Consider the following 72089-nt stretch of genomic DNA (forward strand, 5'->3'; position numbering starts at 1 on the left):
GAAGTTCTTTTGTCCATTGGATAATGACAACTTCTACAAGTGAATCCTCAAATTCTTCTTTCTTCATCGCAAGAATCTTTGATGAAGACATGAAGCAAGATTTGTCTACCATGATGGATATAGTGAGAGAAATGTATGAGGATGGAAGGAAGAGCAACATACTTAGAGAGTAGTTGAATTCCCTGAAGGAATAGAATCAATTTCTTTCTGACAGATTGAATGAAATAGAGAGGAAACTTCATATTGCAAATATGAACCTCAAAAGGTTGCATGAGTTGGAGACACAGATCTTTGTTGCCCAAGAAGCCTTAGTCAAGTATTAGCATGAAGAAGAGGTAAACCATTCCAGTTTGTCTTCAAATTCTTCTAAGAATTCTTATATTGGTTCTTTTGAAAAACATACCAAAGGCATAGGTTCCAAGCTAATGTCCAAGATGGGCTATGAAGGAAAGGGCTTGGCAAGGCATGCATAAGGCACTGTTGAACCAATAACAGTTGAAGAAAGGCTTAAGTATTTGGGTCTTGGCTATGGACAATCTTATGGAAAGATTTCCAAGGCTGTGATGAAGGCCATTAAAATAGCCTCAGGAAGGAGTTGTATTGTAGAGTGTGAAGATTGTATTCAGGAGGAATACAATGGCTTGAAACATCATTTGCAGGATATAGGTGTTCAGAAGCACACACTTGAACCAAAGAGTTGGGGAGACTGTGACAGCCTTGAAGAGATTAATGGTGTTCCAAAAGGAGCCACTTCTTCATTTGCTTCACCTCCTCATGAAGGCAATAAAGGTGAAAGAGGGAGGTATAAATCTGGCTCTAAACATTTTCCTTTTGATTGTGCAAAGCATGATAAATTTCCACATAGAGATGGGAAAATAATTGCTTGTTCCTTTTGTGGTTTGGATAACCATAATGTTTCTACATGTCGGAAGAGAATGGCCACATACATGAAGCTTTTGAAGGAAAAGAAGCAAGAAGCCAAAGGTCCATTAGACAAGGAAAATCATGCTGTCAAGAGGATGCACATGCAGTGCACTTACTACCATAAGCAAGGACATCTTGCTACAAAATGTTGGACCCTGAATCTAACAATGCTTCCACAAAAGCTGAAGAGAGTGGAAAGAGAAGATGTCAGGCATGGAAAGGAAGATTCCATGGATGGTGTGTCTCAGGATGATTCACGTGATGATGCTAATGTGCAGACAAAGGTAGTACCTTTGAAAGGGATTGGTAAGAAATAGTTAGAGTTCTTATCCAATTAAGATTGCATGTCTATTGATGCATCTACGTTATATTTCATTTCAGCTTCGAAAGTACAGTGTGCTTAAGTGAAAGTTGAAGGATGAAAGGCATGCATGAGCATGAGGTGCATGAACACAGGGATGTTGACGATTTCTTGTTTTTGAACATGTATGTGTAATTAACTTGCAGGGTTGATTGCTTTGACATGCATGTGATGCCATGTTGACTTGGAAGAAGTTAACTTGGTCTCCAAAGGGAGATAATGATGAAGTGTTTCATCTTTTGAAAAAGAGTCCTAATGGTATTTTTCTACATGCTTGAATTAAAGGGTCATTTGTTTAAAGGCATGTTTCTGGGCTTGTTATCTAGTCCATCATTTGTATGCAGATGTAAGACATGGAGGTGTTCACAAATATGTGAAATCTGTTTCTTTTGTTGAAGTAGGATTTTAGGCCATCCAATTGTTGTCTGTATTTCTGTTGTTGACAACTTTTCAAACAGGTACAAATGAAAGTTTAGTGGAGCAGATGACTTCACATTGGTTTGAGCCACCATGGATCAATGATCAAGGCTGAAGAGTTCAAACTACCTTCTATGACCATTTTAGCAGAAGTTCTGTACGAAGGCAAGAAGGAAGACAGTTCTTCCCAAGATAACCAGCACATCCATAAAGGAAAGTGGTCAGAGACTTTGGTCTAGAGGCACTATGCAAGGCAAGTGTATGGAGGCTAAAAGAAGAGGGTGTTGTTACTCTCATTTATTGCTCAGATCAGAATATTAGTCTTTTGGAGACCAAAAGTTCTTTTAGTGGGAAGGTGTGATCCAAAATGGATTTTGAATAGACTCCTAAGACTAAGTGTTCATCACGGAGGAAAATGAAAGTCCAAGGAAGTTCCTGGATATAGCCCCATTGCAGATATCCTTTCCTTCTGAATCTATTGCAACATGAATGGGCTAAAATGGACTTAAGATGTAAAACTTATCACATGCAGAAGATGCCCTTTGTTCTTTGGAAAAAGAGGCAAAAACCCCTAAAAATGACAAAAAACCCTTATAAAGGGAAATCACATTGGAAAAAGGCAAGGAGACAAACTTAAGTGGGGGCAGAAGAAACCTTGATCCGCCGATCCAATCGATCATATCGGAGGTAGACACATATGTTATATCGGGACCCTGGAATCGGTGATTGTGATCATGTGATCCATCGATCGCTAATGATCGGATCGGTGAATCGACATCGACGAAGTATAGAGCCCTTGGGCTGTGCCAAATGTGATGTGCGATAGTGATCGCGACAAGCAATCTCAACCATCGGATTGCGAAAGGAATGGACAACCATGATTAAATCAGTGATCGACGATTGCTAGACCCAATGGATTTCATAAGCGTAATTTATAAAATTTGAAATTCAGAAATTTAGTTCTTTTGTGTATTAATGTTTATTGGTGTAAAACCTGAAATACAAAGAAACGACACTCGAAGCGATAAAATGGACCCGAAGGGGAATTCTAAGCCCGATTGCATAGATTTTGAGTTCCGTAAAGGTGGATTTCGGGCGGGCTTCAAGCGGTAAATGGTTTTGGGTTAGCTCCTCCCGATCCCACTGACTGGTCAACACATGGCTGGAGGAGGAGAGAGGAAGACCACCTTTTCAGGCGAGTAACCTACATATCCTTAAGCCACCCGAAAATGCATGATGACCGTTGGATCAAAGATCACGCAGATCGATGGTGGAGAGCACGATAGTGGCCAAAGGCAGACCCGATGTGATTATAGGGTAGATTCAATAGAATTGGAAGTCCGATAAAAAGAATTTTTCGGGTTTTTGAAGGTTTTCTTGTGTATTTGGGATTTTTCCCAATAGACTAATGCGATGCAATATGATGCTTAATGGTGGACCCGATAGGGATTTAAGGGCGATTGAATGGGATTTCAAGTCCGCAAAGCATGCCCGATAGTGTATTTTGCCAGAAATCTTTATGTAATGGAATTTTCCTAGTTTTTAGATTTTCACCTATAAAATGGTCTCAATTCCTTCTGTAACCGCTCCTGACCATCATGCCACGCTGTAGCAGGCGTTTGTACCGGAAATGATGCATTTTGAACTGACAGAGTTGCAGAGAGACAATGAATCATAGAGAAACGGCCAGGGAAGCCAAAAAGCCGGGAAGATGCCTCAAAAGAGCCAGAGAGCATGATTGAGAACAAGAAGAAGAAGAAGTTGAAAGGAAGAGCATAAGGCAGAAGCAAGAGTCGAAAAACCACTACGCAGAGAAGCTGAGGGAGCCTTTGGGGTCACTTGAAGTTCAAGTGAAAAGCTAGAGAGCTGAAGGTTGTAGAAAACAAAAGAAGTTAGAGGCAAGAGCCTGAGCCAAGAGCAAGAGCCAGAGCCAAGAGCCAAAGCCAGAGATGAGAGCTAAAGTGAGAGCCAAGAACCAACAGCCGAGAGCTTCAAGAGAAGGGATAAAATGGTGTCTAAACCCATTTTTTCTATGCAAAATAGTGGATTTGAGCCAAGAGCTTGTAAAAAGGACTTTTCCATAATCCCAAAGAGCCTAGTTGAGTTGACTAGAGCTCAAGGAGATGTAGCCCAAGAGTTTTGGGTGAAATCCATGTTAAGTTGTTGTCTTGTGTGCTTGTTGTTGGCTGCATTGTTTCACTGTTATATGTCTTATATTAGTTTAAGAAAATCAATTTACAGCACATAAATAGTTTAAAACCAAACACAAGCAAACACTATATTTCAAGCACTATTAATTTCGCTCTGGTTAATCATAGTTGTCTTGGGAATATTTAACCTTTGAGAGTGGGAGAGGTTCTTTTAAATTAGACAAGAAGCCTGAGTGCCTGATTTTCAGATCAGAGATCTACCCATTTTCTGCAGACCATGGGATTGTATAAAAAGAGTTATGCTCTAAGTAGTTAGGAGAACCAATCATGTAAGAGAGTGATAGATCTGAATTAAGAAGTCTAAGTTTCAGGTCGTAGCATAGTTAGAGGCTTTGTAGTTGAGTGCGCAGAGGCTTAGGGTGGAATTCTGCAGTTGAGTGCGCGGACCCCTGCAGCTGTGTGCACAGGGTGAATAGAGTTTGTAATCACTTGGAAGATATCAATGAAGAGAAGTATTCTACAAATTATGTGTCTTTGTTCCGATTAATGTATCTTATCATTTTATGTATGAATTTCCTTTATAATTCTTATGTGATGCGCGAATGTGTATGATTATGTTGGATAACTGAACGCATATAAGAATATATGTTTACACGGTGCTAACTGTGAGTATCTAATAAGATAAGTAAGACACTTAGACTAGTTTAGGAATCTGCACGGTATGCTGCCTTAGCAGCGCGAAAGTGTCTAGATCGAGGGTTAGGGCTGCACGAAGGTCAGCCGTACCCTTTCGCGGAGGTATTGAAGGACAGAATAGAGGGCTCGTCTGGAAAGCCCTAGAGCGAAGTGACCTGTGTGAAGGTAGGAATAAAGGGAATAAAATGACATCACGACCATCTCAGGGTGCAGAAACTTGGTTCTAGCATCCCCCCATACTGCTTTGGGTGAGACTTCGGTCCGCACTCCGCAGGCTGATGCTGAAAGGGCCAGTAGTGTAGGGATTTGTTTGGCTAATTAACATTGAACCTGGGTTAGGCCCCCTCAAGCCAACACAATTACCACATAAAGTCGAGTGAAAGAAACCAGTCATCATGTACAATAATCATTCTTGCATCTAATTGAACCAATATTGAATGTAAAGGGCTATTTAATACTTCAAATAAGACTTCCCTTAAAAAATTAGGACCTTTAACTTACAATGTTGTTTCCTCCCTAGGTAGGAATGGCTAAAGGACAACCCTATTAGGTGTTTCCAACCCCAAAGGGGAAGTAACATTTCCTTAGTCCACTCTTCAATTGAAAAGTGTTGGTGAATAATAATGGTAACAAAGGGGAGAAGGATTTATGGCCAATCTTCATGGTCAAAGGGACCAACATGATGGGGATCCATATCTTGGGTGTATAGATGTGAGGAGGGAGCAATCATGGATGCATGAGGTACCAAATCAACATTTTTTTCCACCCTTCTCGTGTGTCTTTTTTTTCTTGATTTTTCTTTATATTACTACTCATAACTCAAAGGGTTAGATATTGCTTTGCATGATTAATAACAATTGTATAACCCCTTAATGATGAGATATATTGTTTCCCATCGGGGTTGGGACATGCAAGGGTTTGTTTTATGATGTATAAGATCAACATGTGGTTAGGAACTGGGTGATGGCATGTTGGAATGTGCAACCATAATACAATAACAAGCGTGAATTTCCATTTAATTAAAATAATGGAAATGTATTTTCATGGCCATTGGATTCATCTTCGAATGTCTCTTGGAATTCTGTGACTATTGGATTTATTACATGCCAATCTATATAGATTAGGTGTCCAACATTCTCCCCTTAATATAAAGGGGTGTATATGAGTCCAAGAAGAGAGGTTAAATACAAAAATACAAAATATACATGGCAACAAATGGCTGAATGTGTTATGCAACCAACTCACAGAAAGATAGATCAACGACTTAAAAATTATCCTCTTCGAGGAGGAAAGTTCCCTTACGTTACATAAATGAAAAATTCTTGGATGATTCAAATGATAAGACCTCCTTGGTATATATGGGAGTCTAAGGGATCACAATATAATCAAAGCCTACATAACAATAATAATGTAAGGGTATAACAATAAAAAAAGTGGGATTCTATGGGGCATGATAATAACAATAACAGGCTTCTATGGGGCACACCAATAACATGGGGGATACATGGGCACACAAATATTAATAAGGGGCTACACTAATCAGAATAATGGGAATACATTAGTATTATAGGGACCTAACATGCACATATCCTTCGAAAAAGTGTTGTCCTCAACACTTGAGTAGTTCTAGATGATTCGATATAAAATTCTCATCCTCGCATGTGAAATATTCAGCAGGTAAATTCTTCCACTTAATGAGATACTTTGAAATTAACCGATTCCGTAGCTATCAGGTTCTTGTTTCCATGACTTCTTCAGGCTTAAATATGATTTTTCCTTCTTCTTCAAGTTTTGGCAACACTGTTTGAACCGAAATCTTGTCACCGATAACCTTCTTTAAGCATGAAACATGGAAAACTAGGTGTACTTGGGAAGATGCAGGAAAATCCAATTTGTATGCCATAGTACTAATCTTTTGAAACGTCTTATAAGGACCACTGTACTTGGGTGATAATTTATTATCCTTCTTATCTTTCTTAGGGACATTTGGTTGTATGATTATAGCCATAAAAATACCCGGTCACATACACCAAAATTATTTCACTGTGATGTTGATATGCCTATTCTTTCATTCGATTCTGCACCAGAGTGACATCTAAAATGGTCCTCCTAAGGAAATTATAAAATAATAGTGGAAATAATAAAATAAGATTCGATTACATCATCAAATTTTAGAGGGAAAAAGAAAAATTATTTTTCAACTCGTATTTTCAACTTATCTCCCTATGGGTTTACTCAAATTTCAAATGAAAACACTCATTGGATGTAGATTTTGATTCCTCATCCAAGGATTACCCATGTTTCATACTTTTGATGGACCCCGCTACACGAAAAATGAGAAATACATGAAAAACGTGATTGCAACATGGGTACTCCTTGGATGAGGAATTAAATTTTGCATCCAATGAGTACTCCCACTCTAAATTTGAGTAAAACCTTACAGAGATAAGTTGAAAATACGTGTTGAAAAAGTAGTTTTATTATTTTATTATTCTTTAAATCCTTCTACTTTTTTACTCCAAAAATTGTTAATCATTCCCTATGACTGACATCATCATCTTGAACCCTATTGGTCCTTAAAAAGTTTATTTTGGTTGTACATTTTTCTTAGGAGGCACATTTGAGACCTCAAAATTCCCATAATGAACTTGTTGTTGATGCTCGATGTGATATTGCAGTGCTTGAACCTTAGAATTTTCTCTTAAAGATGATGTGATGGATGGTGGATGATATCCATAAAGTGCCATAAATGGGGTCATTTTTGCTGTAGTATGGAAGGAAGTGTTATACAACCATTCAGCTAGAGGTGACCACTTGACCCATTGTGTTTTTTTACTCGATAAAAAGAAATGAAGATGTCCTTCCAAACATTTTTTCACTATCTCAGTTTGCTTGCCATATTGAGGATGATAAAATGAGCTATGAGCTAGTTGAGTACCAAAACAAGAAAATAATTTCATCTAAAAATTTTCAGTGAAAATGGTATCTCTGTGAGTTACAATAATCTTTGGGTTTCCATGTAGCTTTTGAATTATTTCCACAAATGCAGTAGAAACTATTGGTATGCAACCAACTCACAAAAATATAGATCAATGACTTAAAAATTATCCTGTTTGAGGGGGAAACCTCCTTTACATTACATAAATGAATAACTCTTATATGATACAAATGACAAGACATCCTTTGTATATATAGGAGTCTAAGAGGTCACAATATAATTAGAGCCTACATAAAAATAATAATGTAAGGGAAAAACAATAACAATAGTGGGATTCTATAGGGCACAACAATAATAATATGGGGGCTACATGTGCATAACAATAAAAATAAGGGGGATACACTAGTATTATATTGACCTAACATGCCCCTCTCCTTAAAAAAATTGTTGTCCTCAATGCTTGAGTAGTTCTGGATGCTTTTGTATAAAATTCTCATCCTCCCATGTGGAAGATTCAATGGGAAAGTTATTTCACTTCATGAGATACTATGAAATTGATCGATTTGATAGTTGTCAGGTTCTCATTTCCGTGATTTATTCAGGCACAAATTTGAGTTTTCCTTCTTTGTCAATTTCTGGAAACATTGTTTGAACTGGAAGCTTGTCACTGATAACCTTCTTTAAGAATGAAACATGGAAAACTAGGTGTACTCGAGAAGATGCAGGCAACTCCAATTTGTATGCCATAGTACCAATATTTTGCAATAACTTGTAAGGACCGTAGTACTTGGGTGATAACTTATTATCCTTATTAGCTTGCCTGAGAGACATTTGTTTGTATGGTTTTAGCCATAAAAATAACGAGTCACCTACATCAAAACTTCTTTCCTTGCGATGTTGATCTGCCTATTGTTTCATTTGATTCTTTGCTAGAGTGAGGTTATCCTTTAAGAGTTGGAGAACTTTTTGTTTATGCTCAATGTGATCTTTCGCTACTTGAACCTTATAATTTTCTCTTAAATATGATGTGATGGATGGTGGATGATATCCATAAAGTGCCATAAATGGGGTCATTTTTTCTACAGTATTGAAGGAAGTGTTATACCACCATTCAACTTGTGGTAACCACTTGGCCCATTGTGTTTGTTTATTAGATACAAAGCAATGAATATATCCTTCCAAACATTTGTTCACTATCTCCATCTCCCATCAAATTGAGGATTATAAGATGAGCTATGAGCTAATTGACTATCGAGACATGAAAATAATTTCTTCCAAAATTTTCTAGTGAAAATGGGATCTCTATCACTTACTATGATCTTTGGATTTTCATGAAGTTATTGAATTTTTTCCATAAATGAAGTAGCAACTATACTAGCTTTAAAAGGATGTGATAATGCACAAAAGTGTTCAAATTGGTAAGTCTATCGACTACCACCATGATGACACTCTTACCTTCATACTTGGATAAACATATGATAAAGTCCATTGAGATCTCGTCCCAATGCTAAACTGGAATGGATAAAGGTTGTAACATACCTAATGTCTTAATTGTCTGAACTTTATTTTGTTGGAAAATGAAACATTTTGCCACAAACTTCTCAATATAATATTTAAGGCCATCCCAAAAAATTTCCTTATTGATCCTATGGTAAGTTTTTAAAAATCCGGAGTTCCCTCTGTTACGTGGAAAACTAGTGTCTTTTCGATCTGCTAGTCCCACTAAGACGGGTAGCTATCTTAGAAACAAAAAATTCAAAGCGCTTCAAGATTTCCTTTATGTACAATAGATAAGAGAGAAGCAAAGAGGACCAACCTGTATCTTCCACTTGGCTCCTTTCTTGTTTCCTCTCTCCCTTGATAGAGCTCGCCACCCTTGTCCTACTTGTCCCGTTTTAGAGAATACCTGTAGAGGAAAAGAAACAAAACACCATCAAAGAATCTCGATCTATGATATCATAAACAATGCAGAATCAGAAATACATTAACCATACAATTTCATCTACAAATAACAAGATTCACAAATACACGATTATATGGAGGAAAACCCAAAGAAATTTATTGATAGTAGAAATAGAAGAAAGGATTACAACCCAACTGTCTGATCCAGCATCATCCTCCCAGCATGAAAGCCCTCTTCACCTCATGAAAAGCAAGATCACCCAACAATACAATGTTTCTTCTCAAAGAGAAACCAACAACACTTCCTTACAAATTACAAAATTCCAGCCTCTAGATCTCTAAGTTGAGGGATCCATTTATAGATATTTGTAGAGGGGTGAGTCAGCTTCTGGGTTTTTGATTAGTGTCATTTCACTGATAGTTCTTGGTTCCACTTGGATATTTCATTGATCTCTTATTCATCCTTGGGCGAATTCAGAGAGGCAAGTGTCATATGAGCAATTTCTAGAAGATTCTTTGGGTTTCCACTTAGCAAACTGCCTCTGCCATTTATCTACTCTCGCCCATCACACCCTACAGAAGGCTCTTTCAGTATGCATCGCACCTGGCCAGTGTAGAAACTAGTATGCATTGCACACTAAGCATGGAGCAGTCTGTATGGTCTAGTTTTGGCTAGTTTTGAGTGGTTTTTCAGATGGAACTTCTGGGAAATGATGTAATCCGTTGACCATGATCCTTTAGGGTATGAAACAACACTTTTAGGGGTTTAAGAGCCTTTGGTTTATTGACATATGTGATTGGGGTTGTAGTGCCCAATATGTCTATAATAGTTGCACCCTAAAGCATGAGGTCATAAATGTTTTGATGTCAGGTGAAATGCTTTATCATGAGGATCCGAGGTATTCGAACTAGAATGTGACCAGTATAAAATACAATACAATACATCATCTTCATATTATTTTCATGATCTAGCTGAGGCGGGCATTCTCATGCTTAGCTTTATATATTCATTTTCATGTACATAGGATAGATAATCATTCGCTGTTGCAGATTGGTGATTCTTGTAGAGCCATCATCCCTTAGCTTGGATGATCATTTGTGCAGCTATTGTGTACATTTGATGTCTTTATCTTCCTGAATATATCGCAGTCCAAATGGATGAAACTAGATCTGAGGTCTTCAAAACTCATTCAATCTTTGCTCGATGTACAAGTCAATCCATGTGAAAAGATGTTCTGAAGTCGAACATGGAAAGACATCGCCTGATTACCAGCCAATGATCTAAGCTATTAACAAGTGCGAGAGGAATCACCGATAATGATAATGAACCTCAAGGTACTACAGTACAATTCACGTGGTGTGAATATATGACCCAATGTCGAACACCATGCAAAATCTTTTGGTCGAAGGCCATTGATGTAAACCTGTCGCCAAAAGTGAGAAACTTGCCATTAAGGCATGCAAGCTTCAAAGTACTTGAAGGGTTGTTCCTAAGTCAACTTCTTGGATCATGAGTTGATGTTGACAAGAAGTGACCCTTCGTAGAAGGGCCTTAGTGAATCCCACATCTACGACACGAAATGAAGCAAATGATTTTCTGGAGGTGAAAATGATCTGATGATACAAGGTTTAGGAATGGCGGTCATGAAAAATGTAGGGTGAAGGTATTGCAGTGGATGAGGCATTAGTTGGGTGGTGAATTCTCTGAATGACCTCTCTTGAACATATCTGGGACACTGAGATGGATTGGTAGTGTTAACCCCAAAAATGGATGGTACGGAGGACCAATGGTGATGTGACCAGTGAACGAAATAACCCAACCCGACTCAATCATGGTGATGGAGTGAAAGTGTCATGTTCAAGAGCAACCTGCTACTAATGAAGTTCTTCAATTTTTCTTCCTATTTTCCCCAGTCACTGCTGACCAGTACCTCTTTATTTTTTTCAAGATTGAGGAGGATAATATATGCTTGTTGTTACACTAAAAAATGTCACCTTGACTACTTACAGTTAGTATGGCTCAAATCAACAGTCATGCTACCCTCTTAGGCAAGTCTCATGCCTCTGTTATCCATCTCAAACTCAAAGAAGAGAGAAAGCCTTGTAAAAACTATGTTTATCTCTGGGGTCGCAGGTTCTCTCTAGCCTTACCTGCGGGGACGCTGACCATGTTCACAAAATCTGCGTCCATGGACGCTCTGTATGTTAAGGGACAGGTGCGTCCCTCTGTAAAAGGCAAAATGCGCGAGTTTTATCTTGAAAAAGTTACTTGTGGTTACTTCTAGAACATTCTAGAGGTCGGTTTGATGAAATGGATGCGCCTCCAGTTGGTTCATGTATCTCTATTAAGGGGGAACTTATCCCATCAATAAGGGAGCTATCCCACCCAAAGAGGGGGATGATCCCATTGATAGTGGACCTAAATAACCTCTTTACAGCACTATAAATAAAGGCATTGAGCCAGAAGGAGGGGAGGTTGGAGCTATACATTTTCTTTGGGTAAATGCTGCAGGATTTAGGTCTTCCATTAGAGCCTTTGTGAGGAGAGATTGTCTTTACTTGATTCTACTTGGAAGAGGGTGAGCTTTGTCAAAGTAGAGGAAAACCCTTGATGGACCCTGGGAGGAACTTGCACAACACCAAGGCCAGGTTGTAAGAGTTTCTTTGTTTCGTTATTAATACAAACTGGTTTATTTTTCTCAATAGCTTGTGTTAATGAGTTATTTCATGTGTTCCTTGGTCTGCATGTTGAATATATGTTTTATTATATGAAATGCAAGTGCTTGGTAATTGTTTGATTGTTTGTGGTTGCAGGAATTGACTTGAAGGAGGAGCTCATCCGGATCGTCAAGAACGGACTTCAACAACAGCGTTTTGGAATAAGGTAAGCCTAAACACTTGTAGTTTTCATGTTGTAAAAGGTGTATTTAGAGAAAGATCACTCCATTTTGTCTTGTTTGTCATTAGAATGTCTTAGACTTCTAGGAAGGTCAGCTGTGTCTGCACCCTTGACAGATTCCGTGTGACAAATTGGCGACTCCACTGGGGATAGATTCCATTGATGAGAAAAGTCTTTTCCTTTATGTGAACTTTGCTTTGAGAAAATTGGTTTATTTTTCTGGTTTTGGCTCTGTGATTCTGTCTCTGGGTAGGTTAGCTTAGGATTAGTTTTATTTTGGTTTTTCTTGAGTTTTTCAGACGGACGCACCCTCTGAGTTCTGCACAGTGCGTCCCTGGACGCACTTTTGCTGTGTGCACAGAGCGGGCCCGCACCTGTGCTAACGGGTTGCCTGCGTCCCCTGCCAAAATTTGAGAAAATTCCATTTTTTGCCTTTTTTGCTCTTAGATTTTGTTTTTTCTTAGTTTTTTCTGCCCAGATTCATTAGTCCCTTGTCCAGAATCTTCACCTAAGCTTGTTCCTGCTCTTAGCTTTCATCAATTGGGTGTTTTGAGTCTCTTTCTTGAGAAATTCTTGATTTGATTTCCTTTGATCATTACTTGGAGGTTTGTCTCAGTCTTTTCACAAATTTGCATCTTTTTGCTTTTGTTTTTGCAAAAAAATTTCCCCCTCATTCGCCGGGGGGGGCTAAATTGTGTATGAGTGTTAATCGCCTTTGAGTGTTTTTATGTTTTGATCTTTGGAACTCTCACCCAATTTTCTCGACTTGCACTTGATTGGTTCTTAGATTACATTAGAATCATCTTGTGTTTGAGAATTCTCTTGCATAGATTACATTTGCATAATTAGAGTTCTCAGTTTCAGAATATGAATGAAAAATGTGCATAGATTACATTTGCATACTTTTCATGTGAATTGTGCATAGATTACAATTGCATAGTTTACATTCTGAAAAATCAATCGTAGATTTAGATCAGCTTTCTTTGATTTGAATTTACACAAAAATAAAAATAAAAATTGGTTTGGAATTGATTTTCATTAGTTTTTCTTGATGAAATTAATGCATTAGAGAATTTGTTAAATTTTCTCTTAATGATCAATTTTTTGCATTGTTGGAAGTGAATGGAAACTCTCTCCTTACTTTAGTTAGGATTCATCGAATTGAAAAGATTACATTATCATATTCGATTGCATTCAGTTGAGTCGGGTCATAACACCATTGGTTTCATATCCATTTACCCATTTGAGTAAAAACAGCCTTAATAACACAGCGCTTAATTAAAATTCATCTAGTAATTTTTACATTTCTAGGGCTCTGAAACACCAACATAGCTTAGGCTAGGGTCTTGGAGTAGGTGAGTACTTAACTCTCCAAGACTACAAAACCAAACAGATAGTTTATCTTGAGTAGAATAAATCCAATTGTTTCAATTGCACTCTGGGAAAGCTCCTCTTAAAGGAGAAGCACGAGCTCGTGTCCGAACCAGTGAGGGGATCATTCCCCCCTCGTTGGGAACGACGCCAGACAGTATGTATTACAAACGGTAAACCTCGGATTAACCATTGTCGAGGAGCCAGGGGTCACTTATCAGTAAACCTTGGATTACTGTCAAGGAGCCGGTAAGGGGATTGAGCTTGCTACTCTGCCCTTGCGTGCTGTCGGAGTTTAGACTGTTCCCCCAGGTGTATTTGTTACTGTTGGTGACCTTAGTGACCATAATCTTTAGGGTTCTACCGAGGTGACGGTGGAGGGAAGGTCCCACTGTACCTGGAGCAGACGTCGGTTATACTCACTTGGATTTTCTGGGGGGTTCACTTCACTTCGAGACGGTTAAAGTGGAGGAACTTGTGCCAGTCTATTCATTAAGCAGGTTGCCGGGGTAACTGTTCCACCCGCCATTTCTGTACTGAATTCTGCGAGGTTGGGCTTCATCACCAACTAGTGTTTTCGGTCCGGAGAGCTTACTGTTTGTGTGTGGTTTGACTCCTAGATTTGATAGCGCGTGTTAATTTGTTTGTTTTTACTTTTAGAGACCATAGGTGTGAATTGTGAATTTTAGTTGTTAAGTGTGAATTGTGAATTGTTAATTTTAGTTTTAAATTGTTAATAAAATTCACTGAAGTTGAATATAATGGCAAATGTTCCGGAATTTATCAACCTAGGAACCCCTCCTAATGAGAATCCTAGTACTTTTCCTTACTTTGGAAATGTTGGTCCTCCTTATATGGCTACTTTGTCATTACCTGGATTTACAATAGGTTTACCGATATGGTTATTTTCAACTTCGTTGGCCCAAAATACTCCAATTGTTCCATCTCAACCGGATGCTTCACCTCAACAGAGTTCACCATCTCAACATCACCAACCTTCTGTTGACCCTTTACCTTCTTCGCCTAATCTTTCTTCCTCCATTTCTTCCTCTTCGCCTGGTAAAAGCCTTGATGTTAGTAACCAGGAGGCTAAGAAGAAGAAGAAAGAGAAGAAGAAGAAGAAGAAGAAGCAAGATAAGAAAGAAGTCAACCAACCAACCATGGCTGTAAGTGTTAGTTGTATTGAGGAAAATTCCGACATGCATCGTAAACCCAAATACCCTTGCAGGCTTTGTAAGGGTGACCACTTCCTTGTCAATTGTCCTGGTATTCCAAAGGTCTTGGAAGTATGGTCAGAAAAATCTCATCAACTTTCCATTGATCCATCAACCAGTGATAGTCAGGTTCCTGGGAAAAAGGGTAAAGTTAGTTTTCCTTGTAAGTAATGCAAAGGGAGTCATCAAACTCACATTTGCCCTCACATGGATGAAGCCTCAACATTGTTGGAAAACCTTACTGTTCCACAGCAAGAATTTCCAACTGGTTACCGTAAACTTTCTCTCAACCTACCGTCAACTGATGGAGTGATTGATCTAACTTCAAGTACAGTCAATCACACTCTTCCATTGGAGAGTGAAACTCATGTCACTCAGGTTGATGATCCATTAGTTGATCAAGTGGTCGATTCAATTTCACATTCGGTCGATCACACTCTCCTTTTCGAGAGTAAATTTCATACCGCTGATGTTCTTCTTGTTACATCAGATTCTTCTATGCCGGGGGGCATTTCACCTGTTTCTACAGAACCCCCTCCAAGCACTGAGGTCTTTTCCTTTGATTGGAATAGACTGACAGAACCTCGTCTTCCTTCCTCCATCCCTTTCCAAATCATTGTCAAGGCTGGTGGTAGGGACATACATCGTACTCAGGTAGATGAAGGTGCTTCTGTCAGTATTTTATCCTCAACTGTTTGGAAAGCTTTGGGTTCCCGTCAGCTTGCGCCTATTACGCAGAATCTGAAAGCTTTTAACCGAACCATTAGTGAACCTTTAGGGATCCTTCCTAAGTTTTCTATTACCTTGGAAGGTAAAACTGTCTGTATTGATCTTATGGTAGTTCGAGGTCCCTTGGATTTCAATTTACTCCTTGGGCGAGACTATGTTTATGCAATGAAAGCTGTCGTATCGACACTCTTTCGCGTGATGTCTTTCCCTCACAATGGACATATTGTGACTGTAGACCAGCTTTCGTTCCCTAGTCTTGTCTCAACTGCCAATAATATGACAGCCCCAAATGTTCATGATTCTCAAGTGGTATCTACCCCGCCACGGGTAAATTATGTGGCAACCGGTCCCATGTTTTCAGTTACCGAAGTAAGTGAGCCTCTCACTATTTGCTCATCTTCCTTTGATTTAGCTCCAGTAATTGACATGGAAAACTCTATGGGATTACTTGAACACGATGTTCTTATCCCTTTTGAGTCCCTTGACATGTGTTCCTTCCCAAGAAGTATTCTTCCTTCGGATGAAGACCTCTTGGAAGCCATGATCAAGGTGTGTCCATTGACATGTCTTTCCTCCAGTTGGAAGCCATGATCAATGTTACGAGGATAGTTTTTTCCTGTATCAACCTCGTTAAAAAATGAAACAGGCTAGCGTGAGGATAGTTTCTTCTAGTCTCAACCTCATTAAAAAATGAAACTGGAAGTCATGAGCATAGTTTTCTTGTCTTGTGTCAAGCTCATTAAAAAATGAAACAAGGAGTTCCGAGGAAAGTTCCTTTTACTGTGTCAACCTCGTTAAAAAATGAATCAGTTAGTTCGAGGATAGTTCCTTGTCTTGTGTCAACCTCGTTAAAACAATGAAACAAGGATAGCTTATATAGGAAAGTAGGATTAGCGAGGATAGTTCCTGTTACTGAGTCAACCTCGTTAAAAAATGAATCAGGTACGAGGAAGGTTCCTTTTACTGTGTCAACCTCGTTAAAAAATGAATCAGTGAGTACGAGGATAGTTTGTTCCTCTCTCAACCTCGTTAAAAAATGAAATTGGATGTTATGAGGAAAGTTCCTGTTACTGAGTCAACCTCGTTAAAAATGAATCAGGTAAGAGGACAGTTCCTGTTACTGAGTCAACCTCGTTAAAAAATGAATCAGGTATGAGGATAGTTCTTTTCTTGTGTCAACCTCCTTAAAAGTGAAACAACTCCCTTTTCAAGTTAAATATTGAAAGTAAACCTTCATTTCATCCAGCCAATCGAATGCAATGAAGCCTGGGAGGCATGTACCTCGCTTTGCGTCATTATGCTGGGGGCATGCGAATTTTTTGAGCATGGTTCCTTGTCTTGTGTCAAGCTCGTTAAAAAATGAAACAAGGGTAGGTTAAATAGGTAGATTGTAGAGTAGTTATGAGCATAGTTCCTTATCTTGTGTCAAGCTCGTTTAAAAAATGAAACAAGGGTTTTGAGGACAGTTCCTGTTACTGAGTCAACCTCGTTAAAAAATGAATCAGGTATGAGGATAGTTCTTTTCTTGTGTCAACCTCCTTAAAAATGAAACAACTCCCTTTTCAAGTTAAATATTGAAAGTAAACCTTCATTTCATCCAGCCGGTTGAATGCAATGAAGCCTGGGGGGCATGTACCTCGCTTTGCATCATTATGCTGGGGGCATGCGAACTTTTTGAGCATAGTTCCTTGTCTTGTGTCAAGCTCGTTAACAAATGAAACAAGGGTAGGTTAAGTAGGTAAATTGTAGATAGTGATCATGAGCATAGTTCCTTGTCTTGTGTCAAGCTCATTAAAAAATGAATCAAGGATTTTAGAGCACAGTTCCTTGTCTTGTGTCAAGCTCGTAAAAAAATGAATCAAGGTTTTTAGAGTAGAGTTTTTGTTAGGTAGATCGTAGAGAGTAGTTATGAGCATGGTTCTTTGTCTTGTGTCAAGCTCTTTAAAAAATGAAACAACTCCCTTTTCAAGTCTTTCCAAGATTTCGAAAGTAAAGCTTCATTCCATCCACCTCATTCAATGCAATGAAGCTTGGGGGGCATGTACCTCGTTTTGCGTCATTATGCTGGGGGCATGTGAACTTATAACAAGCATAGTTTTTCGTTTCAAGCTTGCGTAAACATGAATCCGAATCTGAGCATAGTTCTTTTCCTGTGTCAAGCTCGTTAAAAAATGAAACAAATCCTCCTCTACTTGAGTCGAGAGTTTGACTAGACCTCATAAATGTTAAGTATTTAGGTTAGTTATTTCAGTGTTTTGCATAATTTTCTTATAGTTTTAGGTCGAGTCTTTCAAATGATCTCGTAACTCAACCTTCATTTCATCCAACCAATTGAATGAAATGAAGCAGGGGGGCATGTGCTCTAGCAGTTACGCTTAGGGGGCATCAAGCACAGTTTCTCTCTGTTTCAAGCTTGTGTAAAAATGAAACTACTTTGAAGCATAGTTTTTATCTGTTTCAAGCTTTTGTAAAAATGAAACCTATTTCGAGTCAATTTCAGTTATTTTCAAGACTCGTTAAACTCATGAAAATACCGAGATTATTTTGCTATCTTTCATTCTCGTAAAACAAATGAAAATGCCGAGTTCTTTCCGTCTTTTCCTGCTCGTAAATTAAATTGAAAGTCGGCCATATGAGTACATTTTTATCCCTTTTTCGAACTCATTAAAACTTACGAAAAAGTGAAAACCATGAGTACTTTTTTATCATTTTTTCGAACTCGTTAAAACTTACGAAAAAGTGAAACATCAGAGTCATCTTTTAAGCCCTTTTCTGACTCCTAAAACATGAAAAGATTGCCGAGTGTTTCTTTTACACTCGTTAAAACGGAATTAAAAGACGGTCCCCTTATAGCTCTTTTCTGACCGCAAAATCAGGAAAAGATTGCCGGGTTTTTGTCGTTTCAAACTCGATAAGGAAATAAAACGACGTGTCCTTGATCGCTTTTTACTTTTCAGGTCAACGACACTATTATGAAAGTACTCCTTGGTCGCAAGATCAAGCGGTTTCCCCAGGTATTATTTTATACTTTTTCGGGCTTGAGGGACACAAATATACGAAAAAGTTCAACGTGGAGTCTTCTTTAGTTTTTTCAGACTCTCTAAAATTGAAAAACGCCGAGTTTCTCCTATACTGGGCTCGTTAAAAACTTTTACAGTAGAGGACCTGTTCAATTACAAACAGGAATGAACCACTCCTTCCTAGGGTTCGAATTTAAACTAGGTTGGACTCGTCCGAAGGATGAGCTTATAATCAAGCATATGTTATCCTCCTCAAGCTTGTTAAAAATAAAGAGGTACTTGCCAGAAATGGTGGGGGAAAAGAGAGAAGAATGAACCTGTTTGTCACCTTTTGTCTCAGAAGAAACTTTATTACCACTCTTGAACACGACACTTTTCATTCACCTGGGTTGGGAAATCTTTTACCTCACAGTTGACCAAATCACTTTGAAAGTCTTTAACCGGGTTTCGGGGATTAACTTTGAGTTATTCGTCACCAAGCCATCTGTTGTGTCATTATGTGTTCAAGAGGTCTGCAAGCAAAACTTTCATCTGCAAAATACTTGTCATCCATTTGACCATCCCTGAGTCAGTCCTTACAGCAACATTTCTTCAACTTGAACAATGATTTCGTGTTGCGGGCTTGCCTGCAACGGGTCGCTTTCTATCGACATCGACACATTATCTAGAAAGATGACTTAGGAATCGACAGTACCTTGAAGTCTGCATGCATCAATGGCAGGTTTCTCGCCTTTGACGTCAGTTTACATCATCGACTTTCGATCAAAGGATTCCGTGAAGTGTTCGACATCAAAACATCTATTCACATTTCACGGGTTGTGCTTGGTACTTTGAGAACCATTGACATTACTGGTGGTTTCTCTCACGCTTGTTAACAGTTTACATCATTGACTGGTAATCAAGTGGTTTCTACCATGTTCGACATCGAATCATTTAATCACATGGCTAGAATCGTACCAATTCGGGAGGTAGAAGTGAAGACCCTGGATCTAGTTTCTACCATCCAGGCTGCGAGGAGTTTTGTATTCATTATCTATGTAGACTAATCATAAACAGATGGCTGCGTCCATACTGTGTCTACAAAAGTCTATTAAGATGATGTACTGCAAGATCATTCCTGTATCAGAATAGTTAGTCCATTAGTTAAAGTTTTGAATCTGAGTATGGGAATGCCTATCTCAGTGATGATATAATCTTATCCATGTATTTTGTGTTGAAAATTGCAGGTTCCAACCAGGCCATCCACAAGACAATCCTTGAAATGATAAAGCGCTTCACCCTTCCTAGAATTACAAAACCCTATTCTATTCCAGGCTTCGCACTTTAGGGGGCAATCTGTTACACTAAAAAATGTCACCTTGACTACTTACAGTTAGTATGGCTCAAATCAACAGTCATGCTACCCTCTTAGGCAAGTCTCATGCCTCTGTTATCCATCTCAAACTCAAAGAAGAGAGAAAGTCTTGTAAAAACTATGTTTATCTCTGGGGTCGCAGGTTCTCTCTAGCCTTACCTGCGGGGACGCTGACCATGTTCACAAAATCTGCGTCCATGGACGCTCTGTATGTTAAGGGACAGGTGCGTCCCTCTATAAAAGGCAAAATGCGCGAGTTTTATCTTGAAAAAGTTACTTGTGGTTACTTCTAGAACATTCTAGAGGTCGGTTTGATGAAATGGATGCGCCTCCAGTTGGTTCATGTATCTCTATTAAGGGGGAACTTATCCCATCAATAAGGGAGCTATCCCACCCAAAGAGGGGGATGATCCCATTGATAGTGGACCTAAATAACCTCTTTACAGCACTATAAATAAAGGCATTGAGCCAGAAGGAGGGGAGGTTGGAGCTATACATTTTCTTTGGGTAAATGCTGCAGGATTTAGGTCTTCCATTAGAGCCTTTGTGAGGAGAGATTGTCTTTACTTGATTCTACTTGGAAGAGGGTGAGCTTTGTCAAAGTAGAGGAAAACCCTTGATGGACCCTGGGAGGAACTTGCACAACACCAAGGCCAGGTTGTAAGAGTTTCTTTGTTTCGTTATTAATACAAACTAGTTTATTTTTCTCAATAGCTTGTGTTAATGAGTTATTTCATGTGTTCCTTGGTCTGCATGTTGAATATATGTTTTATTATATGAAATGCAAGTGCTTGGTAATTGTTTGATTGTTTGTGGTTGCAGGAATTGACTTGAAGGAGGAGCTCATCCGGATCGTCAAGAACGGACTTCAACAACAGCGTTTTGGAATAAGGTAAGCCTAAACACTTGTAGTTTTCATGTTGTAAAAGGTGTATTTAGAGAAAGATCACTCCATTTTGTCTTGTTTGTCATTAGAATGTCTTAGACTTCTAGGAAGGTCAGCTATGTCCGCACCCTTGACAGATTCCGTGTGACACTTGTTCTATAATTTTCCGTCCGGGAAAACTTGTCGCTATTTTTTCGTGAGCCTAGTGACAGTGAAACTCGCTCTTGTCCGGATGGACAAGTTTGTCGCTATTTTTTTAACAAGTTTAACGAAAAAGATAACTCGGTCCTTTTCATGTTTAAAGAGTTTGAAAAGGGATGAAAAGGAAACTCCTGTAGTCCTTTTTCATGGCATAATCCCTTAAGTCCGAAAAAGTATAAAATAATACGAAAGGGATGACTTTTCGATCGCTTTAGCGAGCCGAAAGAGACAAGCGCTCGATCTTTTTGTAGAATGATCCCTCAGGTCCAAAAAGATTAAAATGTAGAGGAGGGATGGTGCTTCCCCTTACTTTAACGAGCTAGAAAGGCCAGTAGCTCGACAATCTTTTCATATTTTACGAGTCTAAAAAGAGCTTAAAAGAGACTCGTTTTTTAGGAATGAGTGATGTTTTCGGGTAGCAACTAGTTCCAGGTAAATTTGGCACTTCTTAAACATGGCAGTGTAAAAAGGGTGGCTAACAGAATCACTCGTCGCAGCCGTTCCTCAAAAGGGTAAACAATCAAGTGGAAGCGTATGATCAGCCAAAAGAATGGAGGTGATGGTAAGAACACAACCAAGGCTCAAAAGGCTGATAGCAAGGCAATCACAAAGGTTATTTACTGAGGGTGGATTCATTTTTTAATGAGCTTGCATCGGAAGAAACTATGCTCAGTGGCAAGTTTATTTTTTAACGAGCTTGAACCTTGCGGAAACATTACTCATGCTAGTCATTTAAAAATGTCTCTCATTAGTAGGTTCATTTTTAGTGAGCTTGTACCATGTGAAACCTTGCTCATTGCCTTTTTATGTAGGCTAGAAACGACCAAACTACAAAGCTAACTACACTAACAGCTAAATAAATACTAAGGTTAGGTAGGATATTTTTGTCTTTTTCCTAGATAAAATATTTCCTTTGTTTTTCCTGCGCGTTACCGAAAAAGGTGAATGGTGGATTAGACCAATCACCTAACCAAAGCAGTTGAACTAAAAGCTACACTAAAACACTACAAGGCTAGAATGAAACTAGTCGCTTTTCACTTGCATAAAAAGGTTTGCATGCCCCCAGGTGTTGAGAAAATAGGAATTTCCAAGTTAACTTATGGAAGTACATGCATTTAAGCAGGGTTGTTTCATCTATAAAGCAGACAAGACACTTCCTTGGCTCTGTCTATCAAAATAGACAAAGGTGAATGGTGTGAGCTTCCAATCACATAACGTGCGAGGAGATAAATGTTTCAGACTGATCGCATATCCTACACTGAAATGGCGTTTCAGACTGGTCATATAACCTACAAGTAAATCTGTTTTTTCAACTGGGTTCGTCTGCCGAGGCAGACCAGGGTGCATGCCCCCAAAGCTTCGTTACATTCACCAGACTACTCGATGTAATTAGGTGGATGAACCGGAGGTTGAAGAGACATTCTTAACATAAAGAGACCATTTAGGGATGATGTTTGACTCGTAGCTATGTTTGAACCAGGAAATGAAAGCTGGTCAATGAGTTGCACCATTCTGCCTTCATATGGGAAACACATCACTCGAAAGAGTGTGGAAACAATAGCTCCCATGCTATAAACATAGTCACACCCAAGGAGTAGATTTTAATCTAGTGGCCCTTGGACTACCATCATGTTCAAGTGAACGGTTTTCCTTTTCAAAGTTATAGGCAACTTCGGAAGGATCCCTAATGGTCGACTGGTTCCTTTGTTGAAGCTTGAGAAATTCTGATTCTTAGGCAAAAGCGATGGCGAACCAAGTGCTTTCCAAGTAGTTGAGGAAAGGATATTCGTGGAAGCCCCTTCATCTATGATAGCGCCAGACATGATCATTTTGTAAACTTGTACTATGATTCGGAATGGTACATTAGATGGAAGGCGGGCTCCTGCTAGTTGATTCTAATCAAAGGAAACAACTAGATTTCTTGGACGAGGGACTGAATAAACGGCTGGATGAATCTCTCAAAATGGGAAACCTTCCTCCTAGTGTAAAGGAAAGGGTAGATTTCCCCCATGTTCATCAGACTCTGTGTTAACAAAAAGAATTTGAATGGTGTCGTTCTCATTCTCTTTGGAAATTGTATCATCTGAAGGTGGATCTTCTGAAGGCAAGACTGGGTCGACTGCCGTCTCAACCTGTTGACTTTGGTCCGGTACGGACTCAGAGGTTTTACCTTCAACGATGGGCATTTCGACTGACAACTGAGTTATGTCAGTCAGATTTTCAACTGGCGATGGACTTGGCAAGAATTTCTTGTATCTAGACGGAAGTTGCTGCGGTGAAGCAGGACGACTATCCAAGAAACTTTTGGCTTCATCCAGAAAAGGAAAATGGTGAAGGGCATGATTTCCTTCACACAACCTACAAGGAAATCTGAACTTTCCTTTTTGTCCATTGATTTCATTTTCACTAGTCGATGGTGTGCTCTCAACATGATCGACAGAGTTTGATGACATCGAATGGTGCAAATGGGGAGACCAGTCTCTCAAGAGATGCGAAATGGAAGGATAATCTCGATGAAAGTGGTTTCCTCTACAAATTATGCATGGAGATTTGGGTTTGGAAAGTTTGGTGTGCGGATTTTCACCGGATGATGCACGGTTGCCCCCTTGTTTGACTGACTTCTTCTTCTTCTTCTTCTCCTTCCCTTTCTTCTTCTTCTTATCTACTTAGTATTTAGCATCACTAGTTTCACCAAGCGAAGACGAAGAAGGAGAGGGAGAAACAAACAAAGTAGAAGGTGAGGGGACAACTCCAGTATCATCTGGTTGCTGATTTGATTGTTGAGGAATCACGATGTTCTGAACGACAGAGGTTGAGAATAGCCATATCGGCAGGCCAATTGTGATTCCTGGAAGGCACAATGTAGCCATATTTGGAGCACCAATATCTCCCCAAGAAGAGAAAGGACTAGGATTCCCCCCAAGGGAAAATCCTTGATTGTTGGATTCCATCACCTCAACCTAAGATCAATGAAGGAACAAGGATGTTATTTCGAATTAAATAAATTTTATGACGCTTTGACACAACTTTTCTTTTTCACTTTTTGAGAGTTGAGAAAAAGCTAAAGATGACTCTAGTTGCCTTCAATTTTTAATGAGCCTGAAGTGACAAGTGCTCAGATGGACCTTTTCTTTTAAGGAGTCGAAAAGGAATGAAAGTGACTACTCTGGAAATCTAGACAGAGGGATTACCAAACCAATCGCAAAACTGCAATATACACCTTGGTGGTAAATTAAAGAGAAATTACCAAGGATTTTACATACAGCAGTCAATCTTCCCGAATGTTGTGTTCAGTGCATTATGATCGATAGGGCGGCAGACACGGCTTCCTAAGGATAAATGATATCAGCCTATTGTGGTCTCCCAATATATACTCGACGGTACGGGGAGCACAAGTGTGTACTGGCACTTGTCGTATCAAAGAAGAGGAATCACCCAACCTTCGATGAAAACGATAGTTACCAGGTTTTACGATGTCGAAATACGTCTCTAGCCTAGACCTTTAGATGTGGTGTGTTAGGTTCCAAAGCGTTTTTATGTTCATTGAGGTTTATTTTAGAGTAGATATTTTTTAGAAGTTTGGCTTTCAATTTTCACCGCATGATGTAGATGTAAAATTCCTAGATATGCAATCTAAAATGATAAACAGTTGTTTGTTTTCTTTTAGTAATGAAAATCCTAGCTACTAAGGAAAGAAGAGTACGATTCTTTCAACAAAGAGTAAAGAGAACAAACTAAACACACTTTTCCTAAATCATTTTCCGCATGTAGTCTAAATCCAAATCCACATGCATGTATTTGATTTTTCCATTTCCTTAATGTGAGAATGCCAAAAAGGAAAACTAAGTACAGATTTGAACTATTTTCTTCAAAGCGACACTTCAACGATTTCTCTTCAAAACGAAAGGAAGACTAAGACGACACTTTCAATTTCGAATGGAAAATTGCTTTAGACACTTCAAATATTGACAATTCAAATCAAATACAATGGCAAAAGTACAATCGACTATCTAGAAGAGAAAGAATTTATGACACTCTTCTTTTCGACTCACAATGAAAATTACGACACTTTGCATAAAAAATGACAGTTTGATTAAGCTACTCTTGACAAAGGAGGACTGTAAATGATGAAAAATCCATAAAAACATTCACAAATCCTGATCAATGGAGGTTGAATGATGTGAAGGAAGGAGGCTTCAGTAATGATATACTAATCATAAGCAGAAAAACTACTGAATAGAGCTGAAAGCAAGGAGGAAAAACCAAATTCCAGAGAGAGAAATAGTATCATTCATTCATCGCACCTGTCCTTAAAGGAAACAGGGATGCATCTCACCTGCCACATACGGGAGGTGCAATGCATACAGGCTGCAAGTTACAGACAGTGCGATGGACCAGGGAACAAAACTGAGCTTGGATTTTACTCAAAATTTGCAACTAAGTTCAGTGATTTAGGTTGAGATATGATAGACAGTCAAAACAAAGTAAAGGGGTATGATCTTATGAGGTTATTAAGCTACCACAAGGGTGCTTAGAGTGTTTGCAAGTTAGATGTTCAGCTCATAAACCAACCCGGAGATTGACTGAAGCAACGTTTATCTACTTTGCACTTGCATAGCAAGGGTAGTTTGAAGGCTAGCTGGCTTTACTTCAAGCTCTGTTTGTAGTTTATAAAGCAAACAACAGTAATAAACAAACAAACAAAATATTTTCTCCCCAACGGAGTCGCCATTTTGTTACAGGGAAAACTAGTGTCTTTTCGATCTGCTAGTCCCACTGAGACGTGTAGCTATCTTAGAAACAAACAATTCAAAGCGCTTCAAGATTTCCTTTATGTACGATAGATAAGAGAGAAGCAAAGAGGACCAACCTGTATCTTCCACTTAGCTCCTTGCTTGTTTCCTCTCTCCCTTGATAGAGCTCGCCACTCTTGTCCTACTTGTCCCATTTTAGAGAATACCTGTAGAGGAAAAGCAACAAAACACCATCAAAGCATCTCGATCTATGATATCATAAACAATGCAGAATCAGAAATACATTAACCATACAATTGCATCTACAAATAACAAGATTCACAAATACACGATTATATGGAGGAAAACCCAAATAACTTTATTGATAGTAGAAATAGAAGAGAGGAGTACAACCTAGCTGTCTGATCCGACATCATCCTCCCAACATGAAAGCCCTCTTCACCTCATGAAAAGCAAGATCACCCAACAACAAAATGTTTCTTCTCAAAGAGAAACCAACAACACTTCCTTACAAATTACAAAATTCCAGCCTCTATATCTCTCAGATGAGGGATCCATTTATAGATATTTGCAGAGGGGTGAGTCAGCTTCTGGGTTTTTGATTAATGTCATTTCACTGATAGTTCTTGGTTCCACTTGGATATTTCATTGATCTCTTACTCATCCTTGGGTGAATTCAGAGAGGCAAGTGTCATATGAGTAGTTTCTAGAAGATTCTCTGGGTTTCCACTTAGCAAACTACATCTGCCATTTGTCTACTCTTGCCCATCGTGCCCTATAGAAGGCTCTTTTAGTATGGATCACACCTGTCTAGTGTAGCAGCCAGTATGCATCACACCCTAAGCATGGTGCAATCTGTATGGTCAATTTTGGCCAGTTCTAAGTGGTTTTTCAAGTGGAACTTCTGGGAAATGATGTAATCAGTTGACCATGATCCTTTAGGGTATGAAACAACACTTTTAGGGGTTTAAGAGCCCTTGGTTTATCGACATATGTAATTGGGGTTGTAGTGCCCAAATATGCCTACAACACCCTCCTAAGGTAGAGGTGTGAAATTCCAAAAGAATCTTTTGTTTGAGTTGGGAATTCTTAAAAAGATATAAGTGATCTTTGTACCACAATGAATAATTTTTCCAGCTAAATGTATCATATGTACTGGGATCTTGCTACAACTTTTCAATGAGTGACCACACATCTTCATCATTCTTCAATTCATTCCTTGTTTCGGTTATCCACTCAGGCTGGATAATAGAAATGGTAGAAAGAAATGCTTCCATATCCTCATCCTTTCTTGAGAGTGCATCTGCAAACAAATTTTGCTTCCCTTTTTTGTATATGATTTAAAATTCATAACCCAACATCTTTTTCATCTATTTTTACTAATTTTCTGAAGACAATATTTCTTCCAAAAAGTATTTAAGGCTATGATGATTTGTTTTTACCTTGAAGTGTATTCCCATTAGTTAAGGTCTCCATTTCTTTAGTGCATGTAGTATTGCTAACATTTCTTTCTCATAAATAGGTTTGTGTAAATACTTTCCTTTGATTGGACTACTTTCAAAAGTAATGGGTCTTCCTTCTTGCATTAAAGCAACACCAATTCCATTCCCTAAAGCATCACATTCCACAATAAAAGTTTTTGTGAAGTCTGGCATAGCTAAGACTGGTGCTTGGCACATTTCCTCTTTAATATGTTCAAAGGCCTTCATTGTTTCTGGAGTCCAAGAAAATTCATCTTGTTGTAAGGGCACCACAATAACAATAGTGGGTTTCTATGGGGCACAACAATAACAATAAGGGGGCTACACTAATAAGAATGAGGTAATAGTGGGCTTCTATGGGGCACAACAATAACAATAAGGGGGCTACTCTAATAACAATGAGGGAACATACTAGTATTATAGGGACCTAACATTCTTCAGTAATGATATTAGAGGTGCTGCTATTCTCTCATAATTCTTAACAAACTTGCTATAATACCATGTCAACCCGAGAAATCCTCGAAGATGCTTTATGGTTGTGGGAATTTTCCATTCCTTAATGGAATTTACTATTTTTAAGGTCTACCTTAACACCCTCATGAGATACGATATGACCCAAATATTCCACCTCTTGTACTCCAAAGAAACATTCTAAGGTTTTTGAATATAATTGCTTCTCCTCTAATAGTTTGAGCACACTGTCAACATGTTGAACATGATCCTTCCATGACTTGTTGTAGATTAGTATATCATCAAAAATTACTAACACAAATTTTCTAAGGAAGGGTTTGAAAATGGAACTCATAAAACCTTGAAATGTTGAAGGTGCATTAGTAAGGCCAAAGGGCATGACTAAAAATTTCTAATGATCCTCATGAGTTTTGAATGTTATTTTCAAAATGACTTCAATATTCATTCTAATTTGATGATATCCTGAATGAAGATCCATCTTGGTGAAGTAAAGTGATCCATGTAATTCATATAACAATTCATTAATGACAAGAATGGTAAATTTATCTTTAATACTGAGCTTGTTGAGCTCCCTATAATCTGGACACATACGCCATGATCCATCCTTATTTTGCACCAATGCTACAAGAGTAGAGAAAGAACATTGACTAGGTTGAATTATACTACCTCTAGCATTTTTTCAGCCATACGCTCAATTTCACTCTTTTGGGCATAAGGATATTTGTAAGGCATGATGTTAGGAACACTTCCTGAAATCAAGTGAATCACATGCTCATGATAATGACTAGGTGGGAGGAATTTGGGGGTCTCAAACACATTGGAATGATTGTCCAAGTCTTTTTGGAGATCTGGAGAAATTGATGATTTTGATGTTTGAACCCCCAGTGAGCATAATTGTGCAATTACGCCCCATTTTTATTTATTAATAAGTTTTTTCATGCCATTAGAGTTGATTAACTTTCTTGGTTTCCCTATGACACCCCTTAATTCAACATCCTTTCCTTCTCAAAATAATTTCAAGAAACGTTCTTGAAAATTGAAAGTTATTGTCCCCAAAGATTGTAATGATTGGATTCTTAGTACAACATCAACACCACCAATTGGAATGGAAAGAATTGGAATATTTAATACATATTATCCCATGGTTAGCTTGATATTATGGCACTTTCAAGAGAAATTTATAGTTCCTCCATTTGAAACCATCACTTGACACTCAAGTGCTAGATATATGAAACAATTCAATTCCTTGGTTATCTTACAACGAATAAAATTATGGCACTACCCAAATCAATCAATACTATTACCTTTTTATTCTTGATATATCCTTCCATCTTGAGAGTTTGAGGAGTGGTAATTAATGCCAATGCATTGTAATATATGGTCAGATTCATTTCTTCATTCTCTAGGGTTGGTTCCTAGTGTATATCCTCCTCTTTTGATGTTTCTTGTTCCGTTTCTTCCTCCTCTTCACAATCTATGTAGAATAATTTATTATCAACATACTTATGACCATTAGTTTATTTTATATCACAACTATAGCAAATCCCTTTTTCTCTTTTTTCCTCCAATTGTTGTGGTGTCAACCTTGTAGGTTGTGGAAGACCAACACTTCCATCTTTATTGTTGTGAGTGGTAGACTTCCTTTTTCCATAATTTTTCTTTCAAACTTTCTTGCCACCCTGAATTCCTTCTCCAATGAATTAGGTTCCCAAAGGCAAGCCTCGTGTTGGATGTTTTCCTTTAAAGTACCTATGAACGCATCAATCTTATTCTCCTATGGAATATTTATTGCCCTAATATTCAATTTTTGGAAGTATTCAATGTGATCCGCAATTGAACCCTTTTGTTTGAGATTTATCAATTGGCTAAAGAAGGTGTTACTCTTTGTATCTTCAAAATGTGCTATCATTTCCTCTATAAAAATTGACCAGGTGACAAGTGGTTTATGAAAATAAAGTCATCTATACCATACAAACTAATTGGGTTCTAAATATAAATATGCAATAAATAACTTTTGTGAGGGTTGCACATCCTTTGGATCAAAATATTACTCCATTTGTAGTATCCATGTTACTGGATCTTTGACATCAAACTTTCTTATATATATATTTGGAATGTGGTGGTTCTTAAACCTGACATTGGAGTCTCTAAAATCACAATTCATATTCCTTTTGTCCTCATCATGATTTTCATGGATTACCTTGTCACCATCGGAAAGCCCTTCTTGCAACAAATTTTCCAAAACTTCCTTTAAACCTTCCACATATTATTTTAAACCATTCATGTCACCTTTTAAATCATCCATGTCTCCCTTTAGTTCATCTTTGGTTGCTCTTTGTGAGAGCAAAATTTGTCACATTTGGTCCCGTAATTTTGATATATCATGTTTTGACTCCTCCTGTTCATGTGTCATAGTAGATCTTTCTGAGGGCTTAATGGGTGTAGAATTATTTTTCTTAGGAGGAATTTTAGAACCCAATACTGGTATATATGCTTCAATATGCCCTTGGAATCACTTCAAATTGATTTTTCAAACAAAATTTATGCAATTCTTAAACAAAATACACACCTTTGTCTTGCTTTTAGGAGCTCGATCTTGAAACGGTTGCAACTATATAATTTCGGACCTCTAAGTTTTGAAATTTGTTCCTATGGTAGCTCTATGAGTCTTCTTTCTATTACCACAAGTTTTATCTCGATTGAATTCCTCAAGATAGATATATGCCAAATCTCCCATGATGGCCTAATTATGGAGTGGTTCAGTAGAGAAAAGTTGTATGGTTTTCCACGTGTTATTGTTTCAACTTTCTGCCTTGACATTGATACAAGAAAAACTATAGTCCGTGCACTTTCAGCCACTTTTTACATAATTCAAATCTGATGCCTGAAATTAAAGTTATGACTTTTAACCTCGGTAACTTGTTTGAGACATAATTATGGAGCCTGCAAAAACCCTAAATTCCTTAGATAATATCTCTGAAAATATAACGCACCAAGATTTGTAATTTTTACACGTAATTCATCAAGATTTTGGCTCCACATGGTAGAAATGTTAGATTTTGAAGCCTTGTAGAAACATATTTCTAGGGAAAACGACAATATGACCCGTTTGAAGAAATGAAACCCGAGAATCAAAAGCTATGATACCAAATGTTATGCAACTAGCTCATAAAAAGATAGATCAACGACTGCAAAAATTATCCTCTTCGAGGGGAACACATCCTTTAAATTACATAAATGAACAATTATTGGACGATACAAATGACAAGACCTCCTTTGTATATATATGAGTTTAATGGGTCACAATATAATCATAGCCTATATAACAATAATAATGTAAGGGAACAACAATAACAATAGTGGGCTTCTATGAGGAACAACAATAACAATATGGGGGCTAATTGGACACAACAATAACAATAAGGGGGATACACTAGTATTATAGGGAGTTAACAACTTTACTATCTTTAAAATGATGATATAATGCACAAAAGTGTGCATACTTGGTAAGTCTATCAACTACCACCAAGATGAATGTAATGCCCTCCTCCCACATCTACCCAAGTAACCCACCAACCAGGGTAAACATGTGAAGAGAAGTTACTATAATATGATTCAAATCCCTATGTGCAGTAAAGGAAGTGGAATCGATAGAAACACACCATACCATACCTTTTGCACTTCCTACAAGACTCCCAAAATGCATGCCAATTATTTCCCTAACCAACCTTTGGGTCCCACTGAGATTTAGACCATTAAACCCTTGGATGATCCCTTGGTATGGACAAGGGTGCAACTAAAAACCTCTAGACACATGCACAACATAGGTATGCATGCATCTGGGGACATTTCTCCTCAGAATTGTCCCTGCGACTTTGAGATTTGTGCCACTTTTTAAGCCCATAATCCAAGTCACTTCCCAGAAACCCATGTAGCTTTCAGAATCCATAACTTACATAATGACAAGACTTACAAATCAAAACTGACTCCAGGACTAGGCCTGACCATCCCCAACAAAGACTGAAATTCTATCAAACACTTGGCATCAATGAAATCTATGGGAAATGAATACAAGATAGAGCATAAATGATTGATAACTCATATGAGAATTTACAAGAAGGACCATAACCCTCTTCCCTTAATTGTTCTGACATCAAATAGGTCTTGCATCCATTATCCTTTTAGTGACAAGTAAATACATGAAATAACCATGAATATAACTAGTCACATAACCATGCTTATAACCAACATTAAACCATGTAAATAATAATGCGATAACAACTATTAAGGCCACAAAATAATAAGTACAAAATCAAGAGAAATTACTATTGGGTGCAATATTTAAGGATATTTAAGGTTTCACTTTCCCCATTTTTGGCCATTTTCCCTCATTGAACCTACAATTTCCCCAGTACAATGTCACTTCCTCTAATAAAGAAGAAATAATTTTCTTTGACATATTATTATGCTATTTTTTGCTAAGTATTGAATGAAACAATGCCTTCTTTGGGATGACTAACTAGGGTATCTTTGGAAGAGTTCTTTTGAATGTTTTTATTTTAGGTGTTTCCATAACCACTGATAGCCATGGGTGAAAAAATGTTGTTGTTACTTGTTGTTACATGGTGTGAATTGGTGTTACACCCTCGGTTTTCCATTTTCTGCTGTTACACCATGAAGCTACTATTACACTATGAATTGTCAAGATTGTAACCACCATTTTCAAAGACAAGCTATCAAGGTCTACATAAAGTAGTTTCATATGGAAAATTAAGAAGATTTGAGCGGTTACAATTTTTTATAAACAAGAGTGGTGTAGCCACAACAAATCCTTATTAAAAGGAAGTTTCTAACAATTTTTAACTTTTTATTATTTTTGTTAGCTTAATCAGCATGAGAATCACAAATTCTCTCATGACTGATTCATTTTCCTAATTTTGGGGCTTTGTAAAAACTTTATAAAAGAGATTAGCCTCATGTGAAAGGGAACAAAACAAAGATAATACTTCCATTTTGATCTTGTACTCTTCAATTATTTTTAATATGAGCATATACCCGGTGATGTTACTTTAATTTTTGTGTTGAATCCTTAACTAGTTTTCATCTTATCCTTACACCTTGCTAGGTAGGAAGGGCCCTCCTCTTTAGTAGGATTGAAGTGTTAATAGGATATTTTTGTCATGTGTTAGTGTGAATTTCTTATTATTGTTGCACACATTTTATTGCGGGATAGATACACTTCTTCTTTTAGATTTATGGTGTGTTGTTACACAGGTTAATCAATTCTATGCTATTCAACCATTGTTATATCTTTAAATGATAGAGTATGGCACACCTATCTTTATTATGAAGTTTTTATGAAGCGTGGATTCTTTCCTTGGTGAGTGTATCTCATTTCTGTAGTGTGCCTTTTAATTCTTGCAAGCTTATATTTCCATTCTATAAGAGTGCTTTAATTCTGAAAGCGTGTTCAATGACATCTTTTCTATTTTACCTGGATATTACATGTATCGACACATATAATGAATATTACCTTGAAATAAAAAGACTTACCCTGGTTAATAATTAATGATTGTGGTTTAGTTACTTTAAAGAGTGATAAAATCGCGCAAACATTTTGGTGCCATTGCAGGGGAAGGGTGTTAATGATACAGTTAGCTAATGCTTTCTTTTGAACTTCCTTTTGATAGAGTGGACCTAATTTCACAAGCGCTTGGTGGTAATATGAGATGTAAGAACCTACGCATCGCTCTAATATAACTGAGTAGACTCACCACTGTAATAATTAGAACACTTAGGGTGTGTAAACTTTTGAATTTTATTTTGATAGAGTGTCTTTAATTTTATAGGCGTTGGGTAGTAAGACGAGAGGTAAGAACCTACACATCTCTCTAATATAACTGAGCAGGCTGACCACTATAATAATTATGACATTTAGGGTGTGTAAATAATTACACATAGGGTCCATCTGTAAAGAATTTTCTTTGAGGAATTTCTTTCCTTGGCTGTTGATGAGGTTTTCCTCTCATCTCCTTGTTGAGTATTTCAGAATTCTCATTAGAGTTCCTTGCCTCACCTTGTGAGCTAGATTCACCTTCAATAGATTCATAAAAGCCAAGACCAGTTTTGATAGTAGGGGATCTTTGACTACCAAGAATGTCATCCAAAATCTTAGTACTATCTTGAAATCGTAACAATTTTTCCTTTTCTTCTAATTTACTTTTTAAGATATTTACCTCAACTTGATGTTGTTTTTCCTTTTCAAGATACTGCTTCCTTATGTTTTCTTCAGCTTGTCTTCCTTCTTCCACTTGTTGCCTTAATTCGATTACTTTATGTTCTTGTTCTTCAAGAGCTTCTTCATTCTGCTTCTTTGATTCTTTAAGATATTATTTTAGAGAGAGGATATTTGATTCAAGTCTCTGAATGTTATGCTTTGATCCTTTACTATATCCTGCAATTGCTCCCTTACTCTGGTTACTGACTCCAAGTGTTCTTTTAATCTGGTAACTTCTTCTGGTTCTACGTTCTTATTTTCATATGCCATGAGAAGTCTAATGTTTTCATCACTATTGAATGAGTCATTACTTTTATCATGGATATAATAACTTCTATCAGACATCTTTCCTTTGTTATGAGGGCATCTAGCAACATAGTGACCAAATCTACCACATGAAAAGCATTTGAACGGTAGCTTGCCTTTGAACCTTCTAGATCCCCGTTCAAGATTCTTGACAAAATTTACCTCATCTTTTCCTTCTGTAATGTATCCTGATTCATTTGCTGATACTTCGAATGCAGATTCTCTCATATATGATGGTCCTCCTTTTCTCATCTCAAAATCAGTTAAGATTCCACGAAGTTGCGTCATAGTGATTTTTTGCAGATCCTCCTTTTCTTCTATGGCAGAAACTTTGGAATCAAAATTAGCATACAAGGATCTTAAAACCTTTTCAACTAAGGCAACTTCCTTAGATTCTTCACCCAGGTTCCTCATACAATTGACAATCTCATCTATACATAGGAAGTAATTAGCTATGCTTTCATTACTATGCATCTTAAGATTTTCATACTATATTTTGAGAGTTTGAAGCTTTGCTCATTTTACCTGTTCATCTCCTTCGTAGCTTAGAATGATTTTGTCCCATATTTCTTTGGCTGATTTGAACTGCATGACCTTGACAAATTCTGATTGTGACAAACTTCCCAATAAGATAGTAACAGCTTTGGCATTGAGTTCATATTGCTTTCTCTCTGTTGTATCTATAGGAATTGCTAATGGATATGTGTATCCTCCTTCCACGATTCCCCAAACATCTGTTCCAAGTGATTGTAGATATGTTATGGCTATTATCTTCCAGTGGATAAAGTTGCTCCCATCAAAGATTGGTGGCCTAATGGATGCCTCTTTTTCTTGATTACCCATTCTGATGGATCTTTCCTTTAAGCGATCAAGCTTCTTCTGAAGGACCTGCTCTGATCCCAATTGTTGGAAATAATACTGGGGGGGGGGAGTGAATTAGTATTATCTAATCAATAAAACTTTTTCATTTCCATATTCAGATTCATATACACTACTTCAGTTAAGGATACCCACGTATATACACAACTGTGTTTAATGCAACTAGCGTATATCCAGTAAACTTATGATTCAATTAGTTGATCTTCAATGAGTGCATCAGAACATTATTAACCATATTAACAGTAAACAGGTGTAGTAAAACAGAACAAATCATCACACATGAACACCATGATATAAGGTGGAAACCCAATGTGGGTGAAAATCACCTGCTACAATTCGTCTCTATCTTCTTTTAATAAGAAACTTCTTTTTACAATAGTACTAGTGCAGTCTTATACCAGTACGCAGGCTTCTACCTATAGAAGGTTGCAACCTTCTCTCATTCTCTAGACTCTCCTAGAAGGGAGCTACAACCCCCTTACCTCTTGTACTAGCTGATGTACTAGTACGTAGGTGCTGGCCTACAAAAGGCTACAACCTTCTCTTTTCTTCCAAGGACCACGTTTCATAAATTTTCAGACTAGATCCATAAATACAAAATAATCACCACTGCAATACAATCATCAAATTATACCTGCATCATCAATCTCTGAATCACCCAATACTGAAGGGAGCTACAACCCCCATAGCTCTTGTACTAGCTGATGTACTAGTACGTAGGTGCTGGCCTACAAAAGGCTACAACCTTCTCTTTTCTTCCAAGGACCACGTTTCATAAATTTTCAGACTAGATCCATAAATACAAAATAATCACCACTGCAATACAATCATCAACTTATACCTGCATCATCAATCTCTGAATCACCCAATACTGAATCACTGAAATCCTGCCATCAAAATAAAGTTACCTGAACATAGACCAGAGCCCAAAACTCTGCAACAACCACTAGAACCAACAGCAACCTGAAACATCAAATCTCATAATGTATATGCTACTTGATTGTGTCAAAACCACGTGTACACACACTTTCACCAGAGAGAACCCACGTACAGATCTAAAGATAATTACTTATACCTTCGCTGCCATTTCCAACTTGATTCAGATCGAGCCAAGCATCACAAACCCATAACCAACATACTAGATCTTCACACTTCATCAGACATTCATTACTTTCCCTTCCACCCTTGGCTTAATGATCTTCTCCTTATATAGGTTTAGGATTCTCTCAATACCATGGTCCAAAACCATGTAGAAACAATACCTTGGACCCAATACCTGGGGTCAAGACTTCGAACCAAATACCACGAACCAATACCAAAATACCATGGACCAACTACCACGGACCAAAACTTAGTTTTCAAACATGTACACACCTTTCCTTCTGTGAACCTGCATGTGTACCCATACGCGCCTTTTGTTCTTCTCTCCCATGTGCATATGCACTTTCATCAAGGTTAACTTGCGTATATCTCTCTCTTGACCTGCTGTACTAAGATCTGTCCTCTGATTGAGTTGCCATCACCTGTATCATACCTCTAAGTGAGTTGCCATCAAGGACAACACTTGTATCATAATGCCAACACTCTAGTAATGACTTTTGTGGTGATGTAAATTTATCACTTCCTACCATCACATTCACCACACCACATTGGTAGTAAATACTCTTGATTTTGAAGTTTCTATATTTTTTAAATTTTGGCATATGTGATTTTTTTCATTGAAACTATTCATGTTTCTTTGATATTCCTATGAATATTATAGGTACAAATAAAGAAAATTCTTATGAATATCAAAATTTTTTTAATATTCCATTGGGTGTCAGATTTATGATGCCATATTCATCAGATGCATAGTGGATTTTTTGGATTCGCCCCTTGCTGCTCAGTGATATTTTTGTTGCATAAAGGTTAGAAGTTTTCATTGGATATACAATAGGGTCGTTGGATGCACACCTCCTGACTCTCAATGATATGTCTGATACCTAAAGTTCAGAAAACCCTCGTCGGTTGTATTGCGGGGTCATTGGCACCTCATTGGATTTTCTATGTCACATGGTTGGATGGACCTAGTTAAATTTTCTACATGCTTGTTGAATATATGATGCCTCATCGTTGAATTACCTATTTTTCGGTTAGCGCATTGGTAATTCGACAAAAAAGTTTCCTCTTTTATATCATTTAGCGGAAAAGGGACTAGTGTCAGATATCTGATGACTTATTTTTTGTATTTGATTGTTCGACTAATTTTCACCAATGGGTCCGGAAAAAAATGCCTATCGGAGTGATGACACATATTTGTCAAAAATATGACAGAAGGCCATCATATATTAGTGCACTATATAGTAGTGTCTTAAAATCTACCCACTTATTTACTAGATAATCCCCTTCTAGCCTTAGGGTTTCCATGGAGGTTTCCCACTAGGTTAGGGCATGGCCCTCTAATTTTAAACAAATAAATGAAATTTGTTGTTCCTCTATATGATGAATACAAAAATAAATCTCTAACTACTATAACCAATTCTTTAATTTCAGAGCATCTATATCACCTTGGTATGGCTTGACATCCACCTTTTCTTCTATGTTAAGGGGTTATGAATGGTTCATAGCACCCAAATTCTATTTCTCTTTTTTTCTTGAAATTATTGTTTGATTTCTCTTGATTCCCCAATTTTCCCTCTGATCTAACTTCTGTCTTCTCTAATTACAATATTGTTTATTAGAGTTGCCATAAAGATGCTTCGTATGATGGCTGATATTTGGAACTTGCACTTCTAACCTTGTGAGACTCTCCTTTTCTATATCTAGAGGGATATTATAAATCGATTTTTTGACCATGTTTTGGGGTTTTATGATTTTTTGTTTAAACTAATCTATTCCCTTGACAATTCCAACAAAATACCCAAAGAAACTTGCTTTCATACCAAGATGATTTTTAAACTACCTTGGATATTCTACTAGATAGTTTGTCATAATATATCTATTGATATAATCTGGGATAAATACTTTGAAGGATTAATTCCTTTATATTTCACATATGTTATTATCGATTTTTTTTATTTATGCATTTAATATATAAAATGAAAAAATTAAAGGGAAAGTGAGACACAAACACACACCAATCATAATGAACACCAAGATATGATTCAAGAAACTCTTTCAACAGAAAACCTAGTTGGCATGTGAGGTGGCTCTTCTCTCTTTGTCAGGAATGGAAATGGTGTAAGTAGAAAGGAGAAGCCACTCTCTATGGAGTTTCTTGAGAACTTTGGCACATGGGTTTTTACATCAAACAAACCCACTTTATTATACTATCTTTCTACCAAGACTCAACTACTTTTCTCTACTATGGAACAAAATGTAGAAAAAAAGAATAGAACACCTTTTCCTCCTAGGGGTCTAGTTCTAACACAGTCTGATAGCCAACTAGGGGTTAAATTTGACCCATCCAACCCTCAACATAAGGTAAAAATTGACCCTAATAGAGTCCTCTTCACAATTCTCATGTGACTAGCCCATTTTCCATGAGTAACATGGGATGAGATGGCATCCCATCAAATTATGGTGGTCAATCAGGATAGATCAGCTTTTGTGAAGCATAACTTTTTCATTCAAAATCATATTGATGTGATTATTACACTATTGGGAATATATTCAAGTGTATAATAATTCCAAGGGGCGTGTTTATTAAGGAGTGAAGTTTTACCCTAAAAAAAGTCATTTAAGGCGTCAAACTAGCCCTTGAAGTTTTTTGATCCCAATTCTCTAAAATAGTTCCCACTGCTAAGGTTGCTTCTATAAGAATATTTCTATAATATTTCCACCCTGAAAGCAATGGGATAGGTGATAAATAATATAGTTATTCAATTCAAATCAAACTTCCGCTACATGTGCCATGTCTAGTCTTGTACAAAACATTGCATACATTAAACTACTAGCTCCATAACATTCAAAACATGGGACATGTCCTCTTCTTTTTTTAATCTCTTATAGACATTGATCTATACATAATTTTACAAATATAGGGATATGAACATTTACCAATTTACATTCCTACATATTAGGCTTCTACGATATTATTGTAGGTTTTAACCCTGTATAGAAATTACCTGCCAACGAATTCTTAAAACATAAAACAAATATACACAGAGATTTTCCCCTGGATCCAAAAACTGGGACTACCATATTGATTTTTCATTATATTCCTTTCAATGTTCCAATACATATATATACATGCCAAAGCATCCATAAACCCCATTCCACTAATCCTGGATTAGAATATACTTGTAGTTCCCTTGACCAGATCTACAAAATACCATGAGCAGAAAACCATCATGCCCAAAACCATGTGCGTAATCCATGCACAAAATTTTAGGTAGGTCTCGCCACCTAATATAGTGTCCAATTTATTTTTTCCCGAGGCACTACCCTGGACCTTGTGCAGGGGGGTTATCGTCCCCACTATGACCCCCCCACTGTGCCCAACACAACAAAGGGCTCACTAACCACCCCATCCCTGGATTCGCGCTTTGGGCTAGTCGTGGAAAGAATATAACACACACCCAACATTCTCCCACTTGTTTTTTTGTTTCCACAGGGGCCCACATGAGAGCTTAATCATTGGTCTAGCCCTACAATGCCCATTGTTTCTCTACACCAAGAGAAATTGTCAATGCTCACAAAATTTGTCAATGCATCTACACTATTCTTCAAAGTGTCCACCTTTACCAACAACACCTTTTTTTCCTTAACCATATCCCTTACAAAGTGATACTGAACATCAATGTTCTTTGTCTTTGAATTGTAGATTTTTGTTGTAGATTCAACAACTCATGTGATGTACTAAAACATAAGACAAGAATCTACTCTACTCTTTACAACAGAAACCAATAATTATCAATGAAAAAAATAATCAGAAATAGGAAGAATATCAGTTGCACATAACATAATATTTCTCTGGGGAAAGCAACTGCTCAAAACCCTGACTATCTATATTGCATTAACGAGAACATTTGAGAAGAAAATAAAATGACTTTTCACACTAGAAGAATCCATGTACAAGCATGATCTAACTATCTACCTCACAAGACCACTATCGCCAGTACTTAACCAATTCTGATGCCTACCAAGCCCCTACTTCCTTCCCTAATTCCTAAGAGAATAAACCCATATTTAATTGGGAAATCCCTCCTCCCTAACTTTGCAATCCAAACTTAGTTCCTCAACTAATTGCATGCATCATCTATACAACTCAGAAAATTATACAACTGATAGTACACTATCCCTGCACTCTAATCTCAACTGGGTCTTCTTCTGAACTGACATGCATAAATTATTTGTGAGTGAATAATCAGTTAACTGTTGTGGTATTGTTTGATGCATTGGTGCACTAATCCACTACTAAACATCTACTAGTTCCTCTAAAAGTTATAACTAGTTTAACTGACTATAACTCAATTAGGTTGAGTTATGTAATTACAACTCCAAAGAACTCAATTTGGACCCCTAAAATTTAGGGATCACTATACATGACTCTAGATAGACTTCCAACTCGAATTTCCTAAGCTAACTAAGTCAACTTAACTTAGTTAACTATTACAAGTTGTTATAAGAAAAGAATTACAATTTTAATTCACAATTTAATTCAAGGACAAATCAAATTAGAATTTCTTGTTTCTATTTTTAACATGAATGATAAGCAAGGTTCTTTGCCAAGAAAATTGCACTTTGGCTATCACATTCTGTCCTTATAGCTCATTGTACTAACCCCATACTTGAACACAATCTCTGTAAACAAACAGCTTCATTTCTTGCATGATTGGATGCCATGTATTCTACCTCTATAGTTGAAAGTGCCACTACAAATTAGCTCTTTATCATCGAACTGACTACACCTCTAAATAGGTTAAACACATACCCACTTGTATATGTTCTCTAATCCAAATTTCCATCACATTCTACATCAACAAATCCATGAATGTCCAAAACCCTGTCCAATCATGGTCTTCCTTGGTAGCACAGATAATAATCACTAGTTCCATGCAAATACCTAAATACCTGCTTCATTGCTCTCCAATGCTCCTTTTCTGCTTTTGACATAAACCTGATCAATACTCCCACTGCATGTGTAATGTTTGGTCTAATGCAGACCATTATACATTAGGCTACTGAATGCACTTTCATATGGTACACGATGTAGGAATTTACAGGGTAAGTTCCTCAGAAAGAATACCAAGAGGACACCGCTCACAACCAGATCTCAAATCAATACACCAGTATTTTTGACGTGGTTAAAACCCTCAGAGTGCAAGGAGGGAAACAGTCCACGGCCTGTCCCAACGTGGGTACAGACAATTTATTAATCAAAGAATGAAAATTTACATAAGCTTCTCTCATGCACGGATTACCCGAACAATGACCCTCCATGCGCTTTAAATAGAACTCATGGACCAATCGGGTGTCAAGCCACGGATCAAGTGTCGGTAATACCGAGGTGAGAGTGAACCGTCGGATCACTACATATCGTGACCGTCGGATTGTAAGTTACAAAATGTACAACGGTAAAGAAACACACTTTACCTAACTCTAACCTAACTCTATACTAGACCAAGTTGAACTTAACTATATCCTATGTGTCGGAATATCCTAACATCCCCCCTTAAGAACAACTTGGGATAGGATTGAAGGATTTACAAATATGACACAATAGGAGAAGGAAGGAGGCACTAGAGCCTATCCCCCCTTAGTGACAACTTCCTGAACTCCAAGCATATATCGAAGTTTAGTGAACTTCGCCTCTGTGAGAGCCTTTGTGAAGATGTCTGCAACCTGATCATCTGTTGGACAATATTGCACTTCAAGAACATGGTCATGAATGAGCTTTCTGATGAAGTGCATGTGTAGTTCAATGTGTTTGCTGCGCTGATGCTGGACTGGATCTTTGCATAGCTGAATGGCACTTTGATTATCACACCAAAGTGTGGTTGGATGCTGCTGCTCAAAGCCAAACTCTGATAGGATCTGACGAAGCCACAAGGCTTCCTTACTAGCTTCCACGGCACCACGATACTCTGCTTCTGCTGATGAAAGAGAAATGGCAGCCTGTTTCTTACAAGCCCATGTAATAGGTCCTGAACCAAGAGTGAAGACATAACCGGCAGTAGACTTCCGATCATCAAGGTCACCAGCCCAATCAGAATCAGTGAAACCAACTAACAGAGGAGCTGCTTTGGCACTGTAATGAATCCCAAACTGTACTGTACCTCGAACATAACGAAGTATTCTTTTAGCTGCTTTCCAATGACTTTCACGGGGGTTTTGCATAAAACGAGCAACAAGGCCAACAACAAAGGAAAGATCAGGACGAGTATGGGTTAAATACAAGAGTTTTCCGACAAGTTGACGGTATAAGGTAGCATCAACTTCAGGAGAAGTACAAGAGACTGAAAGTTTGACTCCAGACTGAAAGGGAGAAGTGGCTGGCTTACAGTCTTCCATGTGAAAATGACGAAGAATATCACAAGCATACTTGGACTGGGAAAGGAAAATACCCTCTTGGGATTGCAAGACTTGAAGACCGAGAAAATAGTGTAAGTGTCCTAAGTCTGTCATTTCAAATTTCTTTTTAAGGCTGGACTTCACATGGTTTATAAGGTTGGGATCACTACCAGTAAGAATAAGATCATCAACATAAAGAACAAGGATGATGAGAGAGTTGCCCACTTTCTTGGTGTAGACAGTATTGTCAGAATGACACCTAGAAAAGCCAGATTCTAAAAGAAAGCTATCCATTTTGGCATACCAAGCTCGAGGAGCTTGCTTGAGGCCATAAAGGGATTTCTTAAGTCGACAAATGAGGCTGGAGTCTGTTTGTATGAAGCCAATGGGTTGTTCCATATAGATTTCTTCCTGCAAGTCACCATGCAAGAAGGCAGATTTAACATCCATTTGATGGACTTCCCATTTTAAAGAGGCAGCAAGGGAAAGAACAAGGCGGATAGAGTTCATTTTGGCAACTGGAGAGAAGGTTTCAGTGTAGTCAATGCCTTCAACCTGTGAAAAGCCCTTAGCAACTAGACGAGCTTTATGTTTATCAACTTTCCCATCTGGTCCATACTTGGTTCTGTAAACCCATTTGCATCTAACAAGTTTGCGTCCCTTTGGTAGAGGAACAAGATCCCATGTATCATTTGTCATCAATGAATGATATTCTTCATTCATAGCTGTTTCCCAATGTGGATGGCCTGAAGCTTCTGCAAAAGTGTCAGGATCATGATTTACTGGAGCTTGAGCCAGTAAAGAAGAGGCTCTTTCAAACTGAGAACGTGTACGTCGCTGATCTGTAGGATCACCGGCAAGATCACCTGCTGCATCCCGAGTAGCACGGACCCATCTTGGAAGTTGAGGATCCTGAGAAGGTGGGGAAGGATTATCATCCTCGCTTTCATCATCAGAAGAAGAAATGTTTTCAAAGATAGAAGAGATAGGAAGAGGTGGCACATCCGCCGGACTAGGCTCGCAGGCCGATTTATTTTCATCAAATTTTACATCTCTTCTAATGATAACATTTTTGGACTTAAATGGAATAAGTCTATAGCCTTTTACATCTTCAGAATATCCAACAAAAGTACATTTCTCACTCTTAGGTTCTAAGGCTTTATGCTTTTCATCTGGAATATGGGCCCATGCTTCACTTCCAAACACACGAAAGTGACTTACATCTGGTTTAATGGAACTCCAAGCTTCTTCTGGAGTGATATTCTCTAGAACCTTAGTAGGAGTGCGATTGATTATATAATTTGCACAATTAATTGCTTCGGCCCAAAAACTAAGACTGAGTCCTTTAGATTGCAGCATACAATTAGCCATTTCCTTTAAGGTGCGATTTTTCCTTTCAGCTACACCATTTTGTTGTGGAGTGTATGGAACAGTATGTTGCATTTGAATTCCATTTTCGGTGCAAAAGTTGATGAATGCATTTTTAACATATTCTCCACCATTATCAGTTCTTAGCTTAAGAATTTGATGTCCAGATTGTTTTTCAACGAATGCTTTGAAGGCCAAAAAGGTGGTAAATACTTCGCTCTTGAGTTTTAAGAAGTATACCCAAGTGCGTCTGGAGAAATCATCAATGAAAGTTAAGAAGTACTTGCAGCCAGAGAATGAAGCAACAGGAAGAGGACCACATAAATCACTGTGCACAAGCTGTAAAGGGGCTGAGGCGTGCCAAGAGGCACGTTTGTCAAAACTGTCCCGATGATGTTTTCGAGTACACATCCGGAACAAACACCATCTTTGCAAGATACCATAGGAAGACCTGTCACCATGTTTTCTTTACATAGATGCTGAAGGGAGCGATAGTTTAAGTGACCATACCGCTCATGCCAAAGTTTGCTCACTTCATCATTATGAGCAACAAATACTGAGGGAAGATGGGATGACCCAAAGTTGTGAAACTTATACAACCTTTTGGAATCATCAGCAAGACCAGTAGCTAGAATCTGTTTAGGATCTTTTAGATCCTTGATTACAACATCATGAGGTGAAAATTCAACAATTTTACCTTCACCTGAATGAGTTATCTGATAGACAGATAGAAGGTTGCAGGATAAGTTTGGAACACATAATACATCATTGAACTGACCATTGTCTAGATGAACAGTTCCAGTCCCTACAACATTAAGAGATCTATCATCACCAACATATATATTTTTGGTGTTACAATCATTTAAAGAAGAAAACATGGCTTGGTTTTTGGCCATGTGACAAGAGGCTCCAGAATCAATGAGCCACTCATGAGAATGAGAAGAAGAAGAAGATACATTTAATGCATAACCAGACTGAGATGATTGACGATGACATGCAGAAAATGCCGTTCCGGAAGTTGAAGTTGAAGTAGGCTCCAGATGGATGTTATGTTTCTTCATTGCGGCTTCCAAGGCTTCCATCTTCTTAAAGCATTTAGATTCTAAGTGGCCATCTCGATTACAAAAGTTACAATGTCTGTCAGTCTTCTTCCATTTGTTTTTATTGGTCTTGTCATATTGCTGAAATGATCTTTCATCTTGAGGCTGAGTTGGTTTAGGACCATTCCTTTGAGGATAAGACTTCTTAGGATTCTTTGAATTTGGTTGCTGCTGGGCGGCTAACGCTTTCGAGGAAGAGTTTCCAAGATTAAGAAGACCAAGGTGTAAGAGTTTTTCTTGTTCTCTTATTAAGGAATCACAAAAGGAGTCAAAGGAAGGGGGCTTGTAGTCTTTGCCTTGACAAATGAAAGCTTCCCTGGTAGAATGGAAAGTGGAAACAAATACAGAGTAGGCTGGTCCCAACTTAGTAAGGATGGAATAAATAAGGTTACCATCTTCTTTCTTAACTTTAACACCTTCCAAGAGATATCTAAGGGTCTTGAATTTGGACAAGAAATCTTCAATGCAAGAAAAATTATTAGGATCCAAAGTAAGCAACTCATTCTCAAGTTGATGGGCTCTAATTTCATTTTTAATCCCAAAAACTTTAGCAAGTTTTTCTAATGCTTCATGAGGAGTTTCAATTTCTGCAATGTGGAATCTAAGATCAGGAGAAACAGACATTCCTATCAAACCACGTGCTTGATCTTGTCGATTTTCCCATTTTTCGGCCTTGTCTTCATCTTTGGGTTTCTTCTCTTGGTCTGTGGCTATTCTGAAGAGACCTTTACTTCTAAGTAAATCTCCCATGTAGGCTACCCATTGGAAGTAGTTAGTGCTGTCAAGAATGACTTGGCATGGACTTTCCATTTTTTGAAAAACAACTGAAGCTGAAGATGCTGAAAGTAAGTGGTCCAATGGATAGATCTCGAAAAAATAGGCGGTTTTAAAAAAAACGGCTCTGAAAAAGGCTTTCGGATGAAGAAGTTATGGCTTTTTGAAAAAAAAAATTGTTGACGTTGCCGGCAAAGTGCGCGAATGTGCGGGAATGAAAAAATCCGCCCCCACAAAATGGAGACTTGAACCCAAGACCTCTACTCTCTTAAAAGGTCTTTGAACCAATTGATCTATACAAAATATTTGAGAGAGAGAGAGAGAGAGAGAGAGAGAGAGGGGGTGGGCCTCGATTTGCGTGCTTGCCTTGGGAAGACTCTTTTCCCCTACAAAACACAAAACACAAAACCCAACACGAATATCCAAAGAAAAACGAACCTTACGGCTCGAAGTTAGCTTTAGCCAAAAAACTAGAAATTAAAAAAAAAAAAATCTCAAAGTTAGCTTTTAGCCGAAAAACTAAATATTTTTCTCAATGTTTCTGATTTTCCGAGATCACACTAAGGTGCAGGGAAAAGAGCATACGCATGAGAAAAATCCTTTCTTTCTGTTTCTGATTTGCCCAGATCGCACAGAGTCGCAGGGCAAAGAGCATACGCAGAAATGAAAGGTATAGATCCGGAAAAAAAAAAAGGCTAAATAAACCGAAACCGAAATAAGCAGAGAGAAAATGACAGTAAACTGCAAAAAAAAACACTGTATACCTCCCGATCTGAAAAATGACGCAGCTAGGGCTACCGGAAACCTTTTCGCGTGAAACGAAAGGGGTTCCTCACTGAAACAGATGCTCCGAACACAACAGAGCAGTCCTCTCGGCCCGAAAGCAGTCAGAAACAGCAGATCTAGGAAACGACAGCCGCATGCAGTTCTACCGGCTTCAGATTTGGATCACCAACGGACGCGGCCCTCAAATAGCTCTGATACCATGTAGGAATTTACAGGGTAAGTTCCTCAGAAAGAATACCAAGAGGACACCGCTCACAACCAGATCTCAAATCAATACACCAGTATTTTTGACGTGGTTAAAACCCTCAGAGTGCAAGGAGGGAAACAGTCCACGGCCTGTCCCAACGTGGGTACAGACAATTTATTAATCAAAGAATGAAAATTTACATAAGCTTCTCTCATGCACGGATTACCCGAACAATGACCCTCCATGCGCTTTAAATAGAACTCATGGACCAATCGGGTGTCAAGCCACGGATCAAGTGTCGGTAATACCGAGGTGAGAGTGAACCGTCGGATCACTACATATCGTGACCGTCGGATTGTAAGTTACAAAATGTACAACGGTAAAGAAACACACTTTACCTAACTCTAACCTAACTCTATACTAGACCAAGTTGAACTTAACTATATCCTATGTGTCGGAATATCCTAACACACGAGACATGTCCTCTTCATCTTCTTGTGTCTTGGGACACTCTTTAGCAAATACCTTTACACCTACATGAATAGGAACCTTCACCAATTTACTATACTGCATATTAAACCTCTGCAGTATTGTCTCGACATACTTTCTTTGGTTTAACTAGATATTCCTATTTTCCTTGTCTCATTTAATTTCCATGCCGAAAATATAGTTTGCAACACCAAGATATCTCATGTCGAATTTGGAGAACAATTGGGTCTTCATTCCTCGATAATTTCTTTGTTATTTCTAATGAGAAACATATCATCCACATATAAGAACAAATAAATAACACAGTCACCAATTAATTTAAAATACACATAGTGATCAACTTTTCCTCTGGTGAAGCCAAGTCCTTGTATATATGTATCAAATTCTTGATACCACATCCTTGGTGATTGTTTTAACCCATACATAGACTTTAGTTGTTTCTTAACCTTCACCGCAAAGCCTTGAGGTTGCTTCATGTAGATCTCTTCTTCCGGATCCCCGTGAAGAAATTTTTTCTTCACATCCATCTGTTCTACCTCAAAATGAAAAGAAACAACAATAGATAAAAGTAATCTAATAGAAGTTACCTTGGCAAAAGGAGGAAAAAAAATCACCAAAATGAATTCTCGGCATCTAGGAATAACCTTTTTCTACCAACCGAGCTTTTTATTTCTCTACCTTTCCTTTTTCATTTAGCTTCTTCTTAAACACCCATTTTCTTCCAATGGGTTTCCTTCCATCCGAAAAATCCACTAGATCCCAAGCCTCATTTTTGTACAGAGATGCCATTTCATCAACCATGGCCTCTTTTCAGAGTTTTCCATCCTCTGAATCTACTACCTCCCTGACAGTTCTGGGATCATCATCAGTAATAGATAAAGCAAAATTTGAATAGAAAGTAGATGGACTATACCTTTGTGGCTGCCTTCTTTCTTGAACTAATCTTATCACAGCTAGAGTTTGTGGTTCTTCATCTTCTTATTCCTCTTCTATTGTAGAGTCTGATTCTTCCTCCTTTATCTCAAACTCTATCTTCATGGGTTCCTTTGGTAGGAATTCATGTTTAATAACATCTTTCACCTCTCTTAACACCACATCTCAACTCTACACAACCTTCCTTGTTTCTGGGTTCCAAATATTATAACCCTTTAAACCATCCTTATACGTAATAAAGATGCACCTTGTAGATTTACTATCCAACTTAGTTCTTTTCTCCTTTGGAACATGTACATATACATCGCAGCCAAATACCCTAAGATGTGAAAGAGAGGGTTTCTTACCAGTCCATACCTCATGTGGAGACTTATCCTCCAACGCTAATGAAGGTGATCTATTAGCCATGTAACATGCAGTCTACACCGCCTTTGCTCAAAATTCTAATCCTAATCCGGCACCATTAAGCATGTTTCTTGCCTTTTCCATCAACGTCCTATTCATTCTTTCTGTAACTCCATTTTGTTGAGGTGTGTATGGAGTAGTCCTCTATTGTTCTATACCACACTTCTTCCATAACTCTTCAAATTCCTTCTTGCAGAACTCATCACCTTTATCTGTCCTCAAAACCTTTACCTTTTGTTTGGTTTTCCACCAGAGCCTTAAATTATTTAAACCTATCAAAGAATTTATATTTATTCCTGGGGAAATATATCGATGTATTCCTTGAGAAGTAATCTATAAACGATACATAGTACATAGACTTACCGAGTGATGGAACCGACAAAGGTCCAAACACATCACTGTGCAAATATCTAATATCCCTTTCGCCCTATTAGCACCAAAGGGGAAAGTCACATGATTCTACTTCCCATATAAACAATGTTCATAGAAATCAAAATCCAAAGAGAAATTAGACATACCTTCTACCATACAATTACCATGAAGTATTCGAAGGCCCTTCTCTCCAATATGTCCAAGCCTTTAATGCCATAGCATGGTCTTTTCTCCAAATACCACTAGACTTTTTGCTCCACTTTCAGCAACCATAGAATTTTTGCAGCCATCAATAATATTTCTACCCAGAAGCTTGTACAGAGTTCCAATCTGAACTACCCACATCAATACTAGTGCTCCCTAGACCATCTTGCGGGTATCTTTCTCGAACACTATTTTTACACATGCATCATCCATCTTGCTTATAAAAATCATATTTTTGGCCAATGCAGGAATATGTAGAACATCCCAGAATGTTCTAATCCTTCCACCTTGCGACTTCAGCTTGACTTTTCTGCATCCAATGATTCTAGACTTCCTGTCATCCCCTAAGAAGACATCATTGCCATCATATTTCTCATACTCACGGAACCACTCCCTGTGAGGAGTGAAGCAAAAGGATGCACCTGATTCAATTAATTATGCCTCATGCTCGACATGTGTACTTGAAGAAGACGCCAAGTACACATCCCCACCTTCATCTGAGGTGGTTTTCGCCTCAGCAGAAGGAGTTTCATCAGATCCCTTTCCTTTCTTAGGAGGTGTAGATCTACAGTCCTTTTCAAAGTGTTCTAACTTTCTGCATTTCCAATGCACCTTATAGGTTTTCCTGGAGATTTAGATCTCTCTCCACATTTAGATCTCCCACTCGAGGACTTAATTTTGTTTATGTTCTAGGATCTTCCTCATACAGATAGGGCATTACCATTCTAGCCCTCCATATTTTTATGTCTCATCTCCCCTGGTAGCAACGATGAGACTATTTCATCACACTACAAGGTAGGTGTATTGCTACCTATTGCAACAACCAGACTATCCCACAAACCTGGTAGAGAATACAACAAACTGATGCACTTATCTTCATCTCAAATTTTAATATCAACATATAACAACATGCTTACCACAGTATTAAAGGTGTTCAGATGCTCTATCACGAGTCTCCATCCTTCATCCTCAGGTTATACAACTTTTTTCGTAGCAACAATTTATTCACCAGATACATAGATTGGTATAAAGTCCCTAGCTTGTCCCACAAAGCCTTCACCGAAGCTTCCACTGATATATTCAACCATACTAAATCTAAGATACATAACCATATTGTGCTCTTCACTTTCTGATCCAACTTCTTCTAGTCTTCATCAGACATTACCGTTGGTTTAGTACCCAGATCTACCACGATCCACTAATATTTATCCACCAACAAATCCTCCATCTTGAGTTTCCACAACTCAAAACTCTAACCATTAAATTTCTCAATCTTTATCTTTCCACTACTTTCCATCTAATTTCACCACAAGAATCGATCCCACAGATATTCCACTAAACAGGGTCTACCACAAGTCCAAGAAAAACCACTCAGTAGCAAAGGCGTCCCCTTGAAGCCAAAACAACTCCGATACCAAGTGTAGGATTTTAGACTGTAAAAAAATTACTTGCAAATGAATTCTTAAAAACTAGAAAATAAACAATGGCGAGAACATAAAACATAAAACAAATAGAAACAGATATTTTCCCCTGGATCCCAAAACCGGAACTATCAGATTGATTTTTCATTATATTCCTTTCAATGTTACAATACATATATATTCATGCGGAAGCATCCATAAACCCCAATCCATTAATCTTGGACTAGAACGTAGTTGTAGTTCACTTGACTAGATCTACAAAATACCATGGGAAAAAAAACAATCATGCCCAAAACCATGTGTGAAGTCCATGCACAAAACCATAGGTAGGTCTACCCACCTAATACAGGGTCTAGAAAAATTTTCTCGGGGTGTTGCCCTAGACCCCATGCAAGGGGGCTACCACACCCCCTGCAAACCCCCCAATAGGGGAGACTTGTTGAATTTTCATGACCTTGGATCTAGGATAGAATCTTAAAATCTCTGATGCTACCAAACCAAGAGTCTCAACGATGCTACTTTTCACATCAGAATATAAACAACAATAAATCACACATACAAATAATATAGACAACTTTTTAATTTTTCAACCAAACTTCATTATATTAAAAAACATATAATACAATAGTATAGAGTTCCTGTACCAGGGATAATGGACCTGATACATCCACTCGTACAATATACGAAACTAGGGCTTGGTGTCAGTCCATTGACAACCAATCTACACTAAACAAGATACTCTGAGCATCTGGCTGATGAAGTCAACTCTCTCATCTCCTCTCATTCATACCCTGTACCTATATTAGTCCTTCGGCTCCTAATCTGCAGCTCGTGCCTCTATCAATGCTCCAATATCATATGGCCACTTAACCTCAGATATCAATATGTTCACTAGTTCATAGTCCGCCCATCAATATATCAACACATCGAGACTCCTGTCGATTTGTTCACAAATCCACTTGCGAACAACTCTTGAGCTTCCAACTATTTCTCCTCAGCTACTCAGGGACATTAGCTCACCATGGTCTCCTAGTGCTACTCCAATGAAGACCAACATAGGGCACAAAGGGCTAACACCTATCACTGCAAGATGTCCATCTCCCATAATGAACACAGGCTAGGAGGATTGACCATCTTCTGCTATAGTTTTCCTTCTCCACACACAAGTCTCGGGCTCCACAAACTTCTCCTAGTTGATTAGACCCTTGAGCTCATCAACTGCCTCTCTCGCAACTACCTTTTTCCATCAAGTTGTTTCTCATCGGGCTCCAACTTTGACACCATTACGTTGTCCTTGAGTAGACCATAAGTTCCTAATCACATCCATACTTAGCCTTCTCTCTCATTTATCTCCAATAGTCCGCGAGTGACCAAATATATGTTGTAGCATCTGCACCTAGCTAGGGCATCCCCAAACCTAGGAGACCCTTACACATGGCTTCCCACATACTCCACCAATCTCACCTTTGCTCTGTAATAAAGGAGATATTGCATAAATCTGGGAAACAACAATATGCCCTCACCTAGGAAATCATCAAGCCATCATCCAAGGGAAAATCTACAACTCTCCTTGTTGTTTTCCTCTTGCCTCCCAATCTAATGTGCCTGCTATCACCTTAGCTACCTCGTAGGCCTCCCAAAAATCCACATGGGCTCCTCCAAACAACTCCTAAGGCCTCCTCAAGTTTCTAATCAAACTAATCTAAATATGGTCATAAACTATGACCCAACACACACAAGATGCATCTAAAATGCATACTCCAACTCACTATTTGAAGTCTCTTTGACTCCTACAATTCTAGACTAGTTAGGGCACCCAAACATAGTCCCTAACAACCCTCAAATCTAGCCCATAATTTCTCTCCTTGACTGCGACCTACCCTTGAAGAAATGTTGTTCTGGTTTGTTTTTGTTCTGGGCATGAACAACCCTCAAAACACCCTACGCTGCCCTTCAAATAGCTGGTAGGACTTGCAGTCTACCCACAGAAAGAAATGGTGCCTTTTCCCTGGAATGTTCCACCCAAGAAACACTTCAAATAGCCCTGAAACTTGTCTTCCCTACCTCAGCCCTCAAGAACAGGCCTTCATCCCTCAAACCAGCAACTTGGCCTCCTTAAAGATGCCCTAAAATAGACCTCGGCCCACCTGTTCTTCTCTTTCTCCTTGTTGTGGCTAAGACAGGGCTAAGTCTCTCCTCAACGAGCTCTTCTCTTGTGTATTTGTTGCACAAAAGGATGACCTAATTCTCTCATACTCACCTCTTATTTATACTCAATAAGAGGGCTCAAAAATGTCACATTCTAGGGGTTGTCCAACTGTCACATGCATAAAATATCCTTAGGTCGACCTTAAATATAAGTCACAACACCAACATATGACTTAAAAAATTCATAACTCCTCGATGATAACTCGGAATCAGATGTTTCTCATTGCGCTAGAATCATCTCGTTGAGAGTTATCATCCTCATCCATCACATGTTGAAGACTCATCATAGGTTTGGCCCAAGCATCTATGGGTAAAACCCCAGGCTTGGATTCTAAGCCCATAAGCGTACCTATGGTGCTTTGACCTCCAACCCTTAAACACTAGGGTTTGGAGTACCTCCCAAGCTACATAAAAATCAATATGGTTTTCATCCCCCCATGACCCCCCCGTTGCACCTGACACGACGAAGGCGGGGCTAGCCACCCCTCGACTTTGCGCCTGGGGCTATTTGTGGAAAGAATATAACACACACCCACTAATTATCTTGATAGTTCCTTTGATTTAACTAGACTTCCTATTGGCCCAATCTCTTTTAATTTACTTACTCAAAACTAAATTTCTAGCACCAAGATCCTTCATGTCAAATTTAGAGGACGATTAAGTTTTCACCTCCTAAATGATTTCCTTGTCATTTCCTATCAAAAATGTATCATTCACATACAAGACCAAATAAATAAGACAATCACCAACTAATTTGAAATACACACAATGATCCACTTTGCTCTTAATTGTGAAGCCAACTCCCAATATAAAGTATCAAATTTTTTATACCACATCCTTCGTGAATGTTTTAATCCATATAAGGAATTTTTCAGTGTGCATACCAGTGCTTTTATCCCTTTACTACAAATCATTTTGGCTATGTCATGGATATTTAATCTTTCATATCACCATACATAAATGTTTTTTTCATGCCCATTTTTTCTACTTCAAAATATCATGTCCATTTTTTCTACTTCAAAATAAAAAAGAAACAATAAAATAATAGAAGTTTACTTGGAAACAATAGAAAAAAAATCTCACTAAAGTCAATTCCCTCTATGAGGTAATAACATTTTGTTACTAACCAAACTTTGTATTTATCCAGAGTGGGGATCATTCCAATATATAGTCATGCCTTTCGGATTGAAGAATGTATTGGCCATATTCCCTTTGGTGGTTATTGCAACATTTAAAAATTCCATACACAATATTTTATAGGTCTATTTAGATGACTAGACTTTCTGAAGTTTGTTAAAGAAACAGATTGATGTGTCGTTATTCATGCTATACAGGTGCAAATAGCTCCAAATTTCCCAGAATTTAAAGAAATGTTTTTCTTTTTTTCTTTTTTTCACCCATGGGGATTTTGCTAGGACATGTTGTATGTAATAAAATATTGTTGGTGGATCTAGTGAAGATCATGGTGATCATGAATCTTTCACCTCCAAATTCAATTTGACAACTCAATGGTACAATAGGGAATAACAGATACTACATAAAAAAAATTCATGCGTATGCGCAAATCATTGTACCACTGGAAAGATTATTGAAGAGGGACACAAGGTTCAAGTGGATTAAAGAGTGCAATTAGGCACTAGATACCTTAAAGGAGAAACTCGTAACTATGCAAATTTTAGTATTGCCTAGTTGGAATAAGGATTTTCATGTTCATGTAGATGTGTCATCAATTGACTTGGGAGAAGTACTGGAAAAACTAAGAGAGAACAATATGGACCAACCAATAAATTTTTCCAATAGGAATTTATCTTTGAGGGAGAAAAAATACACCACAATGGAGAGGGGAGGACAAGCAAGGGTGTATGATCTACAAAAATTTTGACACTACCTACTGAGATTACATTTTAAGTTATACAGTAAAATTTTGCATTACACTACTCATTGACAAGTCAATGTTTGGGAGACTATATGTAGATGGATATTGTTGTTCGAGGAATACAAGTTTGAGTTAATATTCAAGCTTGTTAGGATGAATGAAAGGAATAATCACTTATCTAGGATAATCTTCCTCAAACATGTAGGAAACATGAGTGATAACTTACCAGATGCACAATATTTAGTGTCAAGAAGGTAGAAAATCACATTGTAGAGATCATTCACTTGTTTAGCATGGAAACAACACCACATGACTATATGATTGTACAAAAGAAGAAACTAGCACTAGGGCCATGGATTGTCTATTAATTGTATGTTGTATGTATATGTGTGGCATGGATAGTATACTCTGTCATTGTGTATTACAACATAAAATAATAACCATATTGAAAAATGTTAATGAAGGGGTGGTCAGGGGCCACTATCTGTGAAAAGTGGCCATAGAGAAGATTTTGTGCATAGCTCTTTGGTGCCTGACAATTCACCACGACATGAATGATTTTTGTTCTAATTGTGATGTTTGTCAGAGTGGGAAAACCATCATGTAAGGATTAAATGTAAATCCATCCATGGGTAACAATACAACTAGACTAGCGGGAAGTGGATTTCATTCAGTTGATTAATTTTCCAGTAAAAAGAAGTGGAGCATGTTATATTATACTATGACAGATTATTTGACCCAATGAGATAAGTAAGTGCCCCTTAAATATTGTATTTCATATACTGCAACATTTTTTTATTTGGAAATGTTGTCTTCCACTTTGGATGTCCCAAAGTTGTGATGAGTGACCATGGAACTCTCTTTCTAAATAGTACCATCAAAGAATTAATAGAGGAGTTTCAGGTGAACCATCATAAGAGCACTCCTTACCATCCATAGGTGAATGACATAATAGAGGCCTTTAATAAATTCATGACAACACATTGACAAATATATGTAATGAAAATAGGGATGACTGAGACTTGCGAATCATGTAGTGCTCTGGGCCTATTAGACTATGTCAAAGAAAATTATAGGCCACCATTTTTGTTGGCATATGAGAATGAGGTAGTGATGCCCATGGAATTCATAATCACCAGTCTTTGTATTGATATCGCAACTAAGTTGACGTATTGTAACATGTTAGAATAAAGTCTGATAGAGTTAGTACAACTGGAAGAAGATATATTAATAGTAGGGTTCCCCCAAAATGTGTCGAAAAAAGGGAAATACATAGCATGATCATCATATTAAGAGGAAATTGTTCTAGACTGGTCATTTCATGCTACTATATGACAATAATTTTTTGAAGTGCAACGATACAATTCAAACACATTGATTGAGACCATATATCATCAAGTATGTCACAGATACATGGGTTATAAACCTTGAGAAACTGAATGGGGAGCCCCTTGAGAGGCTTATTAATTGGAGTTCACTGAAATTTTATAAAGATAATTGACCCACCTCTCAAACATGATTTCATTTTATGAATAAAAGAAGACAAAACAATTGTTTGTTTTTATGACTTTCTATGTGTTTGTCGGTAGAAGCTTAGAAGGTAAGAACCCCAGAGACTTCGTGACTATGGAGAACATCATGTTAGGTTTGAATGAGTAGAGCTTTCCTGTTGTAATGAAGAGCTAATGCACCGCACACTAAGAGAGCCACATAGACACTTGAACAAGAAGTTGAATGGGTCACATGGTACTAAAAATAACCTAAAAGGTGGAATAAAGCTGGTAGTCAGTGGAAACAATGGGAACTTGAATAGTGCATAAAAAGGTGGCGAATAAAGTGTGAAAGCATGTGCTACTAATTTGGATTGAACACCAGGGGCCTTTATTGAAAACAAAATTAAATTTATTAAACACAAAATATTTTCTATATTGCTAGCTCTAAATGCAATGTTGTTGACATGGCCTCCACTATGGTTAGGTCCAAAAAATAGAGTTCCCTCCTAAAGATCCCTCTTATGTGAGATCAGAGAAATCATAATGGGATTATGATAGAACCACGCCAAATTTATTGTAGTTTGAATGGAACTTTAGGCATGTAGGTTTCTATTATTTCATATAGTTCAACATTCCTTGTGTGGTATTTATAATTGTAGAGCTAAAGTCTAAGAGAAAACTAGAGAGACCAGAGAGACCAGAGACCAAACAATAGTAGGAATTCTAGGAGGACCTTCAGCTACTAGATACTAAAACCATGGACTCTTCCTCAACAACAAAGAAACCCAGGACAAAGGGAAATGACATTACACCACCTTATACACCCACTACTAGATCTATGGCTCAATTTCCAAAAGAGATGAAGTATAAATTTCTCATAACTTCATTTCCAGTAGGGTCATTAAATAAGGCAACATGCTCAACGTGGTGGAAAACATAAAGCGCAAAAACCATGATGTCAAATACCACACCAGATTTCCTTCATGTGCCCAAGACAAGTACTTATTAATTTAAGTGCAACAAGGGCATCCAAAAGTTTGCGAGCAATAGTATGGGCTACAAGGATGGAAAAGTAAGGTATGTTGAATCTATTATATATCCCACATTTTGGTCATAGTCCTGAAGTGAATGTGTGTTAAACTTGTATTAAATTATATACATGTTAGATTCCTATGGATGGATGAGCTTGTAGAAATCGATTCACACCTCATATCAAGAATTATGGGGTTTCCTATTGCTGGAGAGAATCTAAAACCTCCCTTCAATAAGAAGAATGAGAAGGTAGTTTCCAAGGATATTGTAGAAAAATATGACACCATTCATGGATAGCGGGGAGTTCTAATTCCCTCCGTAAGCTACCCACATGTGCAATTTTCCATGTAGTTGATGGCATCCAAGTTTATTAGGAAGTCCATAAAGGATTAGTGCTCCATGGGAGCAATGGATGCAATAGTAAAGTGTGTTGCAAGAGTGTAAAAGAAATGAGTGACCTTCCTACTACCAATTTATGCAAGACTACTTAAAGGCACAAGACATGGATGCAGAGTTCCATTATACATGGCTAATGATCCTTACTATGCTAAAAACATGGAAAATTTTGAAGGATACCAACTTTCACCCACTAGAAAAGTTGGAATTTGTTGCACATAGGTTTGGATCACTTTGGAACACTTCAAAAAATAAATACTAAACCAATACCAATGTGAAGTCTACATTTGGAAAGAATTCGTCAATCAATCTATTTTGAAGTTACCCTGCATTCTGATACAAGTTGTTGAAGCCTACAAGGAAGTGGAAACGTTTCATGCCACCCCACACCACATGTATATACAGTCTTGTGAAAACCCATATAAAAAATGGCTGAAATGCACCTATAAGATCGATGAGAAAGTGATGTCACAAATTATTAAAGAACATCCAAAAGAATGGCCAACATTTCCCATTGGGCAGTAGCCAAAGGCACAAACCATTGATAATGGCAAGGAGTGATAAGATCGAAAATGGGAAGCACAATCTACCCCACAATAGAAAGCGCACCCAGAGCCCCCCATTGTAGGATCTTGAAGAAGAGGAAGAGGTGCTAAGAGGTGAAAAGATACCATTAAAGAGTTAACGACAAGGAACAAGAAATAAGTGGGAGGCTAAGAAGTTGATCGTCCCAGAGACACCTTCCTTGTCAAAGGAGGACCTACAAATACTTGTTGAGAATATAGGTGATGGAGTAGGGAACTATCCCTCTCATTGTTATCATTCAAAAAGAGGCGCAAGATAAAAAGAAATTATGGTATGGATTTAGCAAAAATTGGAACAACTATGTCTTTTGATTGAATCACCAAGAATGGTCATTCCTTCACCAAGTGTAGCAAAGCTATCTACTATTAAGGATGCGAGAAATGAACCTCCTACATTAGAGAGTTGACCATAGTAGTTGCAACCATATTCTACATTGATGAAACATCACACCCTGGCTATTCACCTAGTCATAGTGTACTTTTCATAAACTGACATTCAACAACGGCCCCAGGCGTTTCCCTAGGTATACATTTTTTGTCGTAATTACCTTGGAATGTTTTACATCTATTGCTATAGTTTGTTATATAGGAATTACATTTCATAACACAGATAATATTAATGGATATAGTCCAACTCACTAGTGAGAATAAGGATTCAAAAGTGATACATGCACAACTGATAGAACACTGACAATAGGTTAAAGAGAGAGAGGTAAAACTAAGTTGAGAAGTGGAGGAAGTATATAGAAACTTTATTGGTTTCCCAATGGACACTTACACTCCCACAAAGGAGAATCTATCAAATATTGATGCAATGATACAGGGGCTGATGACCAAAGTGGAGGAGTTGCAATTACAAATAGAGCTTGCAACCCTACCAGAGGAAATAAAAAGAAGAGAAATGACACTAGTAGCCTCTAAGTCTTTTGAAAATTCATGGGAGCTCGAGCATGAATGCACCAAATTATATAAATATAACATAGATATGTGGAATAAGTTTTATAATAGTGCCAAGCTAAAGGAAATTAGTGCCAATAGTTAAACATATGATAAAGTGAGTCTAGATGCAGAAGTTTTGTCACTGCACTAACACTAGAACAAAGAGCTATAATGGTCGAAAGTCTGACGTTTGGTAGGCAAATTAATCAATGGAGAGCATAACAATGTCATCTTGCCCAAAAAGGTTTACAACTCTAGGAAGAATCCATGCAACTCATTAATGACCTTATTATAGCATAGACCATCATGCACCAAGTAGATGTAAATAAAAAACCATCATTCCTTGCTCTTCCTATGCCTATTGAGTTTATAGAGATTATCATCAGTTGAGTAGATGACATGAAGACCACTATGCAAACAATCAAACAAATGTTTGAGAATTTTTTGGAGAAAACTATAGAGATCCTTTCTTCACTTGGTGTAAAGCTAGGCTAAAATTATTCGAGGGCAAGCCACAAATAATGTTTGGGACCTATTGGGACCAAGGGGGGAAAGGGGAATTTTTTTAAACTTTGGCTACAGAGAAACCACTCGATAAGGGGGTGTTATAGACATATTTGGGCACTACAACCCCAACCACATATGTGGATAAACCAAGGGCTCTTAAACTCCTAAAAGTGTTGTTTCATACCCTAAAGAATCATGGTAAACTGATTACATCATTTCCTAGAAGTTCCACCTAAAAAACCACTCAAAACTAGCCAGAACTGGACCATACAGACTGCTCCATGCTCAGGGTACGATGCATACTGGCTACTACACTAGCCAGGTGCGATGCATACTAAAAGAGCCTTCTTTAGGGTGCAATGGGCGAGAGTAGACAAATGGCAGAGACAGTTTGATAAGTGGAAACCCACAGAATCTTCTAGAAACTGCTCATGAGACACTTGCCTCTTTAAATTCGCTGAAGGATGAGTAAGAGATCAATGAAATTTCCAAGTGGAACCAAGAACTATCAGTGAAATGACACTAATAAAAAACCCAGAAGCTGACTCACCCCTCTGCAAATATCTATAAATGGATCCCTCATCTGAGAGATCTAGAAGGCTGGAATTTTGTAATTTGTAAGGAAGTGTTGTTGGTTTCTCTTTGAGAAGAAACATTATATTGTTGGGTGATCTTACTTTTCATGAGGTGAAGAGGGCTTTCATGCTAGGAGGATGATGCTGGATCAGACAGCTGGGTTGTAATCCTCTCTTCTATTTCTACTATTAATAAAGTTCTTTGGGTTTTCCTCCATGTAATCGTGTATTTTTGAATCTTGTTATTTGTAGATGCAATTGTATGGTTAATGTATTTTTGATTCTGCATTGTTTATGATATCATAGATCAAGATGCTTTGATGATGTTTTGTTGCTTTGCCTCTACAGGTATTCTCTAAAACGAGACAAGTAGGAGAAGAGTGGCAAGCTTTATCAAGGGAGAGAGGAAACAAGCAAGGAGCCAAGCAAAAGGCATAGGTTGGTCCTCTTTGCTTCTCTCTTATCTATCATACATAAAGAAAATCTTGAAGTGCTTTGAATTGTTTGTTTCTAAGATAGCTACCCATCTTAGTGGGACTAGCAGATCGAAAAGACACTAGTTTTCCCGGAAACAAATATGGTGACTCCACCGGGGAAAAAATAGTTTGTTTGTTTGTTACTATTTTTTGCTTTATAAACTACAGACTGAGCCTGAAGTTAAGCCAGCTAGCCTTCAAACTGCCCTTTCTATGCAAGTGCAAAGTAGATCAATGCTGCTTCAATCAATCTCCAAGTTGGTTTATGAACTGAACATTTGACTTGCAAACATCCTAAGCGCCCTTATGGTAGCTCAATAACCTCATAAAATCATACCCTTGTACTTTTTTTTACTGTCTATCATAGTTGAGCCTAAATCACTGAACTTAGCTACAAATTTTGAGTGAAAACCAAGCTCAGTTTCATTCCCTGGTCCATCGCACTGTCTATAACTAGCATCCTGTATGCATCACACCTCTCGCGTGTTGTAGGTGAGATGCATCCATGTTTCCCTTTAGGATAGATGCGATGACTGAAGGATATTGTTTCTCTCTCTGGAATTTGGTTTTTCCTCGTTTTTTCAGTAGTTTTGCTGCTTATGATCAATATATCATTGCTGAAGCCTCCTTCCTTCACATTATTCAGCCTCCATTGATTAGGAATTGTGAATGTTTTTATGTATTTTTCATCATTTACGGTCCTCCTTTCTCAAGAGTAGCTTAATCGAGCTTTTGATGCAAAGAAGTGTCGTAACTGTCATTGTGAGTCGAAAAGAAGAGTGTCGTAAAGTCTTCCTCTTCTAGATAGTCAATTGTACTTTTTCCATTATATTTGATTTGAATTGTCAATATTTGAAGTGTCGAAAGCAGTTTTCCATTCAAAATTGAAAGTGTCATCTTAGTCTTCCTTTCATTTTGAAAAGAAATCGTTGAAGTGTCGCTTTAAAGAAAATAGTTCAAATCTGTACTTAGTTTTCCTTTTTGGCATTCTCACATTAAGGAAACGGAAAAACAAATACATGCATGTGCATTTGCATTTACACTGCATGCTGAAAATGATTTAGGAAAAGTGCATTTAGTGTGTGCTCTTTGCTCTCTGTTGAAAGAATCATACTCTTCTTTCCTTAGTAGCTAGCATTTTCATTACTAAAAGAAAACAAACGGCTGTTTATCATTTTAGATTGCATATTTAGGAATTTTACATCTACATCACGCGGTGAACCTTGAAAGGCAAACTTCTAAGAAAGATCAACTCTAAAATAAACCTCAATGAACATAAAAATGCTTTGGAACCTAACACAACACATCTAGAGGTCTAGGCTAGAGACGTATTCCAGCGTCATAAAACCTGGTAACTATTGTTTTCATCGAAGGTTGGGTGATTGCTCCTCTTTGATACGACAAGTGCCAGTACAAACTTGTGCTCCCCGTACCATCGACTATATATTGGGAGACCACAATAGGCTGATATCCTTTATCCTTAGGAAGCCGTGTCTGCCACCCTATCGATCGCAATGCACTAAACACAAAATTCAGGAAGATTGGCTGCTATACGTAAAATCCTTGGTAATTTCTCTTTAATTTACCACCAAGTTGTATATTGTAGTTTTGCGATTGGTTTGGAAATCCCTTTGTCTAGATTTCCAGAGTAGTCACTTTCATTCCTTTTCGACTCCTTAAAATGAAAGGTCCATCTGAGCACTTGTCACTTCAGGCTCATTAAAAATCAAAGGCAACTAGAGTCATCTTTAGCTTTTTCTCGACTCTTAAAAATTGAAAAAGAAAAGTTGTGTCAAAGCATTATAAAATTTATTTAATTCAGAATAACATTTTCCCCTTTAAATTTTGAGTTGATCAAGCAATCCACAATCGTGGAAGAAATTCAATCAAAAACCCGTCATTCACAGAGGCTATTGAGTCAACTGTCTTTGACTTTGGAAACAAAACCATTCCGGGAAAAACGGTCTCGTTTAACTGAGTCCACCTCTCCTGGTCTCTTTGAAACTTGTATTTCAACATCATCAGAGACTACATTTACTCCGATCATTTCTGGTACATCTGCCTGTACAGAAGAAGTTCCACATTTACAAGAGGACATTAGAATTGATCCTAGTGTAATAGTAGACACCTCTATACCTGAAACAGCTCCATCTAGAGCTGATCCAGAAACTGAAGTTCACTTACCTTAACATCTGGAAGTTGAGTTCCAGAATTCAGAAGGTGTTACCCCTCCAGTATCTGTCGCTGCAGAAACTATACCTTTGTTGGCCCCAGAAATATTTTACAGACCTAACGATCTACCTATTCCACTTGGACTGATTGCTATAGAAGAAGTTGTAGAGGATCCTCCATCTGGTACTCCATTGCACTTTGGAGCTGGGATCCACTTATATCCTTCTATTACTGAATTTAGTTCTTTTAATCATCCTTAATCGCAAGTTCCTGTCGAATCGCTAGGAAATATTTTGGATAGACTAAATATGTTTGAACAACCGTCGACATTTAGGACTGTGTCATCCAATACAGCTGCAACAGAACTTCTTGCTACCACTCCTATGATGTTTGCTGGTATACCATCTATCCCAACTAGTTATCAATCACTAGATGGAGTCCACCTAGGGACTATTTTGACGACATGGTCTGTTCCCATTGGTTTCTCTTGAATCCTATCTGGCATTTCTTATGTTGAAGCTCAGCAAATTGATCCTGCATACCAATTTCAATTTTGGTAGCCCAGTCTTCAAAGACCCATCTATCCTTTGAGCAATGGATTACCACCATATGGGGGGCAGTATGATTTTTCATTGTTCCCTCTTGGAGAACAATCGTCTGAGAGCTCACAACAAAATTTAGGTCAAACTGGAATTACATATGGTGGTTGGATACCAATACTGCCTCAACTACCAAGGGTTGTATATTCAATGCAACCAACCCAACCTGTGTCGAATATTGCCACTACACCTTCTATTATGACTGTGTCGCAAGTACAAGCACAGCCTGTTGTATGTCAACCTCAAATTTCTCAAGTTGCAGTACAACAGCCTCTTGTCTCTACAGCTCCGTCACAATCTCAAATTAGTGCTTCCTTAACCAGAATGACTTGAGCTCAAACAGGTCTTATCACTTTGCATCTTGGTCAATCATCCAGTATTGGGCAACAGCAAATGGTTCAACAACCATGGCTAGTGCAATACCAACAACCCCAATTCCAGCAAGTTTACCAACGACCTAAGTAACAAGGTGATTTAGGTAATGGACAACCGCATTTTCAAAATAGTTATCAACAACCATTCTATACTAGTTATATCCATCAACCTTATCAAAGTTACCATCACCAGATACATTATGTTGGTATGCAAAGACCCACTGCTCAGGCGATCCCATCTTATCCTCGGTATGCTTTGCCAATCCTGAATCAACAGCTGTTGTTTGTAGCATCTCTAGAATTACCAGATTTTAACTGGTTAACGAATGATCCAATTGCTTACGCCCCTTGGTGGCCAACGATTCCTAATAAAATTCCCTCAGATATTCCTAAATTCAATGGAAATCCAGGTGAAGATCCATCGAATCATGTAATGACCTTTCATTTGTGATGTTCATCCAACATCCTCAATGATGATTCGATTAGGCTTCGCCTTTTTTCAGGGAATGCTAACTGGTCCGACAGCGAAATGGTACATCGAATTTCCTAGAGCTTCATTCGATAACTTCAACACCATTTCCACTACCTTTTTAACCCACTTTCAGTTACCCAGGAGGTATGAAACAGATACAGAACTCCTTTCCAACTTTAAACAGATAATAGCCACTCACATATCTGATCATATTCATGAGTGGCGATGTCGTCGTTGAATGGTAAAGACGTATGTTCCTAATTAGCTTCTAGCTGAGTGGTTTATTAAGTCATTATTACCTTTTATTACAAAAGATGTGGTGAAAGGAGGAGTTGTCACTAAAGAGAAAGTCATTTCTTGTGCACAATATTTGGACTTGATCTATACTCAGTATGGCACGCTCTATGACAAAATCCCTGACGCTCCTAGACCAGAATTTTCCATTCCTCCCCCTCCTAAGTCAAACAAGGACTCTCATGCCGGCAATGACATGATTGGTACCTCAAGTACACAAACCATGAAGGCTCAATTTGGTAAAGCTCTTGCTGTTTATAGTAAAAAAGCAAATGACAAACCTCCTTGTTACACTAGAATTTGTCACCATGACTATTTGCAGTTAGTATGGCTCCATCAACTGTCATACTATCTGTTAGCGCTTGAGATTTCACCTCAGGCTAAGAAAGGTAAACCTCAAGGCAACATCAAACCATTTAGCCTCGTAGCTAGCCCTACGGGGCAGGAGAAGGCTCTCTCCGGTCTATCTCGTAAAATCTTCAATTAGGGAGATGACCAATAAGGTAACACTGATATTAGGCTAGTAAACTGATTAGAAAGGTTGATTTGGGGGTTTTTTGGGTTTTTGGTGGCAAATTGAGGAATTGCAATTTTGGGTGCGGGGATTGGACACAGTTTCTGCAGGGGGTTCCTTGGGGCGAGGTAGGAAACAGTATTGATGCCTTAAAGTGAGATGGATGATCAGGAATGAAAGATGAGGAGCTAAAGAGAGCAAACAATGACTTTGAATTCTCTTTAGACAGTAGAAAACATCGAAATTAAACAAACTTAAAAGCAGAGCATGGCAAGCATGAATTCTTACTTTAACACTTCATTTGTTTAATATGCAGAAGTATAGAAAGGAAATGAATCACATAACAAAGCTTACAATAACATGGAGAAACACACCATCAACACATGAGTCCACAAGAATCCCAAAGATGACTGCAAAACCCTGGTCTTCCTTAGCCAAAAATTGCAGAGATACAGTGAAAATATACAATGATAGCTGCTCCCTCAAGAGTCCAACCATGAAAATGAGCAAGAAAGTACATAATATAGATGATCTAACCTCTTTCCCTGCCTCCATGGGTCGAGCTCACTATCCTAGGAGCTGTTTGAACCACTTCTAAACTAAGCACTACAAAATAGGCAGTCAAAACAACTTGCCTCTATAAACTTGGAAACCAGTTCATACATTCAATTTTTACCGTTTACATGAGAGAATCTTCTAGAAGAGTTAAACAAGAGTAAAAGTATCCAAAAAGTGTCACAATTACATCCAAGAGGACCACCATCAACCTGAAAAAGTCAAACTGGAGCCAAACTGCGTTTTCTGGGCTGAACTGGTCAAATCTGGCAAAATTTCCTCAATGGGTCGCGCACATTTTCTCAACGGGTCGCGCACATTGGCAGCTCTGTTTGGAGGCATTCCTGGTATCAGAATTGAGTAAAAGTGGGCTTTTTGGAAAGTTCTATGAGTATACTTTCCAACCCAACTGGAATTTTTGAATTTGGAGGTCATTTGCCCTGTCAAAACTTAATTCTCCCAAGACTGGTTTCTGCAACTCAAAAAAGGGGCAGAAAGTCAAATTTTGCATGTATTTTGACCTTCTGGAGGCCCAAAACTCCATAAAAACTCAAGTCCATCCATAGGCATATGCAATTTTGCATGAAAAATCTAGAAATGCTGAGTTTTTGCAAAAAGGAGTTGCCATGACAAAGGGTCTCACCGGGGGTGAGACCCGTTGAGGAGCCAAAACCTGTAAATTTCCAAAAAATGCCAAAATTACCCAAAATTCTCAAATTTTTTTGGGATTTGTGCTGTGGCTGAGCTAGTGAGTGCCATGATCTTTGAGGGATGCCTCCGCCAAGATACGGAGGGGATTTGGCCTCTTTCTCCTTTTTTGTGCCTTGGCCAAACTCCTTGGATCCGACGATTGTAATTTTGGCATTTCTCTAAAACCATGACACCTGTGCAAAAAGTGAATGAGGTTTTTCTTATTTGGCATGTTATGGACAAAAACCTCTCTCAGTTTTCTAAAATTAATCTTTTATTGCTCTAAAACATCATTTGAGTGCAACTTGTCCCGATGTGTGAAACAAGGAATTTTGTCGAAATGGAGCGAAATGAAGGGGATAGGGGGCTTCTAAATTCTTGGGGAAATTTTTGGGAGTAGGGAGGGATGTTAGGGAGCAGAGGAAAGTGGAATCTCAGAGATTGAGCAAGGGGAAGGGGTCCAAAAGGGCAAAACACAGGCCAAACCTAGAAAATTGCCAGGTTGTAGCTAGAAACTAGGGTTTGCGCAAAAATGAGGAATTTGGCGGATCTAAGGGATGGGAAGTGTTTGATAAGATATTTTAAGGATAGGGGAAGGTGTATGAACATCAGGAAACAAGTTTTTCCGGTGATTTAACCATCCAAGAGAAATTGCCTTCAAAACCCTAGGAGAGGGAAATGAGCTTGCCTAGGCACAACTGAAGCATGAATAAGGTGTAAAATGACTCATTAGACACTGACATGATAATGAAAACCCTCTGAATGATGATAGGCTCAGCTGAATGATGACATGGACTGACATTTGGGCAAACCCTAGACCTAATGCCTAGTGACCAAATTTTGCTTGAAGACTCACTGAAATGACAAAATTTGACCTTGACACTCTGAGACCACTTTGTAAGAGCATATTTGATCACTGTAGGAAGGCTGGAAAGACTGACACTAACACTATCCTCCTTGGCAAGTCTTATACCTCTGCTCTTCATGTCAAACTCTAAGAAAGAGAGAAAGTCTTTAAAAATCTATATATCTCTGGGTACACAGTTTCTCTTAGCCTTACCTGCGTGTACGCACCTCAAGCTCACAATACCTGCGTACTTGTATGCTCTGTCTGTAAAAGGGTGGGTGCGTACTCCTGTAAAGGTCAAAAGGTGCAAGTTTCACTTCAAAAAAGTTACTTGTGGTCATTTCTAAAGCATTCTAGAAACTTGTTTGATTTGTATTGAGCGCCTCCAGATGGTTCATGTATCCCTATGAAAGAGGAACTTATCCCATTAAGAGGGGAGCTATCCCATTCAAAGAGGGGCTTATCCCATTGATGGTGGACCTGATTAACTTCCTCTAGAGCACTATAAATACAGGCATTGGGCCAGAAGGAGGGGAGGTTGAAAGCTGAATATTCCTAAGGGTAGATGCTGCTGGAATTAGGACTCCCTTATAGAGCTTGAGAGGAGAGATTCCCATCCTTTCTTAGCCTTATTTGGAAGTGGGTGAGCTGATCAAAGTAAAGGAAAACTCTTGCTAGACCCTAGGAGGGACCTGCACAACACCAAGGCTCAGGTTGTAATGGTTTCTTTTGTTTCCACTTAATACAAATAAGCTCACTTTTCTCAACAGATTGTTATACATGATTTGTTTCATATACTCCTTGGTCTGTATGATGAATATGTGTTATTTTATAAGTTATTCATGTGCTATTTAATCTTTTGGCTTGTTAGTGATTTCAGGTTTCGAAGAGAAGGAGGAGCTCATCCGGATCGGCGAGGCTGGACTACTACAAAGCGTTGGACTAAAGGTATGTTATGAACACCTGATTACTTGTATTCTAAATGCATATTTAGAGAAAGGTAGTGTTTACTTGTCTTGTTTGTCACTAGAAAGCCTTAGCTTCTAGGGAGGTCGGTTTTGTCCGCAAAATTGACTCTTTCCGCATGACAAAATGGCGACTCCGCTGGGGAACTCCATTGATGTGAATGATTTTTCCTTTGTGTGAAACTTTGATCTGAGAAAAGTCGTTTGTTTTCTGGTTTTTGGCTGTTTGACTGTGTATTTGGGTGGGGTAGCTTAAGGTTAAATTATATTTTAGTTTTTCTTGATTTTGCTAGAAGTACGCACCCTCTGAGTTAAGCACAGTGCGTACCTATACGCACTGCAGCTTTGTGCACAGAGCGTACACGCACCTGTGCAAACAGGTTGCCTGTGTACCCTGTCAAAATTGAGAAAATTCCAATTTTTTCCTTTTTGCCTCTTAGATTTTGTTTTTAATTTGTTTTTACTGCCCAGATCCACTGGTTACCTATCATAAATCTTCACCTAAGCTTGTTTCATCAGTGTCAAGAGTTTTAGTGAAATTGATAGAGATTTTGTCCTAGGGTTTGATTTTTGCATTGGTCCTGTAGTGACTTTGGCTTTAGAAGTTGTAAAACCTTGGATCTCCCTGGTTTTGTTCAGTCTTCTTAGGAGTCGGGCCTTTCATAGAATCCACCCTTGTGAGAAACCTACCTTTGTGTTGTCTCTTTGCCGAATCTCGAAAAAGTTTGTTGATTGAACTTTGAATTTTATTCTTGAGAAAAAGAACAAAAGATTTTGATTTTTGTTTTTGACTGGTTTTTTATTCTGCAGTAAGTAGTCCTTAGTTAAATTTTGACTGAGTAAAACATCCTGGAATCATACTTGGTAGGCTTTTGCCTCATTAGATTTACTTTTAGGTGCATTTCTCTTGGATTTGCTTTTGTGTGAAATTGAGTTGATTTGATTGCCATAGATTTTTTAACTTTGATTTCTATTAAAGTAAGTTTTACATGCTTTATTAATATAGGGAAAAATACAAAAAAAAACTCTTTTGAAGAAAAGTTTGCTTTAGTAGCATTTGAGTCTTTGAAAAGAAAAGGAATTTTTGTGACGTAATTAGTGGTCATGTGTTGTACGCTTTGGAAAAGAGAAAGAGTTTGTTTCTTTGATTTTCATTGCCAAGAAAGTTGTTTTTATATCAATCTTGCATTCTCCAACTCTCTTAGCTAGGGAATTCATTGAAAAATAAAATTAGTATAAATCATCCTAAGTGCATCTTTTTAGTGGATTTCAGTCGAGTCTACACACCATCAGTTTCATCTCCACTACCTTTTGTCCTAAAGAAAAGCCATAAAAATTAACGCTTAAAGTAAAATCAACTTAGTAACTTTTATTTACTAGGGCTCTGAAACACCAATATAGATCAGGCTAGTTTCTTGGAGTAGGAGAGTAATTAACTCTCCAAGACAGTAAAACCAAACAAGTAGCTCATCTTGTGGTAGGATAAATCCAATTGTTTCATTTGTACTCTGAGAAAGCTCCTCTTAAAGGAGAAGCACGAGACCGTGTCCGAACTAGTGAGGGGATCAATCCTCCTTCATTGGGAAAGACGCCAGATATGCACGTACTACAAACGGTAAACCTCAGATTATTATCGAGGAGCCTGGGGTCACTTGTCAGTAAACCTTGGATTATTATCAAGGAGCCGGCAAGGGGATTGAGCTTGTTACTCTGCCCTTGCGTGCTATCGGGTCGTAGACTGTTCCCCCAGGTATATTTGTTGTTGTTGGTAACCTTAGTGACCATTATCTTTAGGATTCTACCGAGGTGACGGTGGAGGGAAGATCCCATTGTACCTGGAGCAGACGTCGGCTAGACTCACTTGGATTTTCCGGGGGGTTCACTTCACTCAAGACGGTTAAAGTGGAGGAACTTGTGCCGGTCTATTCATTAAGTAGGTTGCCGGGGTAACTGTTCCACCCACCACTTCTGTACTGAATTCGGCGATGTTGGGCTTCATCACCAACTAGTATTTTCGGTCTGGAAGGCTACTATTTGTGTATGGTTTGACGCCCTAGATTCTTTAGGCGTGTGATTCGAATTTGTTTGGTTCTTTAGAGACTTTAGGTGGTTTGCTTTGAGATTTTACTTTGTTTGCGTGTGCAGTAGTTAAAAGTTTTTAACTGTGGCTGAATTACCGAGACAGTCCCGTAGACTTCGGGGCAAGTCTCCTGAGATTGTTAGCGTGGCCGATTTGTTGAGGAAGTCCCGTAGACTTCGGGGCGAACCTCCTGAAGACGTCCCGGGTCATTACGAATGTTTGAAGGTCCTTGTAACTCCTAGTGGCAGTAAAGTAGGTTCACCTGAAGAAGGAGAGTCGTCGTTGGTAGTCCATCCAGATTACCAAGGTCTAGAAACAGGTTATAATCCTGAAGCTATTGCAGTTTCCGAGCTTGCTGGTAGTTTTTCATCTACTAGTGATATAGGCGAAGAACCTGAAATATCTGAACCTGTTACTCCAACTTCTAGTGTTTCTGATTCACCTAGGGTAGAAAGAGTCATCACCGAAAATCTTCCTTCTGGTTTGATAGCTATTGAAGAACTTGCTCCAAAAGAAGAAATAGGCGTCCCTATCCCTAAAGAACCTACTATTGATCTAAGGGAGCGTGAACCCATTTTTTACAGTCCTCCTAGAAGTACTACTTGGTATCTTTCGTTAACTAATTATTTGGACAACTCAGGGTTAAGCTTTTCTCCACCTCGTACTCCTTATCCACCCGGAGGTATTTATACTCCTGTAAATATGTCTGGTCAGTCGTCCGTGTTCACTCAATCTCCTGAATCTTTCTTGTACGGTGGTCCTTCTGTTCCTGCTGGGTATCAGTCACTTTCTGGTACTTTTGTTGGAGCATCTCCTCAACCCATTGAACATGGGTTATTAACTGGAAACAATGGTAATAAACCGTTGGGTGCAGGAGACATTTACATGATGTCAGGTTCAATTCTCGGTTCTCAACCTCAAGGTGGCCAGTTACCGCCTGGGGGGCAGCCTCAATTAACGCCTGGGGGGCAATCTCAAGGTACACAAATTGCGTCTGGGGGGCAACCTCAAGGATAGTATGTGCCCATGGTACAGTACATTCCTCAAGGTCAACCCCAGCCTCAATATGTACCCGAAGGTCAACCTCAGTATCAATTTATGCCTCAAGGTCAACCCTAGTATCAGTACTTACCTCAAGGGTATCTACCCCAAGGCCAGTACTCGAGTCAAGGTTATCAACCACCTCAAGGTCAATCGTATATTCAAGGTACGGGAAATGTACCTTTCAATTTTCAATCCTACCCTCAATCCGGTTATGGATCTCAATATCCTCAACCTGTCATGGATCAATACCCCGGAATGAACATAGTGTGGGATCCATCACAAGTTCAACAGGTGTTGCAGCCAAGCGTACAGTTGTCATCCCAAACTAGACAACCTTTAGTTTCTGGTCCACCCCAGCAACCAGTCCAGTCTAATGTTCAAACTTCTGTACCTTCGGTAGTTACTCAGTCGCCCATTGCACCTAGTACTCCATCTCAAACGACTGCTGCAACTACTGCAACATCTGTTCAGTCTACCGCACTTACTTCTGGAGTATCGACAACTCCGGTTTCTACTGTCTCTACCACTACTCCTCAGACATCTTTACCATTGTCTGGATCCACGATTCAAACTACGGTTCAGATGCCTGTAGGACAGCCTCGTTTAAGTACGTTTGTCACTAGTCAACCACAAT

This window comes from Pinus tabuliformis, chromosome X, assembly GCF_031772625.1.
Source record: "Pinus tabuliformis cultivar Carrire ecotype Pingquan chromosome X, CPIR1, whole genome shotgun sequence".
In the NCBI taxonomy this organism is placed as follows: Eukaryota; Viridiplantae; Streptophyta; class Pinopsida; order Pinales; family Pinaceae; genus Pinus; species Pinus tabuliformis.